At 33.0% G+C, this 60,948-nt stretch overlaps 4 protein-coding genes across 4 annotated transcripts; 2 read left to right on the forward strand and 2 right to left on the reverse strand.

Moving 5' to 3' along the window:
* Positions 1-1,728: 1,728 nt before the first annotated feature.
* LOC107859897 (pre-mRNA-splicing factor CWC25 homolog) lies at positions 1,729-4,015 on the forward strand. Its single transcript, XM_016705049.2, has 2 exons — positions 1,729-1,889; positions 2,503-4,015. Exon 2 carries the CDS (start codon positions 2,592-2,594, stop codon positions 3,792-3,794), a length of 1,203 nt encoding a protein of 400 aa, XP_016560535.1. The 5' UTR covers positions 1,729-1,889; positions 2,503-2,591; the 3' UTR covers positions 3,795-4,015.
* A 6,239-nt stretch (positions 4,016-10,254) lies between these two features.
* LOC107861319 (NAC domain-containing protein 37) lies at positions 10,255-15,316 on the reverse strand. The gene is made up of 4 exons (XM_016706662.2): positions 15,178-15,316; positions 13,372-13,552; positions 12,647-12,918; positions 10,255-11,131 (listed from the first exon to the last, which is right to left on the reverse strand). Exons 2-4 carry the CDS (start codon positions 13,532-13,534, stop codon positions 10,520-10,522), a joined length of 1,047 nt encoding a protein of 348 aa, XP_016562148.2. The 5' UTR covers positions 13,535-13,552; positions 15,178-15,316; the 3' UTR covers positions 10,255-10,519.
* Positions 15,317-33,253: 17,937 nt separating this feature from the next.
* LOC107859898 (V-type proton ATPase subunit c2) lies at positions 33,254-41,322 on the forward strand. Its single transcript, XM_047407190.1, has 3 exons — positions 33,254-33,586; positions 33,664-33,949; positions 40,865-41,322. Exons 1-3 carry the CDS (start codon positions 33,508-33,510, stop codon positions 40,995-40,997), a joined length of 498 nt encoding a protein of 165 aa, XP_047263146.1. The 5' UTR covers positions 33,254-33,507; the 3' UTR covers positions 40,998-41,322.
* A 2,688-nt stretch (positions 41,323-44,010) lies between these two features.
* On the reverse strand, positions 44,011-47,707 carry LOC107859899 (probable LRR receptor-like serine/threonine-protein kinase At4g36180). The gene is given in 2 exon segments (XM_016705051.2): positions 44,011-44,911; positions 44,913-47,707. Coding segments are annotated over 2 exon segments (3,411 nt in total). The 5' UTR covers positions 47,543-47,707; the 3' UTR covers positions 44,011-44,130.
* Positions 47,708-60,948: the final 13,241 nt, after the last annotated feature.

A 60,948-nucleotide genomic window follows, 5' to 3' on the forward strand; every position in this document is an offset into this window, starting at 1 on the left:
TAGTTTTAAAATATTTTTTTAGAAGCATTCATATGGTGTTGTTCATAGCTTTGCCAAAGTATAACACTCAGTTGACATCTTAGTTTCAAGGTTGAGATACAACACTCGATTAACATCTCATATGTTAGATTGAATTTTTTTTTCTTTCTAATTTTCAACTTTTATCATTAGCTAAACCGAAAAAACCGAACCAAACCGACAAGAACAAATCGACGATTATTTTCTTGTTTGGTTTTAGAAATTTAAAAACCGACTAAGTTGGTTTGGTTATGGTTTTGACCAATAACCGACCCAAACCAACCCATGAACACTCCTAAATGGAAGGGTATTTTTGAGCCTAAAGGTGGAAGGAGGATATTTGTGTATCATTTTCAATAGTTGAAGGATATATTAGACCCTTTTTCGAATTATTATATATTGGGGCATGGTATGTAATTAAGTGTAGTAAAGGGATAGTTTGGTAATTTGATAAGAGGTGGTTGAAACCACCTCTTCTATATAATAGAAATATAAGATATAAAATTTATTTTTTTCAAGGGAAAAGACTCAAACTATCAGAAATGACTCATTTAAGCCATCAGTTAAAAGTTGAGCTCATTCATGCCATCGCCGTTACAAAACCAGCTCATCCATGCCATTACTTTTTAATGGTGGTTTTCAAAAATAACTTTGCCACGTGGCCTTTATTAAAGGTCCACGTCATTAATTAAAATAATAAAAAAGTTTAAATATGCCATTGAACTATCATAAATGGCTTATTTATACCATCAATTAAAAGTTTGGCTCATTTATGTCATCACCGTTATAAAATCAACCCACTCATGTCATTACTTTTTAATGATGAGTTTTTAAAAATAGCTTTGCCACGTGATATTTTATTAGAAGTTCACGCCATTAATTAAAAGAAATCAATATTAATTTCAAAATATCTGAAATTAGTTAGTATCGGGATTATTTATCTGAAATGATTTTTCAATAATGTATACTCCCCTAATTCGTGATGAGAGAATGGAGAAATTGTATTGGTATGCCTTTTTTTTTTTGTTGCTTGCCTTAATCGTTCATTGACTTATTTTCTTACAACTTCGGAGTATATATTGGAGTCATTGAAATTAAAACTAATGAGTTACTGTAAGATAAAATTTTTGAGGTTTTTGTTAAACGTAACATTTATAATGAACTAGAAATAGCCAAAGGATATGCATTAATCACTATTTTTCCTGATTAGAAAAATAGTTGTTGTTGTAGGAAAAAAAAACTTTAATGGGTATGAGTCGGATTATGTTAAATGAATTGGTTGTTTTTAACGAGTCTAAGATATTTTGAAATTAATATTGGTTTATTTTAATTAATGTTGCGGAACTCTAATAAAATGCCACATGACAAAACTATTTTTGAAAACCCACCATTAAAATGTAGTGACATGGGTGAGTTGATTTTATAACGACGATGACATAAATGAGCTGAATTTTTAATTGATGACATAAATGAGTTATTTCTGATAGTTCAGTGGCATATTTGAGTCTTTTCTCTTATTTTAATTAATGACGTAGATCTTTAATAAAAGGCCACGTGGTAAAGTTGTTTTTAAAAATTACCATTAAAAATTAATGGTATGGATGAGTCAATTTTGTAACAGTGATAGCATGAATGAGCTAAACTTTTAACTGATGACATAAATAAGTCGTTTATAGTAGTTCATGATCTTTTTCCCCTTTTTAATATATGGAATAAATTGTCTTTATGACATCTAACATTACCAAAAAAAAGTCAAAAAGAACGTAGTCCATAGGTATTAGTCGGGTTAATTCGCAGACTAGTATACTATCCGGCGGCGTCAATTATCCATCGGGCGACGTACGTATCTCTTTCTCGGGCGAAATCCATCTGTAAGTTTCCTTGTCCCCCCTCTCTCTCCTTTTCTAGAAATCCTCCAAAACCCTAATTCAAATAGTTTGATTTATGTTAATTGGTAAACTTATCAAGGCTTGAATTGAATGAATTCTTTCTAATGTTAATTGTGTAAGTTATCAAGTTTTTTTTTTTTTTTTTTTCAAAAAACAATTTCAAGTTAATTTTGCGTTCTTATTTGCTTCCGATGCGGTAATTGCTTCAATGGTCTGGTAGTTACTAATCCCGACTTGAATTACTATCCATATATATTTTCTGCGAATTTTTAATGTAGTAAAAGCAAAATCAGAGGCTAAAAGGTGAAATTTTTTCATTAAGGTTGTGAGTTTTAGCACTTCGAAAAAGTCACAGATCTAAGTATTTGCCAAATCCTTCCAGTTCTTAAAGTTGAACAATTTTGATTTATGATATACTGTAACTAATAGCTAAGAATTTGAAATCAATTACGTAATTTTATTAGTAGGTGTTCCATTATTGTGATTGAGTTGGACATAAGATGTTTGATTTGAGCTTTATGCTCAATTAAAGACGAAAAACTGTTGTTTTTTTCTGTTCTGACTTACTCTCCCATTTGGTTGCTTTGATGTGTAGTTATTACGGGTAAGCAAGAGAGAAATTCTTCCTTCTTGATAGCATATCTGCTTTGGGAGTTGGAATCGGTGTAAGTTTGGTGGGTTTTGATGGCTCTGAAATTTCTAAATAAGAAGGGATGGCACACGGGGAGTCTTCGGAACATTGAAAATGTATGGAAGGCAGAGCAGAAGCATGAAGCCGAACAGAAGAAGTTGGAGGAGCTCCGCAAGCAGATCCAGGAGGAGCGTGAGCGCAGTGAGTTCCGCCAACTCCAGGAACAAGCCGGCTTAGTTCCCAGGCAAGAGAGGCTGGAATTTCTTTATGATTCTGGATTAGCTGTTGGAAAAGGAAGTTCTAGTGGGTTTGAATCTTTGTCCAAGCCGACTGAACCTGTAACAACTGCTGTAACAACTGCTGAACCCAGTTCTTCTTCCAAGCCGCAAGCATCTGTGCCAGGAGCTCTGTTTGAGGACAAGCCACAGTCTTCCAATGATGCTTGGAGGAAACTCCATTCTGATCCCTTGCTTATGATTCGTCAGCGAGAGCAAGAAGCCCTTGCACGTGTGAAGAACAACCCTGTCCAGATGGCCATGATTCGCAAATCTGTTGAAACAATGAAAAATAAGGATAAGATACATGATGACAAAGAGAAGGATAAACGCAGACATAAACACCGAGACAAGAAATCAAAGCATCGCCACTCGAAGTCAAAGCATTTGAGGAATTCTTCACCTAGACAAACCTCTGATCCAGATGAATACTCGAGTGAAGATGATTCCAGGAGACAGAAAGAGTCTCGCAAGGACAAGAAGTTTAATGAGGAGAAACATTCTCGCTTACAAGATCCTGAAGGAGACCATGACAGGGAAAAAACTAAGATTAGGCATGATAAACTTGAAGCTGAGAAATATGAGAGGCAAAGAAGATCTGATCCACCTAGGCATGAATCCCATCATAACTCTCGTGGGCATACAGGATCTGATGCTCCAAGGCACGAATCGCGTCATAACTCTCGCAAGCCTGTTAGGCTTTCTGAAGAAGAGAGAGCTGCCCGTCTACAGGAAATGCAGAGAGATGCTGAGGTGCATGAAGAGCAAAGATGGAAAAGACTTAAGAAGGCAGACGAAAAAGACGCTAAGGAAGCCGTACATGCTGGCTCATCTGGTGGTAGGAATTTTCTGGACGCTGCTCAAAGAAGCGTTTATGGTGCTGGGAAGGGAGGAAGTTCCACAATTGAGGAAAGTGTTCGTCGCCGAACACATTATTCGCAAAGAGGAGAAGCTTCAGAAGGCAATGCTTTTCGGCGATAAAACGGTGGACAAATTAATAAACTTCCTGCAGAGTTTTTCCATAATGAATCACTTCATGTAGTCCAAATGTATTTCATTGTGATCATGCTTTTATCTGTTATCATACTGAACGATAATTCTGGGATAAATGTCAGTTTAAATGTGCTGGTTTTTATCTTACCACAAATACACTTGGTGTAACTGAAATCATGAAATTGTTCTGTGCAAAAAAATGTTTTTAAGGTGGCTGGCTAATTACTGAGCTGTGAGTTGGTGCTGTTAGCATTTGATCCGTTTAATGTTTTTCTTGATATCACTGTTGGTTCATTCGGCTGCAAGGAAGTCTGCACCAACCACTGACAGAATCAGGATATCTCTGTTACTGTCCTGGAACTGTATTGTTTAGTTATGGATTCCTCATTCATCTAGCAGGAGTAAAACCCAGTAGTTCCAAATGATGCACTAACCGTCTGATCCTCAAGCTGACTTTTAGTGCCTGGTTTGCGAAAGCTTTCAAGGTAACTTATTTGTTCGTGCCTGGTAGTCCTCTTTAACTTATTTACTTAATCTCCTTCACCATTATCTCGATTCCCATGATCTATTTTTATAATTTGATGACAATAGGGAGTTCTTCAATTCCAATTTGTGTTTTGGTAGATTTGAGGTTTCTTATTAATTGGTTCGTGCAGTTCAAGGGTCACAAAGAGGCCTTTACTTGATCTGTTTGAGGGCGCAATCTTGGTGATATCCTGGTTATCCTTGATTTGTAGGGTTCTTATGTCATTCGTTGTTTCTGTCGAGTTTATATGTTTTAAGTAATACTTGATTCATCTGAAAACAAATTCAAATTGTTGACTTCATTTTTCTCACACTTATATCAACTAATACTCGATTCATTGAACGCCTGGAGCTGAATCAATCGCGCGGTTTGAGTAATTGTCAAGCAACCTCTTCGAATCCCTGCATTAAAACTCAATCAATGGGATATTATTGGTCTCTCCATTAGTATAGTTTGATTCAACGTTGCATTCTCAGGCGAAGCTTGTGCTTATATTTGGTGTTTAAGTATGCTAACCTTTTTTCTGGATTCTCGTCATTTATGATTACATAATCTCGGGGTTCTGCACTTTTAACTACATGGTATAATTGGCATGCATTTCTGGGTGCACATAGATAAAAATGAACTTATGAAGAATGAGAGAGATGTAGAGTTGGATGTTTGGACATCGTATAATAGATATGGCCTATGGGATGGTTGGAATAAAGAGTAGTAGAGCAGCATTGGACAGAAATTTAAACCCACCCATTCCCCTGAAAAGGAAAAAGAACATTGTATTTCTTAGACATAAACCTTGTCAAATTAGGTTACCTTCACATTCTTTTTTCCATTTCATGCTAATGAGGAGGTTAGAGCGTTTCTTCTACAACAATGAATATGCTTCAATGTCAAACAAGTTGGGGTCGGCTATGTGATTCCTTGTTGTCCATGCCACTCCATTTAAGTTCATCTCGTGCTGAAATTCTACAAATAAAATGGTTGGAGAGTTTTTAAGCTGAAGAAACACACCAACTATGTAGCTCTGTTTAAATAAGTACTGTGGAGAAAGATGTCAACAAATGTAGAAGGAAGTCTTATAAAGATATTGGCTGCTAGCGTAAATTCCTAACTGGATGTAATTGCTAAGAAGAGAGGCATTACTCCTTTCCTCATGCTGCTTATCAGAAAGTAGGAATTGATCGACTTAAGTGAGGGGAATGATTCAAGACGTAAGAGGAAGGAGTTTAGGTCTCATTTTGATAAGTTACCTTAGTTATTAAAAATTTGCATCTGAACAAGGTACTTTAATTTCTATTAAGTTTATGTGTGGATTTTAATAGGTTAATTGAAAATAACGGGGAGGCATCATAAAGTAATTCATTATCGGTGGTAACATGTAATGCTTATTGTATCCAAGATTGTGCAGGCTATGTCTCTCCTTGAAACTTCTTTTTGACTTACTACTGTAGTATTTGTTGGATTAGCTTATGTGATGCATTATTGGTTAAATGCTTCTGAAACTCTTGCCTCTCTGCTCTACTGCAACTTATAATATTTTCATGTTGTTTAAAATTATCTGAGTTGCTTGGACTGAAAATCACTAAGATATTTTAAGGTTCTTAGAAGTGAAACACTTAAGTGTGGAACTTTGCAGTAAGATCACAAGAAAAGACCAACCTGTAAGAGCATAAAGAAAAGTTTAAAAAACAAAAAAGGATCACTAGAATTACTCATGAATTTGGTTATTGTGAATCTTAGAACATTGATTGGATCAATATCTGTCTTTAGGATAAAAACTAGATGAATTTTAGCATCCATTGATCCTTTTGTGGTGGTAATTTACTTTTCAGCATGTTTGTTAACGATGTCAATTTGGGCTCAAAAGCTGCATTTTATTCTTGCTGTCAGTTTGTCTTTAGTTTTTCTCTTTACCTTGTGTGTTCTTTTTCTTTGTCTTCATCTTGTTTGTTGTTTCCGTGAATTCTTTCAGCAGTAGGAAAAAATTTATGTACTTTGCAGGCACTCTTATGTGACATAAATTGTGATTAACAGGTTGGTGCTTCAATAAAGAGAACTACTATGTTTTGTATTGATGCACTCTGAAGGATTAGTGGAAGTCACATGCTACTCAAACATCTGAAGTGCAAGGGATCTTCTACACTGGTGGTCCAATTGTATACTTGAAGGGTTTGCATCAATTAATCTCATTATGCAGTCATCTTTGTATGGTTGGTACCTAGTCACTTTGTCATGAGCCAATCTTCCTTTTAACAATCACCACATATTCCCACTTTCTTCATGTTTCATGTGCAGTTCATAGATTGATGATTGCTGCATGTATCTTTGATGATTGATAGTAGTGTGACATGTTTTTTGTACTGACAATTGTGAAACATACAAGGCCTCCAGCGATGATGTTTGAGTTGTACAAATACAGAAATAAGTTGATTATATAATTGGTCCTATGGATTTCAAAGTGAGTTTGGATGGCCTTTCTTTTCCTAGAGATCGGACTATTTTGCTGCGTCTTTGCTGGTTCTTGATCTTGTTTATTAACTTAGCTCCTGAACACTCGTTCCTGGACTATTTTGTCATGCTATCAGACTTTTCTCCCCTTCAAGTTTTAGATTTTCTACTACTAAAATTTTATTGACATGTATGGTTATAGCTATAAGGGAATGCCATCAGTTGTCGGAGCTATCGGGGGCGCAAAGGTTTATCTGGACTCTTTGTCGGAATATTATACTATATATACAAAGGTCAAAATTATATTTTTTGTGTATGGTGCATCTCTTTGGTTTCTTTTTGTGTGTATTTTTTTAAAAAACTTTTGCCTTCCCCTTGCTGAAAATCATGATTCGTGTACTAGTTGCCATCATAGCTTACGTTGCAAATGCGTTTGTACTGGTGCCAAATAACTTTGCCGTGGAAGCAATGCCCATTTTAGGAGTAATTTTAGGCAAGAATGTGTTGAACCAAAAAAATATTGGCTGTTTTATTGCCTAACTATACCACCGTGTGTGATCGTTATTTTCCACAGGACTCAAGGTGATTTTTGGACCACACAACATGTGGCAAACTGAATACATGTTCAACAAATTCTCAATTGTTTATTAACCATTGTTGTGACAGTTTTGGAGATGCAAGATTAGCTATGTAGAAGTGAGGACGGCGTGGAAGATGGTGAAATTATTATGCACATAAAATATGAGAGATTGCTAAATAATTAATGATAAAAAGCAGTGGTACCTGTCTGAAGTGATAAGGCTCAAGTAATTTAGGTAACAACATATGTACAGATATAAACTGGGCAGAAAGGCATGCTTTCCCCCATATTGTTCAACATATGTAAGAGCAGTTTAAGATATAGTAATAAAATTATTTGGGTAGTCATATACTATTAGGGTAACTCATGATTGCAATTGGGTTTTCTAGGTAAAAAGAAAAGCTTTATTGTGTCCCTTTGATTAATTAATTAAGGGAGTATCAGTACAATATGATAAAACAAACTTCTCCAATCTGGCCTGTGGCGTGACTACTTTTTGTACCCCGTTGAAGGAGGCATTATCATATGTTACTGTTTCTGGTCTCCCTCCACCCCCAAAGTGAGAATTTGTAATAGGGAGAAGAAAAAGAGAAAGTATATCTAAGTTGAAATATAACCCTAAAAAAGTAGTTGAATGAAAGAAACAAAAAGAAAACTAGTTGAATGAAAGAAACAAAAAGAAAAGACGAAAGGTGAATACTTTGTCCTTTGCTATCTTTTTGCACTACTACTTGAAGAGGGACATGGTCGTAAGAATTTATATATTTCATCCTAACTTGTTTGGGTTGAGACTTAGTAATTATTATTTATTTATTATCATCTAAACTTGATCGGGATCATAATTCTAAACATTCTTCTGAAGGCCGAAAAGTGAAGAAGTGTTGGCCACACTTTCTGCCAACAGTTCTAACTAAACACTCTCTTTAACCAATCAAGTAAAATAGATGGAATGAATGATACAAAGCTGAATGGAAAATGATAAGAAATCGAACCAGCATTGAACCTGAATTCAGTTTATCTGGGATAAAACACTTTCTAGAGCAATTCACATTTTTATGTGGAAGTTTTTATTTGAGTTTGCTATTATAAGTTGGATGTTTTCCGTGAGCAGTAACCAAACAAATATACTTTAATTGGGATATTTCAAATTAACAATTCATGAAACTTGAAGGGGAGATGATCAAAAGCACCATTTTTTTTTTTTTAAAGTTTGAATTCGCTCCCCCTCTAAAACAAAAAGTAGAACAAAGAAATTCAGGGCATGAACTCCGCTAGATTTCGACAAATACAAAATGTGTCGTAAGCTTTGTTGTCGGTCAAAATGTCTCGAAGGTTACTAACAACACATGAGAAGCACGTCGAAATAACAAGGTTATTAATCTTGGCCAATTTCCATGATAAGAAGATTGATTGACGGCAAAATAAAAAATGCCAAAATATTTAAGTTTAGACTTGGCATGTTTACGGCACTAGGAGGACAACAAAAGAAACAAGATTGGTGTGACAATCATTTCTTTTAAATAAGTCCTAAAGAATTTGATATCTTTTTATATTTAATAACGATTTAATTTTAAGATAACCACTTTTACTTAATGAGTTGATATATAACCACACAAATATCTATAATTTATTTTCTATCATAAATATTAAAAATTTTCATTTTTTTTTCGTAAACTTCATACGCTATTAAATATTTTCACATAAATTTGAAGGAAGGAAGTATTCCTTTTCTAGGCTTTCATACTACTTGTATTTCAAACAACTATTGTCCAAATGGCTACTTTTGAGACTTTGAGATGAGACAAAGCATGCCAAAATAGAAGCCATTGCGATGGTGCAAACAGCGCATGCTAGGCAACATACTGGCCCACTATACCATATTTCTTCTTCTTTGCCTTTGCTAATATTTTCTTTCTACTACATGCCATTTTATTAGTATATGCTTTCTCTTTTTCATGATCGATCTAATATATTCCCTGTACACCATTGGAAAACCTTTTCCGACTGGTCAATTTTCACTAGTCCTACCATTGTCATACACTTGTCAATTGTTTACTCTTTTTTTCTCCCTTTGCATGAAACGGCTCTCTCGAATAAGAAGAAAGAAGAGGTAAGAGGGTACTTTATGTGCTCTAATTAGTTTTCTGGACGCCGAGCGAGGATTTTAATTTTGTTGATTTTGGATTTTAGAACGACGAGCTCTTCCGAATTCGCTTTAGAGATTGAGCAAGTGTCATCAATCTAGGACGCGCGCGGTTCAAGTGTTACTAATTGAGTTTTATACTTAATATTTATACATATTTACCGAATTTCTTCATTCAAAGATACTATTAAGTAAAAGTTACTGAATTCAGCCATAACCAATGTAGATAGATCGGCATCGGCTATACCTAACTAACTTGAGTTGCTAAACTACAAATGTGATTTTTTTTTTAAGTTGTAACTGTATTATTTGTGGTTTGTCAAAATGAAACTAGGCAAAGGAAAATAGGGAATACAGGCCAATGAGAATGTCTCAAATGATCAGGTTCAACCGAAAGTTGATGAAGTGAAGTTTTTACTATTTACTACCACTTTTAGATTTGTCTGAAATAAAGTGTACATTTCATGCCTTATTTTCTGAATTTAATTTTTCCAATTACCAAGTCAGGCTTACGAGAGAAATTAGAATGTTGTTGACTTGTTATAAGTTACTTTAGCATGATGGTGTAAAATAACTTTTCATTTGTACTGTAGAAATTAAGCTCATATTTTCTTGATTAGTAATTTCACTTATTATAAACAGTTACTTATAATTTTCTTTTATGTGCCACGATTATGTAAACGCGAACAAGAAGAAGTAGACACCAATATGCAATGTCAATTAAGTAAAATATTACCCCTTCAAGTCAAAAATATGGTTAAATACGAAATCCATTAATATCACATGCACGTATATAGTTTTTTTATTAGTTGTACTAGTTCTTCCTAGCTGATAGTTTCTTCATAAAATCAATTCCCTTCATCCTTGAACATCCTTGCAATTCTATATATAATCAACTCCACTGCAATGGATGACTCTCTTCACTCATTAATAATTTCACAAATAATAGCTTTTACTTACATGATATATATTATATATATGTGTAATATTGCTTTTCTCCGCGTTTTCTTCTTCATTTGTCAAATAAGCGAGCAAACGCCAATATCACAATCCTCAGAGCTCGAACTCAAGATCTCACTCAGCTTAGGCCCTTCTCCTCTATCACTCAGCAATAGCAACATTCCCATATCCGAATAATTGTCATGATCTTCATATAATGCACTTGTCTCTTCATGATGATTATCATGACTCAATTGAGACGCTACAAATTTGTCAAGTGCCCTCCAATCAGCCGTTACATTTTTGCTCCCATCATCTTCGTAATTATTATTATTGTTATTGTTATTATCGGAGACGAGTGACATGGAGCTGATTGGCCTTTTTAGGAGTGGTAGAGAGGGACTTTCTAGCTGTGGAAGCTGTTTGAATTGATCTGAATTTGTATAAGCAAAGTTGGGATTGTTTTCTGCTGCTTCCATCTCTTGTTTGCATAGTAGATTATTTTGTAACATATTGAAATTTGAAGGAGGAGGTGGTTGCCTTGTGATGTATTCAAGAGGATCTACTACTGAGCTGACTGCAGTAGTTGCTTCATCATAGAAATAATTTGACTCCCATCCTTCGACCATATTGGTCTTTGTATGCCCTGTAATTTTCTTCTTAAATGCTCTACAAACCACCCATCCTTCTTCCTGCAACAGTTCAATAAAGTAAATTATTTATTACATAGGATTTTAACTTATATTCTGTGTATGTAAAAGAACTTTTTATACTTTCAATAATGTATTTTAATTTGCTATAAGTAGTAACAATTTATCATTCTATGTGACTTCATCCAATTTTCTTTTTCTTAGTTTTAGTGGAGTGCATATCTCAATTGTGTGGTAAAGATATAAGAAGTTAGTCAAAGGGGTTGTTGGTAAGAAGATACTTAGAAAAAGTCTCTTTTGGAAGGGCTGAATGAGTGAAAGCTCAACGACCACATAAAAAGGACTTATAAAGAATCACACTTGTAATTAGCTTCAAAAAGTGATCTCTTTTTGACTTTGAAGGTGTTAGAAATCATCTTCGTTCTGCATGCTAGATAAAAGAATGTGCATGTAAAGAGCAATCTACGGGATTAATTCTTCTCATTTTCCTTTGTAATAGAAATGTTCGCTCTGGGCCTAGAACCACTCGACTTTAAAACGCGTCATTAGAATGAAAGACCTATTTACTTATATAGTACCTAATAATTAACATCTCTTTTGTGTTTTACCGATGTAACACTTCTTATCCTAAGCTGGGGTGTCACAGTCTTAATAAAACATGTTTTTTTTTTTTTTTTTCCAAAATTGGGGATAGCGGAAGGGGAATGGGGGAGAGGATTACAATATGGGGAATCGAACCCTCACCAATAAGGTGGAAGTTCATGTAACTAACCTAGAGACCGATTCAAGATTTTAAACTTGTGGATTAATCTCAATAAAAAGCTTTGAATGTACCTTTTTAAAAAAATAGGCTGGCCATAAATAGGGGCTAAAAAGAGTAGAAAAAAAGAAAATTTTACCTATTTAAAAGCATCGGATAAAAAGCCTTCTAAAAATAGGGACCGGAAAAAGGATAAAAAAGAAAACACACCCAAGGGGATTCAAACCCGCATTGGAGTGCTAGAAGTAAATCTTACAACTGAGCTATCCATCAGTTTAGTTATGGGTTCCCACCTTTAAATATTTATACCTTTTAATAATATTTCTCATTTAATTATATGTCTTACGGTAACTGGGAACCTACAATCGCTACCGTAAATCCGCCCCTCAACTAACCAACTAAGCTACTAAGATTCCCATAAAGCATGCTGTCTATCTATCTAGAGACGCTATTCAAAATTTCCACTTTCTTTTATGTTCCAAAAAGAGTTTTAAGTAATATACCTTGTTAGCATAATAATTTATTACACTATCAAGTCATCAAAAGATATCTACAGGTAAGCTTGTTTCTAAAGTGAGCTTTGCTGTCTTGATGAAAATAAAACAAATTATTTTCTACAGCAGGTAAAAGTGAACTAATAATGTAAAAATTCCTTATATAGTAACGTGTATATAATTTTAAACTCTTTCTAAACATGGGAGTCTTAGAGAGATATACAAGACCTAGCTAGTAGCTAGTTTATATCTATTTCCAGTTACTGAAAATGGAATTACTAAGCAAGAAAATGAAGTACTTGCCTGTGGAGGACCATTCTCTTCAGATTCGAGACGATATTCATGCATGATCCAATCAGATTTCTGGCCATTAGGTGCCCTACCCTTATAGAAGACAAGTGTTTTTCTCATGCCTATAAGTTTTGATTTATTGTATACAGCCTTGTCTCTTCCCGTTGCCTTCCAAAACCCAGCCATTGTTGCCCTATTAGTTCTGGTCCCCGTTGGATACTTCTTATCCTTGTGGCTGAAGAAATACCACTCGTTCTGCTCTTCATATCCGATCCGGCATTTATCTGATACAATTTTTTTTTTTTTTTTGAATATTATGGAGTAGTATTGTTAAACTAGTATATAATTTTCTTATCTAAAAGCTTATACTGTTAGAAAAAATATGAACTAAAATAAGAATATGCGAGAACTCTATAGGTTCCGTCTTGTCTTTAGACATCCCTTTCAACTCTGATACTCGAATCTCTTATTTGTTTGAAGTATTATTGATCATGAATGAATCCAAGAGGTCTGAAATTACATTAATGATAATAGATGTGAATATCGCTTTAGAAAAGATACATTAGCTTCTCCTCCACGGTAATTGACCCCTAAGTTCGTTTGAATTGATCGATCAACTCTAGGCTGAGCTACTAATGAAAAGCCAATATCTTATGGTAGAAAAATGCTAGAACTTTGCTTTATTCATTCTAGATTTGTTGCGTGAGAAACCCTAGACATGAAACAAAGACACATACCTTGAAGATCCCATGGTTCAATTCTGTAGAGATCAATGTCTCTAATAACATCAAGATCAATCTTTTGAGATGCGATTTTCTTTCTAAGATAGTACCCAACTAGCTCTTCATCTGTTGGATGAAATCGAAATCCAGGTGGAACACATGATTCGTTTGTATCCATCACTTGTTTAATTTAGTTCTGCATAAAATTCAGCACCAAGAGACAAGATCATTCAGCGCATTAATATATCTATATAATTGCACCACTTTTACTCCAAGTCATAGCCAATAATACCCATGGGGCAAGGAACAAATAGTAGCCATATGGTGTAAGATCTATGAAAAGCTAAAATAGTGAAGTTTAAGTGTAGTATATTATGAACCCTACAAATGGAAAGTTGACAAGAGTTTTCACATGTAATCATCAAACCATTTGATGGGGTAAGAGAATTAATTTATCTATTCAAATTAAATGAGCGCGTGTTAGTCTATTAAAACCTATAACTACTATTTTTTTTTTTTTAATTTTTTTTTTTAAATTCTGAAGGTGATAATTATTTTAATTTAATGGTGGGGTTAAAGAAGAAGAGATGAAAAGGAAAGAAAAAGAAAACGAAATGATGAGGCTTTGCTGTCGAGGGGGATGGAGAGTCAGCTCTCTCTCTTGGTATATTTTCACGTCTGATTAGAATTGAAGGTAACGGGACAAGTGAATGTTTGAGCTAATGATGCTGTCTTCTCTAGTTGAATTATACAGAATGATGGATCATAAACGAACTCTTCACCTCTATATTTGTATTGAAAAAACAATCCACCGTTACGTACCCTACAAAATGGTCCTCATTAAACAATTTAACAAGTTAAGAGATATATGTCGTGGAAAGTCAAAATTAAATTGTTTGTTGAAGAAAAAACAATACTATGAGTAAAACATGTAACAATACTTATTCCGTTTCATTTTATATAAAGGTGTTTGACTCGGAATGAAGTTTTAAAACGGAACAGTGGTTAAATAGTGGAAAAGAGTTTGTTATCTTGTTTGGACTAAAGAAGCATTGAGTGATGAGATGGGGCAGGGGTGTGTGAGAGGATGTATGATGTGGGTGAAACAATACTAGAATTAGGCATGCTTTGGTTTGAAAGGAGGAAAAAAGGAATACCCGTATCCAAGCCTGCCGTAAAGGGCATGTAAAGAAAGGAAAAAGGAAACAAAAAGCCACTAGCTATAGGCAGTGTGTGTGTGTGAAAATTTTGAATGTTTGAAAGGAAGAAAATGATGTATCATCCGAATTCCGAAAGGAGGAATAATCTGAACCACTTGTCTGTTTGTCTAGAATGAACTTGACACCTTTCTGACTCATTTCTTTGATAGGTGTACCGTGTGCTAGCTAGGACCATTTCCACCAACTTACTAATGTAAGGGATTTCGAAGAGATAAGGTTCTTATTTCTCCAGTATGACTCTCATACTGGGAAGCACAGGCACTGCATTTATTTATTTTGTTTCCGGAGCAAGAAAGAGTTAGAATGTCAAATGTATGGGATATCAAAGACCTGCAGAATTACTTTGGTTTCATAAAAATCACACAACACAATAATTAACATGCGGTGCAATATAATATATAGTCCAGGTGTGTATGCATCTGCTCGATTAGCCCAAGGCAGTTTAATTTTACGCAAAATGGGAAACCATGAGATGCAAGATATATAAGGGATTCAATTATATACTTAAACTGATTCGGATAGTAGTAGAGCCCGTAATAATGTTTGCATGAAATGCATATATACATGAGTGATGTGAAAAGCTTTTAGTATATATATATACCTGCAGTATGTTTTTCTCTCTTAGCTCGATCTATCAGTGGAAGCTAACTAATGATTGGGAGTGAGCTATGAAGAAGAAGAAGAAGACAAATATGTAGAACACAAAAAAGAAAGAATATTTGGAAGAGAAAGAAGTAAAGTTTCCACAGATTGAAATAAAAAGCTAAGTATTAAAAGAGAAGGAGAAGAGGGACTCCTTGGGGGGGGGGGGGGGGGGGGATTGGAGGGTGGACCGCTTAATTGCGCATGGGTTGAAAGTTGTCCCCATTATTGTTGACGTCATTCCTTAGCTTCTCACAGGAAAAAAATGAAAAATAACATAAACATAGTAGCTTTTAACTTACCATATTTATACAAATCTTAACTATTATAAAAAAATTACGAAAATCTCAATTAATTATGTATTTTCATTAGGTATATGGAAAGCTTATTATCTATCTCGACAGACCCAAAATAAAAAAAATACATCAAAAACTAATTATATATCTTTACTAAGGAAAAAATATATCTTTGTTGGATGTACTATAATCTCAACAGATCCAAAATTGAAAAAATATATCGGGAGCTAATTACAAACCTAAAATTGATATTTTTAATAATTATGTAAAATATCGAAATTTTTTATAATCAGGCTGCAAACTATTGGAATTCATGTTGTTTGAAAAAAAAACCCTTCCTCAATTTTCCTTCGTCTTTTAATGATGTCAAATAGTCACATTAATGTTTATAGTTTGCTAAAAATTACAATTAGTTTTAAATGATTGTTTAAAACATAGTGTTGAGTCAAATATAATTACATAAATATTGAGATGAAGGAAGTATTTTTTTTCTTTTAAAATTTTAATTTGGAACTCATAGTAAAGTACTAACCCCTTGCAATTGGTTAGCACAAACCCTTGGTTCGAAAGCCTATATTGATTCAATTAATCTAGATTCGTGTCGCATTATTTTATTAGAAAAGAAGGGGGTCATTATCAAGAGATTGAGAAATTGATATGCAATTAATTAACCGGCCAACCAATTAGTCTTCTAGTACGTACAACCGGTATATTAAACGCAATGAGCTTTAAAAGGTTAACAAAGTGAAATACTTTAATTTTTGCCATGACTTGATGAATAATTTTGCAGCCGTGTTGAGCTCACTGAACTCCTCCATATACAACAACATATATTCTCACATAGTGGGGTCTAGGAGGGTAGAGTGTATGCAGTCTGTACAACTACGTACCTCACCGAAAGAGTACGGTTTTCAATAGACTCCCGACTCAAGACAACATATATAAATATGAATATTTGATCTAACTCAACCTCAAAAGCTAACTCATGAGGAGGAGGATTACCCAAGCCTTATAAAGAGATCACCCATCTCATTAGCCACCAACGCGGGACTTTCTTCTCAATCTTTAACAAAATACAGTCTATATGAATATGTAATAGAATTGCTCCATATATAAATATATTCTCAAATTAATGGTGATCAAAAGGGTGGTGTCACTATCAAAGGGCATTTTCGTTTTTGTAGAGAGTGTAACCAAATGATTAAAATGGACAAGTATTTTGAGGAAGGAACTATATAGGAAAAGGGGAAAGCAGAGGGGTAGGCTTTTGGAGAAATTCAAAGTGGCTATCACCCATTAGTCAGAATGCGTATAGGTTCTACTTTCCGTAGAAGATAAACAAAGGAATACGAAATCATAATATTACTAAAAATCTTATGCACAGCAACAGCCTTTTACTATGAAGAACTATATTGAAAGGCTGGCCTCCATTGTACGTTCCACTCTCCACATCCCCCAGTTTCCTCTTACATACATACTCTAAAAATAGATAAATAAAAGTCATGGGGTTACTGACATTGCAAAGAATACTTGTATTATACACCAAATGTGTATAGGAAGATATGAAGGTCGAATATTAGGGTAGAAGATTAGTAGATAGTCGAGCGATATCTAGTTTCCTTTATTTGGATTGTAATTATTACTCATATTCTATCTTGTTCTCTGATTTTATAAATACATATTTTTCCTTGTTTCGAATATCCCATCATGTGTTATTTTTATTGTTCTCTTCTACACTACTATATTTTCCTTTCCATACATGATTTTGCTATGCTTTACATGAGCCGAGGGTCTATTGAACTAATTAATGAGAGGAAACACTCTTCCATTGGTATTTGGAGGCACTTATCTTGACATCATTTATGTTGATATATTTTATTTTTGTCAAATTAAATCAAGTTTAACCTACATATCCCTAAACTTTTTGTATATGCTGGTGATTATAATTCTATGATGTCAAATAAACAATAATGTTGTAAAATAAATTATCATGAAAATAATGACATGTAAAGTAGTGAATCCTTCCTATTTTTGGTAGAAAATATTAGAAGTCCAAATTGTCTTATCTATTATTTTTTAATTTATATTTAAATATTTAAAAATAAAATAATTGAGAATCTTACCTATTATAAGTCTTAAAAATCTTAACGGTGTAAAATATTTATTCCATTGACTGCGTATATTAATTAATCTCTATTTTAGTAAAAGAAAACATTGAGTTGCTTAGAGTTTTCGGTTTCAATCTGCTATTCCTTTCTAATTGAAAAAAAAAAAATGGATCTTCCGTTATTTGGAAGAATTTAGCTTATGTATTACTAGAATGTACAATTTGTTTAGGCTATTTGAAAGGAAATCACATATGACACCTAATTATCTATATTATGGCCTCGTTTCACTATGAAAATAGTGTTGGAGTTGGAGTTAGTGTGTATTTGACCATAAATATAAATTTGTTATAAGACAAGAAAGAATAAAGAACAACGGTAAAGAGAGAGTGATTTTTATTTCTTCTCTTGAGAATGAAAGATTATAAGATTGTAAATACAATGAATAAAATCCTTCTATTTATAGGGAAAATTTACTCCTAGTCTGAGTAAAATGAAAGATTATAAGATTGTAAATACAATGAATAAAATCCTTCTATTTATAGGGAAAATTTACTCCTACTCTGAGTAAAAGACAGATGCTTCAAATCCTAATAGATATCAAAGTAGATCTTGATAGATTTTGATAGACATTCACTATAATGTAAATACATTTATAACACTCCCCCTTGAATGTCTAATTGGTAGATAATGTGCCTCATTAAAACCTTACTAGAAAAAACCCAGTAGGGAAAAAATCTAGTGAAGGAAAAAGAGTACGCATCTCTAATAACACGCATTTCGGCTGCCTCATTAAAAATCTTACAAGGAAAACCCAGTGGGACAAAACTTCGTAAGGAAAAAAGAGTACAATGCGTATTAACTCCCCTTAATGAGAACATCCTTGACTTTTGTATTTCGATCTTGTGCAGCATCTTCTTAAAAGTTGCAATTGGAGAAGATTTGGTGAATAAATCAGTCACATTGTCAGTTGAACAAATCTGTTGCACGTTAATATGATCATTCTTTTGTAGCTCATGTATGTAGAAAAGCTTTGGCAAAATGTGCTTCGTTCTATCTCCATTTATGAATCCTCCCTTAAGATGTGCTATGTGTGCTGAATTATCTCTGTATAAAATTGTGGGTAGATTGTCATATTTCACACCGCATTTTTCTCGAATGAGATATATCATGGACCTCAACCATACACATTCTCGGCTTACTTCATGAATAGTTATTATCTCAGCATGATTCGATGAAGTGGCTATGATAGATTGCTTTGTATATCTCCAAGATATGGCAGTACCACCACATATGAACACAACCTATTTGAGACCGAGATTTATGCGGGTCAGATAAGTACCCAACATCAGCATGACCAATAAGATCGGGACTGTAATCTTTAGAATAAAACAAGCTCATGTATTTTATCCCATTTTAATGTCTCATAGTAGGAGCAGAAATATACCTTGCTAACAAATTGACTGAAAAGGCTATAGGCCTTGTAGTATTTATAAGGTACATGAGTTCATCAATTGTACTAAGATATGGTACTTCATAACCAATCTAATTCGATATATTTTAAATTTCAGCAAATAATCTATTGCTTTTTAAACTCTCCAAGAGTTCCAATGATGTTCAAGCAATAAGCTTATACAATATAAGGATTATAAATAAGTTTCACAGAAATTTTTATATGCTTCAAGTATTTTGAATCCTTAAAAGTTTTTCACATAAGTTTATAAGTTTTGTCAAGTGACAATATTCATCATTTCATGAGTGACATCTTCAAATATATGGACTGCAAATCAAATAAGTTTAGTACTTATCAAGATGCATCCTTTCATGTCACTTGATAAATGTTTCTACGTCAGCATGCTTAAATTAACGTACAATTAAGATCCTCGTAATCTTTCACAATATTGTGCCAGTATTGTGTCAAATATATTGATGATATATCATTTAGCGTCGGTTCACAATGCAACATAACATTTTGAGATCTCATGACTTTATTATTTTCAGGTACATGAACCTCTCATAAGGTTTCATGAAGTATTATGTGGTAGGTTCTTCAAGAGCTCATTGCCTTCTTATTATGATTATTTGCTCCCTGTTTTTCAAGAATTATTTCATTTGGAACCAATTGTTTTACCATGCTTCATGAATGGGTAGACTTTGTCCTTTAAGGACACAAAATAGGAGCAGTTGCAGCTCAAATATGAGATGCGTTTGGCATTTGACTAGAATTATCTTTTGAATAAGGATCTGATGATAATTTTTAACATATTTCATAATTGCTTATAATCTCCCCCTTATGTTAGGAAAACTAACATACATCCTTTATCTTCTTTGAGGAATCCATCTTTGTGCATCATGGTATATTTATTAATCGTCTACCGCAGATTAACTATTAGATGGACAACGTGTGATTCCTGACTTAGAATCAATTTTGAGGGAAAATTAATCATAATTTATTGGTTTGACGCATACAAGTACTTTTGTATATAATATTCAAAACCAACACTTGAAGCTTTTTGTTCTCAATGGTTTAACTATTTATTGAAAGCATTCAATGCCAAACCATTTTCATCAAGATGAATTGTCTTAATTGCACAATCTGAAAGTTATACTCTTAACTCAATTTCATTGGGCAAGCAACTTTATGAATGTCAAACTACAGGTTGACAATAAACGCACATGTGATCATCTTATATTGATGCATCTTAATTAATCACATGACTGGTGAACGGGTCTATATTCACCTTTTATACTTTTCAAATTTTAAGGGATCTAATCTCAATATTAGTTGGTCCAACCAACTTTTTCATTAGAACAAGCAACATTAAAGTTCATGAAGAATTTTCGAATTCTTCAATATATGTTCAATATTCAGTAGGCACATGTCGGTTGTTCATGTCAATTTATGAACTTTTATTTTAGTAAACTCCAAGTTTACCTTGACATGCACCTTTTACTTTAGTAAATTTCAGATTTACTATTACATGAATAAATTTCAGATTTACTATTTTAGAAGTAGATTTCAAAATAACTTTTCTCAATTATTCAGCCTCTTTTGGAGGTGAGTTGTGATACCATCACAATCAAGTACTCGTTTGCATTAATAAGCTTCTCATTCCCCAGGAATGAAATATAATCATGCCTTAAGCGTATCAAATTATGATAGCTACTACAAAAGCAAATTGAGGCATACATATGATTTATTGCTACCACATTCAATTCAAAGAATGGAACATATATAATGGGACATATTTCACCAAATATCCATTATTTTTGCCTTAGCCATCATAATATCATTAATATGGTGCATTGAGATTCAAACTCAATGTCTTATCCATATAAAGACGTCTTAGGCATAAATTGCTGGGACTTGAACCCAACATATTATCATCTCTTTTGATAATATTGTTTTTGAGGAATAAATTTAAAACATAATGGTTCCAAACCAAATATTTTTCCTCAAATCCAACAATACTTATATCATTAGTAACAAAAGACAAATAACATAAGGAATTACTAACCTTGAAATCCTTTAGATTTATAATCTCACCTATTTGGCAGAGTCTCGTGCTGATAACGTGTTATAAAACATGAAAGAATAAAGAAGAAAAGTAGAGAGAATAGAGAGAGTAATTATTATTTTTTCTCTTGAGGATGAGAGATCATAAGATTGTAAATACAATGAATAAAACCCCTCTATTTATAGGAAAAATTTACTCCTAGTCTGAGTAAAAGATAGATGCTTCAAATCCTTATAGATATCAAAGTAGATCTTGATAGACATTCACTATAATGTAAATACATTTATAACAAAATTAAAGTTGTTTTTGAAATTTTGTGAGACAAATAGAAGTGAAAAAAGTGAAAACAAGTTTCTTGTTTTCACTTTTACGAAAATAATTTTCACTAAAATGAAATAATTTTTATGACCAAACACCACTATTTTCACTTTTTTCTTTCAAGTGAAATAATTTTTCAAAAAAAGTGAAAAAAAAAACTCATGGCCAAACGCCTACTATATATGCTACTAGTCTTGGGTGACCCGTGCTAAACCCAAGTCCAACCTCAAGATATAAACATAGTATGTAGTTTATCAGATGAGTATAATTTGTTTCATATTTTCAACAATGTTATTCAGATTAATTATATCTAGACAATAAAATTTCAGAACTATTAAAGTTTTATATTTGATCAATGCCTATAAGTCTGGATTCAAACTAATATAAAAGATTAAATTTGTAATTACTTTTTTATTTTTTTGCTTTTTGTGACATTAAGTTACTGAAAGAGTAGTCCAAAATTTTCCGCAAACTCTTAAAAATTAAATCATTGTATAAACGTATTTGCAAGCTAAAGAAAAAATTATTTGTATTTTCAAATCGATATGTAATATAAAAGTTATTTTCATGGAATGTTTTGAGAATATCAACAACAACAATAACAACATACCCAGTATGTTTCCACCAAGTGGGGTCTGGGGAGGGTACATGTACGCAACCCATACCACTACCTCAAATGTGAGATAGAGAGGCTATTTTTGATAGACCCCCGGCTCAAAACAAAGCAATCCAAATAAGATAAGAAATGGTAATAAAACAAGATAGAATAGAAATTAACATACTCAATAATATCCAAAGCAAGATACTTCAAGTATACACCAAAACATACAACATCCTAACTCAAACTAGCCTTTTACTCTAATTCGCCTCCTCCACAACTTTCTATCCAGGGCCATGTCCTCGATAATTTGAAACGGTTCCATATAATGTCTAATCACCTCCCTCCAATTTTTTTCTTCGGTATACCTCTACCTCGCTTAAAACCATCCCTAGCCAACCTCTCACACCTCTGGACTGGGGCATCCGTGCTCCTCCATATCACATGACCGAACCATCTCAACCTCGCTTTCCTCATCCTGGCTTCCACCGAAGCCACGCCCACCTTATCTCGAATAACCTCATTTCTAATCTTATCCTTTCTAGTACACCCACATATCCATCGAAGCATTCTCATCTCCGCCACTTTCATCTTCTGGATGTGGGTCCTCTTAACAGGCCAACACTTCGCCCCATACAACAAAGTCGGTCTAACCACCTGTTTTGAGAATATAACATCCAATAATTCACATTGAACTTAATCATATGTTAAATTAATTTCTTGAATAGTTGCACTCCTATGTAAATCAATATATATTTTGAGATTAATTTTTTCTATAAAATTTATAAAAATAATTAAATACTTACAACACATATATATTTACCACATAATAACAGGGGCGCGGGGGGAAGGGGGAGGGAGAGGTTAGAGATTGAATTTAAGTCTTGCAAAACATCTTTAAATTTATTTTTAGTTATTATATTATGAATTTAATAGGTAATAGATAATCAGAACATTATTTTCATAAAATCATTTCCTTATTTCTTTATTTTTTTCTCTCTCTATTCCTTAATTTAGAACTTGCTAATTCCTGTTATACATGTTTTCTATTTAAACGTTTCATTGATCCGAAAAAAATAATATTTGTGCCCATTTTGTCTCAAAAAATTTTCTGACCGTTAATTTTACAATGAATTAAAATCATGCTTGTAAAATTTTTAGACCCAATTTATTTATTGATGTTTGAATTTTGAAAATCAAATGAGCTAACTTTTTATTAGAAGATTTTTACAAGTTTGTTAAAAAGTGATATATTGTACCGACAAAATTAAATGAGTATACCATTTATTATAATTTTTATAGTCCCAATTGTACGGTTAATATTAAAAATTTTGAATCTCAAAAAGTGAAAAGTTTCATAAAACTTGAGATATTGAGATTACTGTATTATAGAATAGTGATATATTGCTTATGTTTATTTTAGAGAGATCGATTGCTTTGAAGGTTGATGCTACTAATTGATCCAAATTAGATGGTGTTGAGTAACAATAACGTAGAAATTAACGATCAATAAAAACAAGACATGATTGATTCTTCGTAATTTTAATAACAAAGTCATTTTGAAATTAGTAAAGTGAATAAAGAGTCCAAATTTCCTTCTACAACTATTTTCCTTATTTATAATTTTAAGTTTTAAAAGTTAAAATAATTAAAACTTACCTTTAATAGACATTAAAGTAGTTACTTGTATAAAAAATAGCTTTCACTGACCGTGGATGCTAGTTAAAATCATATAAACATATATTGGTGAACCACTTTTTATCCATTTACTCGGCTTATTAACTTTTTGACTTTAAATTGTTATAAATAGGAGACCTAATATAGGCTAACTGTTTGCTAATGCACGGAAAGCACAAGGAAAATAACCTAGCTCCCTACGCTGCTACTCTCACTCTAATTATAGAAAAAAAATTAAAAAATCCGAGAATAAATGCATGAGACGTTTTGAAAAAACTTGTTTTTTTATCATCTTTTAAGAAGGTGCTCTTTAGAATATTTTGATGGAAACTCCAGTGACAGAGACCAAAATGATTTTTTTGGGAACAACTCAAGTGATAAACGGTGGCGGAGTCAAGATTTTCATTAAGGGGTTCAAACGTACACACACGAACTAGGTGAAGGGTTCAACATCTACTTATATATACATAAAAAATAACTCTAATCATGTATAAACAGTGTAATTATTCGCCGAAGGGAGTTCGAAAAAACCCTGATTATATGCTAGCTCTGGGTTGATAAGGCTTGATAAAGAACAAACTACTAATTTTTTTGGTTTCCCATTCGATATGCTTTGGGTCCAACTAATTGCTATTCGCACCAAATGAAATGCAAGAAGAATTGCTAGAGTAAATAGTATATCAACCGTATAATAAACCCATTGTTCTTGATTTGAATACTGTGTGTCATTTTATCATAAAGATAATAATAATTCTACATACTGCCCCAATTAGAAATTCTAAGTTCTTCTTTAAATAGTAGAACATGACCTTTAAATTAATCAAGAAAGGTAAAATAGATTGCGACTGTTAAGACTTAAGATAAGGGATGATAAGCATCCATCAATCTATATATATATATGGTCGGCCAAACTTTCCATTAGAAAGTAACAAGTCAACAAGTAAAGCATAATATGGTATAGTAATTAGTAAACTAAAGATAAAAAACTTTTTGTCAGTTATTAATAGTACTACTCCATATTGTTGCTTTATGTTTTTGCTGTTGTGGTACTTGTACAGAAGTAAGGAGGTAAAAACCATATGAACTGGCTTCCAATAACGTAGAGCTTCCAGCTATAACATGATTAATTGCACTTAGAATATCCAAAATCACTTAATTAGGACGGCGCTAGGTGTTGCACTAGAGATTCGAGGTTTAGAATGATTCTCCTATACTTTTATTGGATTAGATCCTCGCCATTTTACGTGAGCTGGTTGAATTAAATTTGAATGTGTTAATATAAATTGAATTAATAAATAAATATATTATTGACTCGTCCAAAGTTTATATTTTTGTATTATAATCTATAACATAAGTACGTTATATCACAAGTTATGCTTACATAACTTATGTTGTTAGAGTTACAAGTTGCATTTCAGAATGTTAGGACTAAAGAAATTCATAACTGTTAGAGTTTGTAACCAAATTTTGTTGATCCGGTTCTAAAAAGTTTGCGGTGCGACCCATGTTTATGATTTTTTATGGGTGGGCCTGGGATTTATTTGTACGCACATATTATATAAGTGCGATTTAGTGGGTCATTTTGGATGTTTTCTTATATGTCATTCTCCTCACTGTATTCTCTATCCATCATAGTGAATTTCTCCTCCTCTACCCGTGAATTTTCTCATCAAGTGTTTCCACGTAAATCTGTGTGTTTATCTTGTTTTTCCTTTTACTTATCATATTGCTTATTGTTGTCCGTTGATAACATTAACCTATAAGTTATATTTTACAAGACATAAATTTAGTTCCTACAAGATATAACTGCATAAGTTGAGTTTAAGACTGACATAACTTATCACTGACAAATATTGAAAATTCAATTTGAAAGACAAAAAATAAAGATGATCCAAATAAGAACAATCCGTGCAAAAGCACAAAATTTAGAAGGGAAAATTACACATTTAATCAGTGGTTCAAAAATATTTGTAACAAGTATATACATTAATTAAGATAGGTGAAGTGAAGCAGGTTAATCGGGCGGCTAGAGTGTGATGTTGACAAATTGGTTGTTCACGTCAAAGGGGTGCGGTCGGCTGTGACCTCCCATCATGCGGCGGACCTCATCATTCATTCCATTCGACTCCCCATGGTCCACACCATCTCCCCACCCCCTCAAATTCGTTGTCTCTCCCTATGTTGTCTCTATAAATATCGAATAACTTTAATATGCAGGTAGGTGTTTGATTTGATGATTTAAAATTTTAATTTGAAATCAATATTTATTTATGAAATTTATATAAATTTCAATTTCAAATTTTAAATTTATCAAAAAGTAAGATCATATATTTTTCACTCACTTGATATACGGTTATTTCACATTATTTTCATTAGAGAGATCTTTATCCAATATACTGACCCTTAAAAATTTATCTTTTCTTGTTGAGAATTGTAACAATCTCAATTTGACAACTCAACTCTAACATATATGATACTTACAAATTCAAACTACAATTGAGAATTCGAGCAACAAAGTAACAATGAACAATACTAATGAGAAATTAACAAAGGAAGTAGGTAATGAAAAGAGGATGAGAGATTCGAACATAGAAAAGAGAAATGAGAGAATTTCATACTAAGCTAAACATAACAATTCGTGTGATCCCTTTAATTGGTTACTATCCATCTTTTATCGTGCTTGCTTAATCCGGATCCCAATATAACCTGGTCATATTGTTTGTTCTTGTTCCAATAGCTCTTTTCAACTCAATAATTTTTTGTGTGACTTTGATATTCGTAGTCAACTGAACCGAGTTTACAACAAGAATACAATTAATTAAACAAATATATCTTTTTTGATAATTTAAATTTTTAGATGACATAGTCTCACATTAAAAAATTTAATATTTCTCTGTCAAACATGTGTGCAATAGCAATACGAAAGTGTATAAAAAAGTAAGTAGGCATATAATGTTAAAATACCGGTTAGCGTAAAGAACAAAAGGAATATCCTTGAGAGGGGTCCTCTCAAGATTTTAGACATTTGACATTGACTTTCCTCCAAACACCCCCTACCCCCTGTCGGAAACTCTCCTCCTTAGGATAATATAATGGGGTTTAATTAATTAATGAACTAGTACTAATTAAGAACATAACAGCTTACCCTTTAGTTTAGTGAAATTATTGACTTATGGTTACATGGTGGTTGGTGAAGAAGAAATATCACACTCCTAAAAACTCTATTTGTCTAATTGTCTCTAAATCAATGGTTCTAACAAACTTCACCATTATTTCCACGACCAACACAGTTGCATTTAATTGCCTTCTCTATTCACTATATACTAGCTAGTACATTTTATTATTATATTTAGAGGTGTGAAAAACAAGATTCTTTTCAATAAGGAGGCTTTTATTTTCTATTGGGGTGGGGAGGTGCATATGCATTATGATTACAACTCTTCTAGGTAGCAATACTACATATGTCATTTTACGAACAATTGTAACATATCACTTTTCGCGATTATAACATCTTACCATAAACCTCATGATTAAAATTTAAGCACTTCTTACCACCTTATAATTAGTAATTGTTAGAGACTCTTTTAGCCTCAATAGAATTATAATTTCGATATTAAATATATTGAATTTATTTTTGGAGTTACTTGCCTTCTCTAGAAATGAGATGTTGATGATTGACCATCATGTTAAAATTAAAGTGGACAAATCCTGTGCCTAATTAATGGACCATAATATTATTCAAAAGTTACCAAGTTACTGTTTGTGACTGATTGATTGATAACCATATAGATGTTGTCATGTGTATATCATCACTGTAGAAGCACAAGTGATCCCTTGATATTATGTTTCCATACACTTTTCATTCTCAAAAAATGAAAAGAAAAGTTTTAACGAGTGAGTATGCCTATAGTACTAGCAAATTAGTGAGAAAAATATTTAGTTTTCTTCTTTTGAAGCATTTTAAGTTATTTGTCATTTGTCAAAGTGGTATACTATTAAGTTTTGTACACGATGTAACTCCTATGCCATATAATGGAGGTAGCCTCTGAATTTTTTTTGAAAGATCTTCAAATTAAATTACTTGGCTGAGGTTGCAATAATTTCGAAGAAATGTAATTCGTTCTTATTTTAGTTTTTCTATTATGGAGTACTTTTTTAAAAATGAATACGTGCACGAAAATGTTCTTTTTTTTTTTTTTTAAATTTATTTATGAATAATTGACTTGAAACAAATATAATTATAGCAACTCCAAACATCCAAATTTTCTTTCTTTTCCTCTATTCTTTTTACTTCCAATTTTGGGATGATATTATATAGCTAGTATAGGTACAACCTAGTAGCATGTGGGGAGTAAGGGAAATTTTGAGGAAACCTTAAAAGATTACATTGTTGTCACTTTCAATTCAAGAAGGAATGTTCCATATATACCTACTTAGATGGGAACATGTAAATTTGGAAATCTGTGGGAGTGAGTATTTATTTATTAACAATAAAAAAAGAAGATTCAAAAAACAAATATGATAATGCATAGGATCGAATGTAGGGCGGCTTTTTTCAATTCAATTGATGAACACATTAATTATTTTTTACTCTGAATAGTATAATATGTATTTTTTATCGGATGTCTTAAATGGAACAATTAAAATGTAAGCATATAGCAACAGTTACATTCATTACTTGCCTCTAAATTGATAGATATGTGAATTACATCCTTTTGAGGGGAAGTGTCCTACACAAAGTATTGGGAAATGGGGATATGGGCCAATTTTGAATGAGAAAGGATTGAAAGAAACCATTTGATGGTCACAGGAGAGCTAATTTCTTTCTGTCATTGTTTTAATAATTAGTCGTCATTTGGTGTGAAGTATAAGGGATAAATAGTTTCAAAATAAAATAAAAGATTATTTTATACCATGTTTGGTCTGAGATATTAGTTAGTATCGAAATTATTTATTCCATCATTTACACCACAGTGACATAGTGATGGAATAGGTTATTTCACACACATTGTGGGATAACTAATCTTGAAACTAATTATTTCCGAATAATCCGAGATTAATTATCCCTAAATAACTCTTTCCCAACCAAACATCCTAGGTAAAATATGAGCGGAGCTACTATTTTGCTTACGGTTCAGTGGAACCTAATAGCATTAATTAACTATTAAAAAACTACTATTTTCTCATTGAAATTTCTCACTGAATAATGTTTGGTGGTTATTTCCACATATCAATGTTTTAATTAAATCAGCGAGAAAAGAAAAAATAATAGTGTTTTCACACAAAAAAATATAGAAAGCTTATCAGAATTTCAATGAAAATCTGTTTCTTACCAGTGATCTAATTTGGTGGAAAGTGAGTGAAAAAAAAATTATGTTTTATTACACAAATTTTACATTGATTCGCTATGGAAAAAACCTTTATATCTAGTAGTGATCCATAAGTCTTGTATATTAATTAAAACAATCTGTTTAATACTTATAAACAATATATATCAAACGCATAAAATTCAAAATTCATAAACTCAGAATCATATCTTTGCCTGTTCACAGGAATGATGAATGGCCTTGTTCATTACAGTTTGGTTATGGGCTATGGCTCTAACACTGCCTCGTGTTAATGAGAGTTTCTTTCAAGTTTATAAGTGGGGGGTCCAAAAAAAAACAAAACAAAACAAAAAAATCATTGTTGTTCAATAATAGCACTTCCCAATTGACTAATTACATCTATTTTCTTCTTTTGCTTGCATTGCTCAGACAGAAAAATATGTTTCTCTTTTCTTTTACTTTATTGTTTTTGTTTGTAGATACGTTTCTCTTTTGCCTCTTGACAATCTATGTTTTATTCACTCCTTTTTTTTGTCAAAAGTTATGATTCTTTTTTGATCTTTTTTGGTTACTGAGCTTTCTATCTTAATCTTTACTTACTTACACTTGCCAAGTATATATAGGCTGGCTGATAAGGTATCTTTAGTATTATTACTCATGATTTTTATGAACCATTGCTGGCATTTTCATGGACCATTTGTTGAAAACCTAGCTTTAATCAATATCAAAGAATTCCTATAGAGGAAGTGACATTTTTAGTAGTACTATAACTGAAATTCTAGTAGGAGTAATTATATATTCTAACATAAAGTTGAAACTGACAAAAATTAAAACGAAGAAGAAGTGTAACTGCAACCAACTTTAGTTACGTTGGAACTAGGTCGTAAACCGACAGTCGTCATTCCTTATGTTTAGGAGCTAATTAAAATGTTTAACATATATTTTAAAAAATTACTTAATATAGTATATTAAATAATTTACCTAAAACCTAATACACAAAAGTAATTGTGATTCAGAACTCATAGTTAAAAATCTCAGTTCCGCCTTTGAATTTATTGCTTTTCTCGCTATATTTTGCACTGATTCAGTTTTTTTATTTCTCGTCACTATATTAACCAATCGTAACCTTTAATTAATCGGCGATCAGTGGTGGAGACATACACGTTATATGGTTTGTCATCTGACACTGCTTTGCGGAATAATTTATGTACATATATGATTATATAAGTAATTTTTTAATATATGCATATAAAGAGACACACATAATAGACTTATGTTGCATGAAAGATGATCATGTATATCAGTATGAAATTGATGAAAAGCTTTAGTTGATACTCCGCAACCTCAATTTCAAACCATGAACAAGTGTAATGTTGTGGTGATAATAAGCATATAACCCGATAATACTTGCATAAAATTCTGTGTATGTCATTGTGCAATTTATGATTAAATTATTTGTTAGTGATGCTGAATTAATGTCCTCTAAGAGATTCTAATTTTATCAGCGCCCCCTACAAAATTTAATTGAGAAGCACTTCATGATCTCAACGCGGGGTAGTGTAATGCCTCGTCTGTACGGGTATAATGTCAAAAAGATCACATAAAATTCCCATTTTTTTAACTCTACTTTTTTCGTTGCATGAGAATTAATATCCATGATCAGTCACCTCCAGCTGCAAGTGCTGGTTGTTACAATTAATTATCTTGGTGTTAATGGGGATAATGTGAGTAATAGAGAAGCTTTACATATTGGCCGTGCGGGTGGAGCTTTTGTAATAAATACATTAATGATGAAAAGTGAATTATAATTAAGTGGGATGCATGCCTTTTTTATCCTCCACTTTATTAATTACTGCAGTGTTTTGCATGTCAAGCAAAGGTTTCAATTCTCTCGAGTGTCCAATTCACTAACTTCTTCCTATTATAAAAAGATGAAGCTTGTCAATTTTTTAATGAACTAGGACGATGGTCTTGTGGTGGTATGTACACAGTAATTACTGAAAAGGATTAAATAAACTAAACTAAGTGGTGTTTCAAACTCGATTGTAGTTTTCACGTATATAAAGCAGCGTATTAATTTGTGTTGATGATAAATTTTCAATTGCAGCTTTTTCAACCATGCATTCCTCTCTACTAATTATTTTACCACAAGTGATTATTAGTTATACACTCTTGCCCCGTCTCTTAGGTTACTTTTTTTACGTTATAACAGAAAATTTGTCTTATTTTTATAATCGACGTCGTAACAAAGTTTGCTTGTAAATATTTCTTGAATGACTTGATAGTGTAAACAAGTCCTTGTACTGATAGTTCATAACTTAATAGGTCATTAATTTTGGTGAAGAGATTAATATTCATTTGTCTTCATCACGTACAGCTTTCTTCTTAATTTAGGGGCTTGCATGTGTTGTGTTATGTTAATTTTCATATTCTTTTATTGAATTAAATGATTTTTTTCGTTCACCTTTTTCTCTCCATCACCGCTCACTCTCTCCACCCCTTTGCCAATCGTAAAAGTATCCTGCTAATTGATTAGTTCTTTCTGATTTCAACGTTTCAATCATTGTTTTGTAACAAAAAATTAAAAATTAAAAATGTAGAGCTATTTAATTTAAAGAAGAATAACATAAACCTTAACATATTTACAAAAATTTTCATCCTTACAAAAATTCTAACTAATTATGAATCTTCATTGGATATATCAGGAGCTAAATATGCGTCTCGACCGATCTAAAATCGAGATTTTTATTAATTATGCAAAATATAAAAAAATTTCTGTAATCAAGCTCTAAACTGTCGAATTTATGTTGTTTAGTTACCAACTATTCACAAGCTTATTCCATTAACAGCCCACGGCCACTATAACCAAGAAGTTCAGCCCATTCAGCAACAAAGGTCCAGCTTGCAGCGGACGGCCCAATTGAAGTATTTAGTTTGAAAAGAAAACAACAAACAAATGAAAATGATTAAAATTGATTGAATTATAGCCTATTGTTCAACCCAATCTAATCCCACTTATATTCGGCTAGGCAAACTTTGGATAGATTAGGTCATTGACACACACACACTCTATTAACTCCCTCCAAAAGTTGTTCTAACCAGTTCATTTAAATGTTTGAGTTTCAACACATTTAAATTTGAGGAATGAAGAAGATGCAATTACCTCCAGAAGTTTTCACTATTGTTTGTCAATTATTTAGCAAATCATCTTCTATTTTAATATCTCTTGCAACTTATGTACCTTTTAGATTAGATCTAAACGTTTCTTCTAAGAAAACTAAGGATCTTATAAGAGATTGTTAGATCACAATTTAAAATTTCGTAGATGTTAGACAATAGTCTTAATGTTTTATCAAACTTAGTTGCTATATTTGCACAACTTATTTTTAAAAAAGTGAGCAATTCCAAACAATTCATCCGAAAGGCTAAAGGCTAAAGAGAAAAGGACATGGACCGACAATTTTCAAAATAATTGACCCATATTTGGGTCATTGGACATTCATGGTCAATTTGCCCAGACAAAATCCATATTATTTTATTTCACAATTTGTGTCATTTTGATCCAGGTAGTTCAAATACTGTTCATACACATATTGATGTAATTCATATGTCATACTAATATAGTTTGTGGAAAAATAGGCACAGAATTCACGGGTAAAAATTGTATCATTATTATATAGAATATGCCTTTTTTAATATGGTGTGCATAGAATTTGTATCATTGTTGTATAATATATATCTATGTGTGAAAGATGCATATAGAAATTGTATCTTTATTGTATAGAATACAAATTTGTATCAGACATGTATCAAATTTCTATCAATATCGTATAAAGCTGCCTACAAATAACTTGAAAATGAAATTAAAATTCAATGGTCATTTTTGTATCAATAGTTTCATCCGAAGTGTTATTTATGTCCTTTGCTTAAGGCTACAAATTACAATGAGGCAGTTCTTAATTGGGCTTTGAAGAAATATTTTTTTAATTAAAAATTATACAAACACACAACTTATGTTTTCAATATTACAAAAAATTCTAACTCCCTAAACATACTATAAAAATTTCAATATATATACAGAATGCTATGTATATATTGACTATGTTATGTATATTAATAGAAAAAGTAAAGTAATTAAAAAAGTGAAAAGAGTTCGTATTTATGTAATTTATATGTTTTTTAAAGCGCCAATAAAGAAGTAGTATCCATAGATGTGGCCCATGCAATTAGAGGCCCCTATTATGACAGCTTCGAAGAAGTTTCGTGCACGACGTGTCTATTGAATTCACAAAATAGAACGTGTGATTGAGAACGACGGTAGAAAGAAGCAGACAAGTAAACGAAACCAGAGCCGAAGACAAATACAACAAGGACAAAATAAAAAAAGTTCGTCTTCGAAATTCCGATCGATCACCGGCGAAATCTTTGAGTCAATTCCGCCGATAAAACAATGGCATCAGCTTTCAGCGGCGATGAAACTGCCCCCTTCTTCGGTTTCCTCGGCGCCGCTGCAGCGCTCGTTTTCTCATGTAAGTTGCATAAAAAAAAAAAAATAACCAAGCTTTTCTTTTATATTCGATTCAATAAATTATGAGATTGATTGTAGGCATGGGAGCTGCTTATGGAACGGCGAAGAGCGGTGTAGGAGTGGCGTCGATGGGTGTAATGAGGCCAGAGCTTGTGATGAAGTCAATTGTGCCTGTTGTTATGGCTGGTGTGTTAGGTATTTATGGTTTGATTATTGCTGTCATTATTAGTACAGGGATTAACCCTAAGACCAAATCGTATTACCTTTTTGATGGATATGCGCACCTCTCATCTGGTCTCGCTTGTGGTCTCGCTGGCCTTTCCGCTGGTATGGCTATTGGAATTGTTGGTGATGCTGGTGTTAGGTAATTTCTCTGTCTCATGGTCTTTCGATAGAAAAAATATCCTCCTTTTGGAACTAAATGCATTGGGAATCGATGTGTTTGTAATGTGTTTTCTGCAAAATTATACAATAAGTGCATCTTAACTGAAGTGAATCGTTTTGGATCTTTACTTAAATGGAATTGTCGCCTCTTATGTCATGTAAGGATTTTAGAACTTATATAAATTTCATATTATTGGACTATCTAGTAAGTTGACCTTGTTTGTGGGTATGTTGTCGAGGTGTTCTACCTTAAGCATTAGATTCTCTTTGTTGCTTTTGCTTCTTAAAGTGCCTGGATTCTTATAAAGGTCTGAACTTTGAATGTTATCTGAAGTTTGGTGAAGGACTGGATTTGTTGTAAGACCAACAACAAAATTTTTCACCGTTTCAAAAAGAGTGACTTTGTTGTGTGAGGGCGAGTAAAAAGGTTTATTACAAAGATTGTGTAAAATCTTTATCATCCAAAGAACTAAGGTAATATGAGTCGATTTTTTACTTCAAGATAGTGCAACCGTAGAACATCAATCTCTTTTCTTACTTAGTATCCATATGGACAAAGCATACTCTACTACTCCCTCCGTTCAAAATCACGTACCACTTTTTAACTTGGCACACTTATTAAGAAAACAATGACTGGTGTAGTGACTTTACCATATTACCCTTATTAATTGGTATTAGTTGAAATTGACCATTTAGGATTTCAAAAAGTCTTAGTAAATAAATTGAGGGTAAAACAGGATTTTTTTTTTTTTTTGTCTTTTTCTTGATATGCCAAAAATGATAAGTAAAGATGGAAATAAAAAAATAGAAATAAGTGACAAGTTATTTTGAACGGTGGGAGTATTATTTCTCACATAAGGAAGAGTTAGGACTTTAGACAATTAATCAAGGTCGATACTCATTATTTTGGAACGTGTTAGGTAATTTTTGTACTTTCTAAAAGTAAATTTATGTGTTTTACTTCAAAGAAGTGAACACTTCTCTTCTCCTACTTTCGTCTCGTATGTCGCTTAACGCCTCTTAAGTCTTTTCAGTTTTTTGCATTTTTTGCTTTTAAAAATACTGAATGTAGTCAATAGTAATCATTCTACTTTACACATTATTCCACCAAAGAATTTAGTTGGAACTTTCATTTCAATTAAAGAGTTTTGTGTTCTATGATTATTTTGTCTTTCTGCTAAGTGGTTTTGACTTCATTGAATTTGCTGGATCTAGAAAATTGTAACCTAATACTCATGTTTGTGGTAGTGAGATTAGAAGGATGAACCCTGTAACTTGGATATTTCAAAGTTTGAAGTGTGAGATCCTACAACAAGAACATACCCAGTGTATACCCACAAAGTGGGGTCTGGGGACGGTAAAGTGTAAGCAATCCATACCACTTACCTTAGATGAAGTAGGGAGACTGTTTCCAATAGACCTCGGGTCATGAAGTGTGAAATCCTAAAACTAGCATAAAAGTAACCAACTATTTGAGATGAAACTTACTGTAATTTATCACATTGTGCCATGCCAAAAAGCAAGATGTTACCTGATATGAAGTGGAGGACCCTTTTGTTGCTTTCAAATGAATTTTTACAATAACAAAACCTAGGTTCTGTTGCCTTTTCTTTAGGAAGACATCACTCCCTTTGTTCCACATATGCAGCTCCTTTCCATTAATGAACTGCAGATGATTTAGTTTCCACCTTTTCTAGAACTACTGCAGTAGTTATTTTGATAAAGAAATAAAATAATAAGGAAATAAAAGCTTATAACAAAAGTATTGAGCAGAAGAAGTTATAGAACAAGAACAGTGAAGGAAAATAAAATAGCCGAAAGTTTTTTTTGAATGAAAATATGGCGACTGAAATTACAAGAGAAAACAGAGCAACTTTACTCTGTATATATAGACTCCTACTACAAATATAAATCCTAAATTTAACGTTTTATTCCACCTAACTTACTCCTAAAATTACTAACTTCCGGGCCACTTTATAAGGTGAACAAACCTCACCTAGTAATAATTTTGACCTGGTAAATGCAGTAAACTAAATAAGACAGTAAGTTGCACTAATTTGTTACACCCCCTAGTGCAAGCTCACGATGAACTACTCCCAGAGCATCTCGAAAGTATTGAAACTTAGACTTCTCCAAAGCTTTAGTGAATATATCCGCAACTTGAGCGTTGGTGCGAACAGTTGTCAGTTCAGTCTCTTGACTTAAGACTTTCTCACGAACAAAGTGATGGCGGATCTCAATATGCTTCGTTCGAGCATGAAAAACTGGATTTGACGCAAGTTTGATGGCACTTTCGTTGTCTCAGTTGATTTGCATAGCATAGTCTACTTTCTGGTACATATCATTGATTAGCCTTTTCAACCAAATGCACTCTTGTGCAGCCATGGTTGCAGCAATATATTCAGCTTCAGTGGTAGACAAAGAAACAACATCTTGCTTCTTGATGCACCGAGACACCACTGCTGACCCGGTACTAAAACAGTAACCTGAAGTCGAGCGACGATCATGTGTATCACCTGCCCAATTTGCATCAGTAAATCCACTCAATAAAAAAGTATCACACCTCTTGTACCTAAGTCCATGACTAAGAGATCCTTTCACATAGCGCAAAATCCTCTTTGCGGTATTTAAGTGAGAAGTTGTTGGATTTTGCATAAATTGAGAAACAACACCAACAGAGTAAGATATTTCTGGCCTTGTGATAGTCAGATAAATCAAACTTCCAACTAGTTGTCGGAACTTTATCGCATCCTTCAAAGCCTCACCTTCATCCTTCTTCAACTTGAGATTTGGCTCCATTGGAGTAGCCTTTTCTTTCGACTCCCCCATGATGAAATGTTCTAAGAGACTCTCCGCATAACCTTTCCGAGAAACAAAGTAGCCTCGATCTGATTTTTCCACTTCCAGGCCAAGAAAACATCCAATTTGCCCCAAATTTTTCATCTCAAAACGAACAGACAAGTCTTTCCTTAGATTTGAAATTTCTAATTCATTATCTCCAGTTATTATCATATCATCAACGTATAATAATATCAGGAGATATGCATTTGATTCTAATTTTATAAATAAACTAGAATCTGACAGATACTCTAAAACCACAAAAGATAAGGTATTGAGCAACTTTACCATACCAAGCTCGTGGTGCTTGCTTGAGGCCATATAGAGCTTTCTTCAAACGACAAACATGACGTGGAAACTACTTAGAGACAAAGCCATGAGGTTGCTCCATAAATACTACTCGATCCAACTCTCCATAAAGAAATGCATTCTTTACATCAAGCTGCCACAGTTTCCAACTTTTGAAAGCAGCTAGCGAAATAAGTGACCTTACCTTCACCATCTTCGCTACCGCACTAAACGTCTCCTCATAATCCAATCCATAGTTTTGAGAAAATCCACGAGCAACTAGACGAGCTTTAAACCTATCAATGGTACCATCAGATTTTTTCTTCAAGCGAAATACCCATTTGCAAGTGACTGGATTGCATTTTTCTGGTTGTGGTATCAATTCCCAAGTTTCATTCTTGTCTAAAGCGTCAATCTCTTCTTGCATCGCTCTTTCCCAATGTGGACAGCCCTTTGCTTCTTCATAACTTAATGGTTCTTCCGTAGTTATTGCTCCTGTAAAGAAACACGAGGTCACAGAATAACTTTTTAGTTTGACCTCATAATCTTTGAGGTAGTCCGGTTGCTTTTTCTCCCTTGTTGACCTTCTTGCTACTTGTTGTTCACCATTTCCTTTCCTTGAAATGTTCTGACTTGGAGATGCAACTTCTGAAATATTCTGACTTGGAGATACACTTTCTCCCTCTTCACTACAAGGTGATAACACATTTACTTTAGGAAATAATAACTCCATATTAACTTGATCATCACCCAGAACAATAAGCTTTTGAGAAGAAAACGATGACGTTTCATCAAATACCACGTCTCTAGAAATGGTAAACTTGTTTGTCTTTGGATCCATGCATCTCCAGCCCTTCCTATAAGAATCATAACCAACAAATACACATTTTCTTGCTTTCGGATCAAGTTTGGTTCTATTAGTTCTGGGAACATAAACATAACAAGTAGAACCAAAAGCCCGAAAATAGTTCACATTTGGCTTCTGACTATATAAAAGTTCAAAAGGCGATTTCTGTGTACCTGGCCAAGGAGGCAGCCTATTTGTCACATGGCATCCACATTGAATAGCTTCTGCCCAAAGCTCTTGAGGAAGATTCTTGTCATGCAGCCATGAAAGACAAACTGAAGTAAGATAAGCAAGCGTTCTTTCCGCAACTCCATTCTGGTGAGGAGTATCTGGACAAGTCATTTGACGAAGAATTCTGTTGTCATGACAGTACTGGAAGAAGTCATCTGACATATATTCTCCACCATTATCACTACGAAGATATTTTATCTTCTTCCCGAACTCATTTGCAACAACATTTTTGAACTCCACAAACTTGGATAATGCTTCATTCTCTCTTTCAAAAATTTCACCCAAGTGAACCTTGAGTGTTCATCCACCAACACCATAACATAGCGATGTCCGCTATAACTTGGTGTTCTTGTTGGTCCCATCAAGTCTGTATGAACCAATTCAAACAACACGGTTCTCCGATTTGATGACCTTTTGAAAGGAAGACGATGAGATTTTCCATGTTGGCAGCCTTGACAAATCACGTCTTCGCGTACATTCTTCAAAGTTGGCATGCCATCTACCAACTTTCTAGAAGAAATCTGCTGCAACATTTGGTAGCCTACATGACCCAACCGAGCGTGCCAAATTGCGGCACAATCAGTTTGGCTTGTTTTCTTTACATAAGCTTCACCTGTTGACATAACAAATAAAGAACCTTTCCTCTCGCCAGTAAAAATAATATCAGCAGATATTTCTTTTACATTTTCAAGCACCTTCACATCAGTAGGACCAAACAATACATATTTTCCAGAATCAGTAATTTGAGGAACAAAGACTAGATTTTTCTTCAAACCTGGAACATGATAAACGTCCTGCAACTTGATACTTTTGGATTTATCATCAGCAACCTCAATCGTCACAACTCCTTCTTTTGCTACTGGATATGTCGAGTTATCTGCTGTGATAATGACTTGATCTCCATGATTTTCTCGCATCTCCGAGAATAGAGAATCATCTCCAGTGACATGATGAGAGCACCCTGAATCAGCGATCCACTCTTCCCTCTTATTGTTGTTAGCATAATTGACAAAATCTTGTGCTGACTTTTGTTCAACAGCTTCGATGCTAAAACATTGTTCCCATTTCATTTGCTCATATCCGTCATTGGTGCACGCAACATTGGCGTTAGAAAGTTTTATTCGACAGTTTTTCTTGATGTGCTCAATTTTCCCACATCTGTGGCACTTCTTGTTTTTATGTGAATTTCCACCTTTTTCCGTGGTTGTTTCTTCTTCTTTATTTTTGTTCCAAGTTGATGTATTCTTCTTGTTCGACATCTCTTTAGAAAGTAGAACGTCTTCAGTTTCAAGATTCTTAGCCATTTGTTTAGCTAAAGCTTCTTGATTAGAAAGCATGTTCTCCAATTCCTCAACAGATGGTTGTTGCGGCCATCCTTGAATGGAAGTGACAAAAGGACCGTACTCCTTTTTCAATCCACGAATAAGATAGCGTCGTAGGCGCGACTCATTAATCTTCTCTTCCGGATCAATCTCTGAAATTTCAGCACAGTACTTTTAACTCGCAAAAAGTAATCTAAGATAAACATACCTCCCTGTTGTAACATTGCCAACTCATTCTCCAATAGTTGCAGCCTTGCTGTATTTTTCTTGGGAAACAACCTTTCGAGCGTGTCCCAAACTTCTTTTGGAGAGACAACATCACGAACATGATCAATAAACTCCTTGCTGATAGAAGTCCTCACAGCAAAGAGTGCTTTTCCGCACTTGATCTTCCATTTCCTTCGTGATTCGGCATTCTCAAGAGTATTGGCTGGTATTATTGAATCAGTTCCTACAATTAAATCCCACAGATCCTGACCTTGAAGGTATGCTTCCATACACATTCTCCAATACTTGTAGCTAGTGCCTATAAATTTTTCTATTCCATATTGAGTATTTCCCCCGTTTGAGGCCTCCATTGCTACAAACGACAAAAGCTTTCTCTTCACACTTTTCAAACTTCTCCAACAGAGTAAACTGATAGACAAGAAGATAGAAAAGAAAAAAAAATTCCTCCCTTCAACCTGGCTTTGATACCATATAACAAAAGTATTGAGCAGGAGAAGTTATAGAACAAGAACAGTGAAGGAAAATAAAACAGCCGAAAGCTTTTTTTTAATAGAAAATATGGCGATTGAAATTACAAGAGAAAACAGAGCAACTTTACTCTGTATATATAGACTCCTACTACAAATATAACTCCTAAATTTAACGTTTTATTTCACCCAACTTACTCCTAAAATTACTAACTTCCGGGCCACTTTATAAGGTGAACAAACCTCACCTAGTAATTATTTTGACCTGGTAAATGCAGTAAACTAAATAAGACAGTAAGTTGCACTAATTTGTTACAAAGCTGCAGTATTTATCCTTGATGTGAAATCGAGTTATAAAATATGACTCATCATGAAATAAGTGTACAACTAAATCAACTTTAGCGTTGCAAACTACTATTATCATTCAGAAATATTATGAAGATGAAAAATATCTATCTTTAAACAATTTATTATCATTGTGAAATAAAATCCTTCTTTCTGCAATTCCCTCTGTTGCTGCTATATTTATGTTCTTAGCAGGGGTGGATCTTTTATTTGATAATTAGATCTAGTACCAATCCATTGCTTGATTTAAAGTAGCATTATCTTCTCAATTTTTCTCATATGCAACTATGCACTCTGGTCCTATATACTAAATTATTTTCATTTTCCAGAGCAAATGCACAACAACCGAAACTCTTTGTTGGTATGATCCTGATTCTTATTTTTGCCGAGGCGTTAGCTTTATATGGACTGATTGTCGGCATCATCCTTTCTTCCCGTGCTGGCCAATCTAGAGCAGAATAGAAAATGATGTATTTCCATATTTATGATGGAATCTTTTTGCATCACTGTGCTGGCAGTTTCATAACCGATGCTAGTTGTTAGGTGCATCTTCTCCTTTCCTTTTCCTTTCCTTTTTCGTCACACATTGTGTGTTCCACTGGTGATTGTAGATTTTGAAGCTGTCTTTTCCCTGTATGCGACCAAGAGAACGTTCTCTCAATTTTTCCATTACTGTAAGTGCAATGATGAGGAGCATCTTGTTGCTTGAATGCTGATACAGTTGTATTATTGTTGGAATGTATTGATACACCCGAATATATGAAATCCACTTTGATCATTGCTATAATTGCCTAAGCAGTCATGCAATACTCTGGCTTTTAGTATATTGTTTTTTGCTTTGCTTACACCGACTTTTACCTATTAAAAAGGCCGAGTGAGCTGTGCATGTGAAATATACCTATTAAAAAGGCCGAGTGAGCTGTGCATGTGAAATATACCTATTAAAAAGGCAGAGTGAGCTGTGCATGTGAAAGAAACTTTATGCATATAGAGTTTTGATGTATTGAAGTGGGTCTGTGATGGAAGACGGAAAGAGCAATAGAATAGACGTTTTACAGCCTGAGTTGGGTTGCTTTTGGGTCTGTGATGGAAGACGGAAAGAGCAATAGAAAAGACGTTTTACAGCCTGATTTGGGTTGCTTTTGTGTTATTTTGCATCCTTAGAATAACATCTTTTTCTGTTCATGGCTTCTTTACCGGCTAAGCACGGCGTTAACATTTCTTCGCAATACAATAAGGATCAGAAATTTGCTGTATTACATAAATTATGTTTACTTTGAATATGAAGATGCATATTTTCAATGGCGACACTTCATGTAAGATTGACATGATTGCGCTAGAGGCATGTTCATTTTGTTAATTTTTCATGTAGCTGCTTTGATGGAACTTAACCAAGAATACCGAGGGATATGTTCTCAGAAGGCCTATTACTCGCAGGCTGCAGCCCATCAAGGTTGGGATATTTGGTGCATTTCAATAGCGAACTAACTAGCTTGAGTGTCTTATTTATTTCGCTTCACTGGGGAAAACAGGCCTTTTGAAACCTCAGGACTCGGGAGGGTAAAATTAAATTTTCTAAAGCATTTTTCTTTTAGAGGATACAACGTTGGTTAGATTTCCGTTTAGTTAATGGGGGCCCATATGGTAGTCCTGTTCATCAAGACTAGAATAAATGAAAATAAATCACTTTGTGTTTTGCCTCTGCTGAGAATTAAAATTGAAACCTCGTGATGCATAACCCATGTCATTGACCGTTAGACCACACCCAAGAAATTAATGTTAAAAACTTTCTGATTGAATTTGCCCGTGTCATTGGTGCAAATAGGATTCTTATTTATCTATGCTCTGTTTACGTGCCCTTTTATAACCATGTGTGTTTTTCCACTTTATTTTCTCTTTGCACTATATATTTGTAGAGGACTAATTTGTTCAACTTTATTAAGCTAAACCATTCAATATTTTGGTAGGCAAGTTTGCTGAAATCAGCTTTTCATCATAAGTATAGCAGGATTAGTTATCATTATTTTTTTTGGTTAATGGTGGTACCCATTAACACTCGGGCACTCAATTATTTCATCTGCAGAGATATCAGCTAACTTGGCTCATCAAAGCTTACACTTTTTCTTTTTTCTAAAAAAATAATAACAATTTTGGTCTCTGTTGAGTTTTTAACCTCACGGCACCCAATGTTGAATTCAAATTTGTCGACGAGTTTTGATCTATCTGCTTAAACATTCAATTATTGAAAGACTACAACATTATTGCAACGTGTAGCACTCTCGGCATTGAAAGAGAGAGTGCTGTGACGCTCTGCTGTTTGAGAAATACATATTACTATAATACTATACTAACACCAAATAGATGCCTTAACGGTCACTGCAGCTGATTTACTGATAACAACATGATTAAAACAGATCTCAACCCCGTGCATTTACAAGCATGCTATTATATTTTTATTACGGGGAATCATTTTTATGTCTTGTGGGGAAAAAGGACCTCAACATTTACCTACTTCCTTTATCCCAGTGACAAACCAAAGCCAAGCTAAGTAGAAATTGGCTGTAATTATTCACTCAAAGGGTGGAGCTAGACTGCTAGACCTCTCGCTGAAATCACATTATACTTATACAAGGTCAATTATTTTTCATGTATATATAAGAGACCGTGAAAAGACTGCCTCTATTTATGGGGAAGACATAAAAACAAAACACCCCACAAAATGTTGGAAATGAATTGATTATAGTGGGTCACCATCTCAATCATTTTCTTCCTTTAGTCTCTCTCACCCTGGTCATTTCCCCCACAAAATCCCAGATCCCTTGACCTTTTGATTCCTCAACATCCTTGTCCATTAAACTGTAGGTAGGGTAGAGGATTTTATTTGTCACCTTCCTACCTTTCATTTTCCTTTCTTACAACTCCACAGAAAAACTTGTAGTACTATAGTTAAACAATACCCAAGTCATAGTAGTATTCAAACTTCATTAATGCAACAGAAGAGAAAGATTTGAGTAAAATAAAATGCACACAACTTAAGGTAATTCTTGGAAGTAGTATATATTCTTGTTTTTGCCATAGTCTACATATAATATTTTATACATTCAACGGCTACATTTTTCAGTAACTCAAGAGGTACTCCACCTTTTAAGTATTTGACAGCCACGTGATAGAATAGAACCAGACTGGTATTTCCTGGCTTTTTTTGTTTGTTCTTTGGCGGGAGAGTCATGTTTGGGCCCCTACCCCATCACAACTGTCCAAATCATTTAACTCAACAAACACTGTACTTTTTTCACTTTGACTTATTAATAGCACTACATTTGGTCCCCTCCAGCCAAAGGAGAGAAATCCCAGCCAGCACGGCACGGTGGGGGTGAAGTGTTTTAATACTTAGGATAAAACAAGAATCAATAAAAGAGGCAATAAAGAGAAATATTGTTTCTCTTTTACCTTAAAAACCTACAAAAAAATTGCATGGAAATTGAACTGCTAGTCCTAGCTACAGTTGCATTGCATTGCGTTGGTAATTCAATCTCACAACTTATACAAAGCTAACAATAAAAAAGGAAAAAGGATTAGAATGAACCTCGGGGATTCAGGCGGGTGAAGGTTGGCATGTGGGGTCGGCTGAAGACGCGATATCAGGGCCCACACGGCAACCTTCAAGCATGAACACAATGTCAGCCATGGTGGGTCGATCGAGTGGGTCAGGTGCTGTGCATAGCAAGCCTACTTTAATTCCTAGCAAGAACTCTTCCCATTCTGATGATTCGGGGTCGAGTTCAAGCAATCCTGGCTCTAATAGTTCTGAAATTTGCCCTCTCTGCAATTGCCTCTTCACCCATTTCACTATGTCCTCATCTTGTGTGAACATTAGTGGCCTTTTTCCTGTTAGTAATTCCAGCAACACAATGCCAAAGCTATAAGCATCTGATTCTCTTTTGGTTTCTCCAGTTAATGCTGCTTCTGGGGATATATAGCCTAGCGTACCAACTGAAGTTGATGTGGAGGGCTCAGTTGGTGTGGCTACTACAAGCTTGCCTAGGCCAAATTCTGAAAGATGAGCTTCAAAGTCTGCATCGAATAGTACATTCTGCAGCTTAATATCTCCGTGAACCATTGAGGACGAGTGAAGGAAAGCCAGGCCTCGAGCAATGCCAAGTGCAATGAGGTGGTGCATTGGCCAGTTGAGAACATGACCATCTTGGTGGGACGCTTCTTGGAGCAGTGTTGCAAGGTTACAGTTAGGCATGTAATCATAGACAAGTAGTCTGAGGTTAGGCGGACCAGCATAGTACCCACGTAGAACTGTTAAGTTCCTGTGCTTCACCTTGCCAAGTGATTCTGCCTCTTTTCTGAACATGTTCTCACTTAGATCCATCTGAAAGTCTACGAATCGAGAGCACCATTCCATCGTTGTAAAAGGCCTTGTAGACCACTCCATAATGTGTTCTGCTTAGCACATGTTCCTCGTCAAATTCTCTAGTTGCCTCAATTGTTTCAACGAGTGTGATTTTGTTATTGAACATAACAAGTTTGGGTCCACCATTCTCGCCACTGCCACGACCACCACTGGTCCTTGAACTAGCCCGTGCAGGACTGTGTTTTTTTTCTCCAGCTGCCTTCTCTTTGAGCTTCCTGCGCCACCTCAGGAGGTTGTAAGTATATAAGCAGCAACACGATAAAAGAAGAAGAGCTCCACTGGCAGCCACCGCAATGAACATAATCAATTTATTCCCACCATTACCAGATGTCTCACATCTTTCCAATGGCTCCCCACACAAACCCTGGTTGCCAGCATAATCCAATGAGTTGTTAAAACGGGAGCCCAACATCACTGGAGTCTGGCCGACCAAATTATTGTTTGACACATTGAAACTCACCAAGCTAGAGAGCATGGTTAGATTAGCTGGAATTTCTCCACTGAAGTTGTTAGTAGAGAGGTCAAGGACAGTTAAGTTTGATAACCTGGATAGCGACTCCGGTATGTTCCCGGAAAGATGGTTCAAGTCTAACACGAGTGATGTCAGGGATGAACAATTGGAAATATCTATCGGGACTTCACCCGTTAAATTGTTTCTACCCAAATCCAGCACACTCAAGAGGGAGAGACGTCCTAGATCAGCAGGTATTTGGCCACTCAATGAATTTGAGTGCAGATCTAAGTCCTCCAGAGCAGAGCAGTTGGCCAAATCAGGAGGAATTGAACCATTTATGTGGTTGTTAGACAAAGAAAGTACAACTAATGAGGTCAAGAACCCAAATGTAGATGGTATATGGCCAGAAAGGGAATTGGAAGAAAGATTCAAATATTGCATACCCAACAAGCTACTGAAACCTTCAGGAACATTACCAGACAACTTGTTTTCTTGCAAAGATATAACCTGTAAATTAGGCAAACCAGCAAGATCAAATGGTATTTCCCCTGAGAAATTCTGTCCACTCAAATCAACAACCGTTAGCTTATACAACGTCCCAATGCTAGAAGGAATAGTGCCTGAAAAGCCATTTTTACTCAGATTCAGAACCGAGAGCTGCTGAAGGTTCCCAATACCAATTGGCATACTACCAGAAAACTTGTTTCCACTGAGATTCAATATGCTTAAATTGCTCAGACTCATTACTTCCTCGGGCAAACTTCCGTTGAGACCATTTCCTCCCAAGTTCAGATTTTCGAGATTAGTCAAATTTCTAAAACTAGAAGGAATGGAACCCGAAAACTGATTTCTTCCCAGTGATAATGTCTTCAAGCTTCTAAGATAACCTAAAAACATTGGAATTTTCCCCGTCATTCGATTCCCTTCAAGATCAAGAACCTTCAAGCTGCTACAGTTCGTAATCTCAAACGGGAGACCAGCTTCAAATGAATTGTTTCCCATTCTCAGTAACTCCAATCTCCACAAGTTCCCAATGGCACTTGGGATTTTCCCAGAGAACAAATTCCACGATACGTCCAACGACGTCAATGCAGAATTGTTCGTCAAAATCAAAGGAAACTCACCATGTATTTGGTTGTGTTGAAGATCCAAAATTTGCAAGGAACTAAAACATTTAGCTGACTCTTGCTTAACAATATCCGTAAACCCATTGAAACCCAGCTGAACAATCCTAAGGGAAGGAGGATAAATCGAAACATTGCAGAACAATGAAGCTGGCAAAGAACCAGACAGATTATTATGTGATAAAGATATCACCTGAAGCTTTGGTAAAGCAGCAATTGCCGCTGGAATAACACCTCTAATAGCATTTCCTTCAGCACTCAAATGAACCAACGACGAACAGTTAGCAATTGCCGAAGGCAAAGTTCCAACCAAGTCATTATACGCGAGCCAAAGATACTGAAGCTGCTGAAGCCGACCAATGCTCGCCGGAATTTCGCCGGAAAAACGATTGTAAGAAAGATTAATCAAAAGCAACTGAGACAAATCCGACAAGTACCTTGGAATATCTCCTGTAAACAAGTTTGACGAAAGATCAAAGTATCGCAAACTCCGAGGAACCTCTCCGGGTATTTCACCGGACAACTGATTTCCAGCAACATTAAAGACTTGCAAATCAGTAAGATTAAATATCTCCACCGGAAGTTTACCGGAAAACGCATTTCCCTGTAGAAAAACGGAATGCAGAAGGGTACATTTCGATAAGGAAGCAGGAACAGTCCCGTTAAAGGAATTAGAACGTAGGCTTAACTTGCGCAGCATGCGTAGGTTACCAATTTGGTTAGTGAGTGGTCCAGTGAGTTGCAAATGAGGGAGACGAAGTTCAGAAACTTTGCCATTAACGCAGAAAACTCCGCGCCAATCACAAGGAGCAAAAGGTGAAGAAGAATCCCAGTCGGAAAGTGCAGTAAGTGGATCATGAATTCTGAGTTTGAATGAAGTAAGAGCTTGAACTTCCGAAAGGGTTTGTGGGTTTTGCTGAGCAGAGCACAATGTAGAGAGAAAAACAAGAAAAAGAAGTAGAAAAGCAGCCATGAAAGAACAACAACAAGAAGAAAGTAAAAGCATGAGAAATTAAGAAAATGAGTTAAAGGGATTGCAAATATGATGAGTGTAAATAAATGGCCATAGGAGAGGCCACCTAAGTTACACACAGACACACAGTGAGAGTGAGGGAGGGATTCTGCAGGTGCTTCTGAAGGAACTCTTTTCAAAAGAAAGAGGGGGCGCGGGGGGTGGGAGGGGGGTGAGCAAATGGGTTGCTACTTTTTAGCCTCTTATGGGCTGAATCATCTGGCCCTCTTGCTATCTTATCCTTCCTAAAGTATAGAAAATACACAGTAAGTACAGGAAAGTCATTGGTTCTACAAATCAATCTACTATTAGTATACTCTTTCTGTCCTAATTTATGTGGTATTTTTTATTTTTTGATAATCTATTTAACTAATTTTTGAACACCTTCACTATTATTAATTAGTAGATTGAGGTTCGAGTCATAGTGAACAGTGAATGACAACAGTGTTGATCTTCCTGCTGAGATGGGACGGAGAAAAAAATAATTTTTAAAATTAAATTAGATTAGACCAATTCAGTTTTTTAAAATTAAAGCTTCAATGTTTAGAAACTGTGAAAAAAAATTATAAGATTGACTTTTTTTCATGTTAATATAACGAAGGTTTATGCATCATAAAATCTTAGTCTATATAGTTTGAACAAAAAACAAACCACATAACACATAAAGTGTTCACATATGAATAACTGTTTATTTTTTTTTTTATTTGACTAGATCCACATGCTCTAGATTTGGTTTTTTATTTTTTAGTTTCATGTATACAATATTTCATGTTGCTATATTAGACTATCGCGTGCTGTATTACTTTGTCAACTTTCGGTTCTTGAAGAGACAGTAAACTACTCAAGAATTTGAGTGGGTTTTATTTCAGTGGAGTGTTTGGAGAAAAGTTGTGTTTGGACTTTGGATTAGCTTGTGAGAAAATATTTTGCTTAATATTTTATTGGTGTTCGAGAAAATCTGGGTTGAAGCTGTTTTTTAGAATCTTTTTCTTTTTATAATTGGATAAATTTTTAGAAATCAAAAGCTATCTTTTAATTGAAATAGTACTGTTTATAGTTTTTTAAAACAAAAGCTGAATAATTGTTCCAAGCCTAACAGGAAGATTCGAGATTGTAATAGCATATATGACTAATAGACCTTTGAACATAAAGATCCTTGTGGCAAAATATTCAAATTTGATCCCAAATCAGTGCATATACTAAATTAAAACTTGTCCAAAGTATGAGTTGGTGGCATTATTAATTTATTATATTGAAAAGTAAAGCGAGTATTCAAAAACGAAAACAAATGCACAGTAACTCCTTTGTAGTTGTGTTTGTTTAATGCATATATTGAGACATAAATTATAGTGTCAATGGTGAGCTGTAAGATTTAAAATATTCTTAAAGATGTGTTAAGTACCATATCAATGCTGCCCTATTTTATTGTCCAGTTAAAAATTTCGGTTTTTACTTTATTAGTCTCTTATTTTTTATCTTTTCAATTTTTATTCCTAATTTAGCTAAATGTGGCGATTGATACTTTGTACTTTTAACTTTTGAAATGTGAGCTAATCAATGGAGGTGAAAAAAGAAAGTAGACAAAATCTCTAATAAAGGATTTTGTTTTGGGTATTAGTTTTTTTCTTTTTTAACTGGATAGTTCAAATGTTAAAGTGTGTAAATGAATTACTGTACAAGGCAAATTTCTACTTTGTTGACTCTTGGTTTGGGAACTTTATTTGCCTTGTGAGCTGGTAGGACCACAAAAACCGATGCACAACACATAGGCAGATGGGTTACCCCAACTTTTTGAAATATGTTTAGGAGTAGGCTTTGCGGGTTCCCTGTTATGTTTTCTTTGCTTTTTTTTTATTTGAATTTATTATATTTGAGCCAAGGATTTTTCGGAATCAGCATCTCTATTTTTTTCAATGTGGGACAATTGATTCATAATAATCGTCTTAGGTCCAGGCCACCACTCCTGGGAGCGCACAGGCCACCCACTCTGAGTCATGGCCCAACGCGTAAGACTCTCAATGAAACCACCAATGTTATAAACCAAACGGGAAAGCCCAACTCAAAAGACTAGTCTAATAGGTGTGAGAACTCATTTGACTTATAATCCCCTTAGCATTTTTCTATTTTTTCAATGTGGGACAATTGGTTCATAACAATGTCCTTCCGGAACTCACTTATAAAATTTTATAGAATGTGTTATTATTACAATGTTGTTATTTGTGAGGGGGGTGGGGGGTGAGGAGAATGGAGCTCAAAGAATTTATGGATAAATTGAATTATGATAGAACTATAATTATTTGACTTCAACTCTTAGGTCCCCTTTAATTTGGCCATAAAATTTTCAGTAATTATTTATTTATTTATTTATTTATTTTTGAATTAACTTTTCACTTTAGTTGAAAATCAGTATTTGATCATGAAATTGCTTTGTTTTAAATTTTGAAAGTAACTTAACTTATTTTGATTCCATCCTCATAATTCCAAATAACATGTTATCTTATCTTTTTGGTAAAAAGTATAACCAAACACAATTCTATCTTCAATTGTAACTTTAAAAAAAAAAAAAAAAATTATTTAATTGGTTATGGCCAAACGCCTACTTGATTTTCTATTTCTTACATATTCTCTTCCTAAAAAAAATTGTACAAACTGAAATGTGATAGCCAACAACATTTAGGTACTTCAAATAATGTGTTTCTGTCCACTTTCTCAAAATCTCGAGTTCATAAACCCACAAATGTAAGTCATAAAATCATGAAACTAAACATCAAAGGTTTTCAATTTCCGACTTTTGAAGTTTAACAAAACATTGTGACTTATAACTTGCCTTTATGGTATTGTTTAGATTATCTAACTTGTCAGTAATTAATCTGTGCGAGATAATTAAACAGGCATTTGCCCAAGACCTTCACATTTTTCATAACTATTCCCTCTTTCACAACACACATTCATTTTTACGCAATAGAGTCATCTAGTAAAATAAAAGTCAACAGATATTTATGTTTTACTAGTTTATGGTGTGCGCCTTGCGTGTACCTCATTTTAATGAGTTTAATTTTATAAAATTATTTCAACGTTATAAAAGAAAATATGTCTTGATTAATAAATAATTGATGATTTTATTATATACGAAAAATACTTAAATAAAAAATTAATATATTCATACAAAATCATATAAAAGCATTAAAATCCACTTTAAGCAAAGGTCCTTTGACTATAAAGGGGATCAACAACATTCAAACAAAGAAGTGTCCAACTGAATATAAACGGCATGAAAGTACTCCAAACACATTAGCATATAAAAAATTGTACAGAGACATTAGGATTCTAAGAAGTTATGATAAATTCGCGGTCTTCCCACCATGAAAAGGAGTACCTGATTAAATTTCGAAAGTCTTCAACCTCTATTGCCAACCGACCATGTGTTTCATATACCTGAAACATAAGCGAACTGAGGAAGATACTGAAGTAAAAAAGCAATACAACATCTATTATACTCAAGTAAAACCTATGCATATCAAGATTTAACACTTAACTATAACCTTATATTTTGAATTTAACAAATAAATTCAATGAACTATAATACTAACAACTAATAGACCATAATATATAGCTAAATAACATAGTAAAAATCAAGTCAAAATTAAACAAAGAAAAAGAAAAGAAAAGAAAAGAGAAGAGACAAGCCATTGATTTTGACTTTTTTCTGATCAGCACATAGCGAAAGTTTTTATGTCTCAAATTCCGCATTTTTTTTTTCAATTTGTATAATTTGCGAATCTCTAAATTGTGGAGCTATATTCTCTACACCGGCTTCTCATATTTGACAAACTAAAATAAGACAAATCACAATACGATGTATGTAAGATTATTACAAAAAAAAAAAAAAAAAAGGAGGAAGAATAAGTTCAATTGTAAGCCTGGCACAAACAGAAAGGAGAAAACTGAAAAGAAAAAACACATAAAAATTAGAAGTCAAGGAAATAATTTTTAACACTAAAATTAAAATTTAAAAAGGGCAAAATAAAGAGAACAAAATTTGAATTTAAAACCTGTAAAAGTAGGGAGGTCACCTTGTTGGAGCAATATTAAGATCATGATTTATGTAGAATGTAATAAAAATATGGTAGGAGTATTTTTTAAATTATAGAAAATTTAATTTAGACTAATAAAAGGATATTTTCCTAGTTTAACACGTAGAAAATGATTCCTAATTAGTTTTAAAGTATCAAAAATTAGAGTAATTATTAAATGACAATTATTTAAAGGAAAATAGTGAAAAAACTATTTTGTCTACGGTAAAGTCTTTTAATGAAGGATAAAAACTTTAAATCACTTTTCTAATGATCTTCACTCTTTTAATATATATAAATATAGATATAGATTATAGATCATAGATAGATATAGATTACAATATAGATTATAGATACATTAGTAATATACAAATATTATACATGATGGTACTGTGTGGACTGAAGTTTTGATAGCAAATGTATCGTATGGACTGAAGTTTTCGGGCTTGTTACATGTATTGGGCCACCTAGTGTACAACATTGTTGGGCCAATGTATACTCCCCTAGGACTAGTATGATTGGGCGAAATTCAGAAATGTCATTAAAATTGGTTGGTCTTGATATAGTTTGTTTCCTGTAAGAAATTTCTAACAAAAGTGACCTTCACAAGAGGAGGTGTGGTTTTAGAATTAGTTATCTCAAAATAATTTATCCCTAACACTCATTACTTATTCTTATATAACTTATCTTAAAATTAATAATCAAACAAGAAATAAGACAATATTAAATTTCCATCTTAGGAAAATCTATATTTGTCCAATGCACCAAACTAACCCTCGGAGATGTGTTGTCCCATATTAGTGCTCCCTACTTTCTGGTTCAGCTAAAAATTTGTCAGTTGTTACGGGCAGTTTTTACTTTACTAGTCTCGTATCTTTAGCCTTTTCAACTTTTTCCCCAAATATAGACATTTTGTACTTTGATTTACTTTTGAAACGTGAGCTAATCTCACCTTTTTTTCTGTAACACTTCAACTTTTATCCCCGAAGAATTTAAGTTTGGTGTATCATCCGTGTAACTTTTTTTTTACTACCTACTATAGCAGGTCATTCATTTCTCAGGCAAAAATGGAGGTGGAAAGAGAAAAGCAGACACAAATCGAACCCGAAACCAAAATATGCCTTAAAACTAAAAAAAGAACCAATATATGCCATATAAAAAAAAAAAGAACCAAAATAGGCTTTGTGCACTTATTAAGTGCATAATGCCTTTAAATTTGTAACGGAAGCTGAATGATAGCGTCAGAAATGTTGAAATTCACATTGTGCACTTATTAAGTGCACAATCCATTTTTTTCTAGATTGTGCACTTAATAAGTGCACAATCCATTTTTTTAACGCTTGTACACTTATTAAGTGCACAATCTCTACTCACTTTTTACAATTCCCCTTACCTGATTCAATAATTTCGCAATATATATTTTTTTTATCTTATAGAATTATAGAAAATAAAACATTTCAATGACTTCAAATTTATATAGTATAATAATTATAACCTTAATTTAGAGTCATTATATAAATTAACTTAATAATGATCTATAAGAACATTCTATGATAATTAAACTAACATTAATTGATTACTCTATTTGATCTATTTACTTGTCATATTTTTTCTGTATACGACCCTTAAAAGAATGCCCTATTCGTCCCATTTTAATTATTCTTTTGTCTTTTGTCATGTCCACTAAGAAAAATAATAATTACAAGATATTATTTATTACAAAACAGAGCATAAACCTTCTTCATTTTCTTAAATTTCGTATTAAATCAAAACATAAACGAAATTTATTTACTCTCTCTGAAACCTTCTTTTACTCTCTCTGAATATTTATTTAAACTGGGTTTTTCATTCCGTCATATTTTTTCCGTAACACTTCAATTCCTAGAAAGATAGCCAACTACTTCCTCCGTTCCAAATTTATTAATTTGATGTCTCATTTTACTTGTTTTTTTCATTAATCAAGACAAGATGATTTTTTTTTCTCATGTTTTACTCTTTGTATTAATTATTTTTTCTTCAAATTAAATTGTAAATATCATTTAATAGGAATACTATGATAAACTAGGCATGTTAATAATTATTTTTTCTTAATCAGTGTGTCATCGCAATTTAAGACGGAGGAAATAGTAATTATATTATGTTCCCAACAAGAGAATTGATTGTGGTCCTCGTGGCTCTAATAGTTTCGAAATTCTCTTTTCACCCTTGACTTTAATTTAGGGCAACAAAACTAACCCTCAAAAATATGATCCGCTTAATTTTTAAAATTTATTAACTTAATTCATTTTGATATGTCAATTTTTGTCAAAATATAAAATTGTGTTCATTTAGGCTAAATATTTATTTCGAATTGACCCATGAAAACCCTCATAAAATGTTATTGTATTTTTAATTTAATATGTTATAAATAGTGATAATAAAGAAAATATATCTTTATGAATTTTTTGGTAATTAAATATTTCTCTTTTAGTCCAATTCATCAAAAATCTTGTCCATGAGAAAAAGTAATAACCTTTTACACCACTTTTACATATATTTATCACATTGCATTTTTTTACATATATTTAAGTGGGGAAGTTAAGCCTCATTTGTTTGCACTTAATGGAGGTCTGAATCTGAATGGTTCAGACTTTAGAGCATTAAATGCATTTATTTTTTATTAAAATTTTAACTCTTAATAGGTCTGAAGGGATATTCTGGTGTTAAATAATATTCACCACTCTATTCATATTCAGCAGTCACCACCACTAACCACCTTTGCCACCGTCACCATTGTAAACCACCACCAACCACCAACCACCACCAACCGCCTCCATCATCACAACTACCATCGACAAAAAATACAGCTACCAACCACAATTGTCAACCATTACCACACCTACCACCGCTTTTATTCTAATTATATTCACCGCCACCACTGCCGTCAACAACACCACAATCAACAACCACTACCGGTCAATCCCTACTACCAACCAACTCATTTATCACAACTAGCACCACACTAACTACCACTAATACATCACAATCTCTACACATTTTTTGGTCGCCACCACCATTGTCACTAGTAACACCACATCTACCACCACTTCAACCAGTACCATCACTACAATTTATCTCTACTAACAACCATCTCCACCATCACAACAAATAGCATCTCCAACTAGCACCAACACATCGTCAATCATTATGCATTAATGTTTCAGCCAATACAATCAACACCTTAAACTACTAACATCAAGCAACGTCACATCACAACAATCACCACCACCATCAATCGTCACTATCATAACAGTCACTACAATACCAACCATCATAATTATCACCACCAACATTATTAATCACTAATATCAATCATCGTCACCGCAACCACCATTATAAGCTATCTCCACTATCACTAACAAACAAACATAAATGTTTTTTCTCAATCAAATACTAATAATTTTGTTGTATTAAATTACATACCCTTTTAATATATAATTAATTTTTTATTTGAATTGTATTTTTTATTTTATTATGTATACAAATAATTTTTTTTTACACATTCAGGTGTTGAAAAACAAACAGTCTTAATCATTCAGTTTTCAGCTCTAGAGATAACATCTTAATCATTCAGATGTGCATTCAGATTCAGACGTCTGAATCTTAAAAAAACAAATGGAGGTAAGCTTCTCTGTGTTTTCATTTGAATACATTTTGAATCTATTTTTTCCTGTTAGTTTTGAATTTAGCAATTTAATATCTTTGTGCGTACGATTATCAAAATTATAATCACGAAGGTGATATTATTTTAAAGGCTCGACAGTGATCTCGTTACACTTTAGTATATTATGCTTATGGTTAAGGGTAAGATGGGGTATTTAAGTTTCGTTACACCAAGAGCCCGATAATAAAGACATCGGGTTTGAGTTATGATGCACTATGATAATAAGATATTGAGTTAAAATCTCATGATATATGAGATTAAGTGTTTATTCATGAGTATTCAAGTTTCAATGCACTATATTGAAAACGAAGACAAAACAATATGCTTTTGATAAAAGTTATGAATGGGTTTTTATATAGACTAAGATAATAATAAATAAATTGTATTAATAAATAAATAAATCAGGTAAATCATAATTTTTAAGGACTAATTTTGTTTCCCCAAATTAAATCCATGTGGATGAATAGCTGATTGCGCAGAGAATCTCAAAAACTGATCCAAAATCAAATATTCTTGTTGGGAACGAACAGATTATAAAATTGGGTATAGCCTGCTGATTTTTTTCTTAAATTTGTTTATTCTTTTTATTTTTTCGGGAATTGAAGTGTTCAGAAAAAAATAGGACTTAAATGAAAATCTTATTTTTAATGTAATCTCCATAGAAATAGAATTCTATGTGAAATAGTCTTCTAAAACCTATTGACTTGGAGATAGAAGAGATATCTTCTCCCGAAAATCCTCATTCAGCAGTATATTATATAAATATATGTATGAGGTTTTATGTTACCCTAATAAATCACACCATTACTTATTTCCCTTCATTGCTTTAATTTGTAGCAGTGTTGGTTCTATCTATATTAATTACATTACTAGCATGGAGAACAAAACAGATACTAGTAGTGGAATATTAGTGATGGTGAGTGTGGAATCTGTTTCTTTAAATACAAAAATGAATGGAAGATTCTGTGTGAAAATTTATTTCCATCGACACAGAAGATCCGTTCAATGTTTCTCCTATTTAATATGATCAATTCCAACACCATCTCATGGAAATCAAGGACAGTGTTCATGTTCCAAAAGGGGCAAAATCTATTCGTTTCGAGGTGTTTAAGTTACGTATATTCTTTCCCAACATACAAATTGGATACCCAAGTACTCAAGAGTACTAAATCAGAGGAATTACGTTCAGAAGAAGAAAAATTTCTTTTTCAAAATACAGCAAAGGGATCGTTGAATATAGGAGTGGTACTGAGGGAGAAAGTATCAAACAAAGATGGTGCTCGTGATTATTTTGTCCTCGACTCAAACGGTTTTATGATTTCAAGTTCCAATATATAGGAGATTCCAAGATTAGTCCGGGCTAAATGATTTTCAATTTTATTCATAAGAATTCTAAAAATGTCACTTTTCTTTTATTGGAATTGTAAGATGGCAAGACATTAGACATCCCATTTCTTTCCTTAATAATAGCTAGGATTAATTAGGACATTCTTGAGTAAGACTCTTTTTAAGAGTAATTGTTAGGCTCTTGTTATATTAGTATTTTAATTCTTATCCCATGTTAATTGATTTATTTTAAAAAAGTTAACATTAAATTATTACATGTGTTTCATATGTAGTTAACAAGAAATTTAAAGGGAAATAAAATACACTAACATTGAAATAATGATTGAGTTCTAAGGGCTAAGACTTTAATTTAGGGGTAACAAAATTAGCTCTACAAATATAAAATTGGGTTCATTTTGGCTAAATATGTTGTTTAGATTGACCCATAAAAATCTTGTAGAAATATTTTTATAGGCTAAGACATTATATTGAAGTTCTAATGCACTACAATAACGACTAAGACAAAATATGAGAAGTCATAGCATCAATTTTATATAGACTAAAATTGTTGTGTCAAAAGAAATAGAGCTAATAAATAAAGTAAGTAGGTAAATTATACTTTCAAGGGCTAATTTTATTATTCGTAAATTAAAGCCTCATAGATTATGCACAGGTGAAAAATACATAACAATCCTAGCAAGTTTTAATACGTGCTTAATCTAGTAAAAAAAAAATTAAAGATGAGAAACCCAAAAATTTAGAAATTAGTTTTCCTCTTTATACTCCCTCTCAACCTAGTCTTTTAAGATCCCGTTTGGATAGAATTAAAAAAAAAAAACTTTTTCTTTTCAATTCTTAAAAGTTGAAAATAAATATAGATCAAACAGATAAGCGCTTGGATAAAAATACTAAACTGCAAAAAAGTTGGTATATACATTATACCATTACTAATTTACTGTATATGGTATATAGTTATACCATTATGATCCAATTTATCGTGGCTCTTTTTTTTTTGAAGTGTTCAGGAGAAGTAGGACTCAATGAAAATCCCTATTTTTAATGTAAATCTCCCTAGGAGTAGAGATTCGTATTAGAAATAGTCTTATTTTTCTTAATATTACCCTCAGAAATCACCATTACTTATTTTTCTTCCTTGGTTTGTAGTTTGGGCTATATTGGAGAAAAAAACACATAGTACTAGTGGAACATTAGTGATGGTTTGTGTGGAATCTGCATCTTTTAATATAAAAGAGAATGGGAAATTCTACGTGAGAATTTCCATCACCGACAACAACACGCACAAGTGATAGAATAAGCTATTCCAATAATGTCAAATGGAATTCAACAAAATGGATATAAAACATTCTTCCAAGAGAAAAGGCAACAGCTCTTCGTTTCGAGGTGTTTAAGGCACGTACATTTTTCTCTGACTCCTTAGTAGGAGTTACAACACAGAAATTAGAGACTGATCAGCTCAAGATTACTAATCTGGGGAAGAAAAATATCTTATTCCTAGTGAGCATAAGACTTTCACAAGTCTTAAGATTTGTAAAAATAAGGCTTCAAAGGGAGTGTTGAATATATCAACGGTGTTGAGGAAGAATGTATCAACTAATAATAATGCCGATCAGGATTATTTTGCCCTCAAATCTGAAGATTTTCTCATGCCCAAGCGTCAATAGAAGATTTTCTTCCTAACAGGTTAAAGTGACTCATATAAATTAGGATAGAGGGACTAATTTCTTTTTCTTTTTAAAGAAAATATTTATATTGTTTTCATAAGAGCTTTGAAAAAATTGGTTAGGATTTCCTTAAGTACGAGCCATTTCAAGATTAATTATTAGGATTTCTTTTTCGTTATGATTGATATCATTCTTCAGAGTTTGTTCTTATTATATTAGTATATCATTCTTAGATGCACATGTGTTCCATGTTAATTGATATAATTTTTTTAAATATATATAAATTATTAAATAATGTGTTTCATGATTAACACGAATTTATAATATATTAGAAATCTAAAGATCCTCAGAAACATAAGTGATTTGATCTTTTTGCCCTTCATTAAAAAATTGTTCTTTAAACAAAATTATCTTTTCACTATTTTCTTCAATTTATTATTTAATTATTTTTATTATATTAATTAGACTCCTAAATTATATAGGACTTCGAAAATATATAGAAAGAAAATTAATTAGTTTTTTCCTTTAGTCAATTAAAAAAAATACTCCTAAAATAGAATTCTATTAAGATACACATTAAACTATTTATGGTAAAATCTTTAAAAGGAACTAAATTAATGTGCACAAATTTTTGGTTTGTAGTCCTACAACTTTTTAGGGATAAAGCTATCAAGGAAAGAAAAAAACAATTTAAGAATCAAAATTTTATATATTTTTTTTAAAATACGCATGCTAAAAAAAGAGCCCCACCACTTTTTAAGGTAAAAATTTTAGGAAGCAAATATATTTTCTTTTAAAAAAATACGCATGGAAAGAAAAAAATTATTAGATTGAAGTAAAATTTGATAACATTTAACACATCTATATCAATTAGAATTTTACCTTATATATAAAAAAAATCTATTATTCTATTTAAATAGTATTTTTGATAAATTTTACTAGAAACATACGTATGATTCTTCTACTTTTATGTTTTCTTTTTATTTTAATTTTGATTGATGATTTTCTATTGCATGAAAAAAATTTATTTACAACTTAATAAAATAAAGGACGTATGTTTCAAACTCATGTATTTAAAATAACGTGACATGGTCATCTAACTTGATTCGGTTGATGTCTAGATTGGTGGATGCTTAACTTTTTAACCCTCAACTTCTTTATTGTTTTTGTTAATATAATAGAATTCAACGTGTATGTGTATATATATATATATATATATCCTATTTGTTTTCATTCAAGTCATTCTTAGTCAAAGTTTTCGCTCAGACAAGAATTATTTTCATCAAAATCGAAGCAAAACAAACCCATTGAGAATCTCTTCCTATAAATAAGGGCAACTAATGGAAATATGCTTCATATTTTGTGTTGATTGTAATGTTTGGGTTGTTTTCTACATGTGATCTGGTCGTACAAGTTATCGTTACTTTAGTTGATTAATTCGTTAACTTGACAAAGTGAAAGACTTTATGTTTCTCATCAATAATATTTTTCATCTAAATAATGCTATCTACTTTATGTTTCTCATCAATAATATTTTTCATCTAAATAATGCTATCTACTATTTATTTCTTCTAAAATGTAAGCAGGTATCTTATCACATATTCTATATTGCTTAATTCCTTTGGTGGTATCATATCCTTTTATGTTTGCATACGTATCTCCTCTAGATTTCGTTTTATAGACGTATTCTTGTGCAAATTATGGAGTTCAATATGTGTGTATTTGTGTATTTTATTTGTTTTTCTCCTCACAAATAATTGATGTTTTTTATAAAAAAAAATAAAATTATTAATTAAGATAAAATACATGTGCAAAGTATGTACACTTGACTAGTTTGAAGAAAAACGAAATACAAACTTAAAATGTTGAACAGTGAGTTTATTATTAACTGTTGACATCGGCACGAAAGATAAATCGACTATGAATTAAGAAAACATTATATTCGAAGTGCTGAAAGTGTAACATGTTACATGCATTAAACCTTTTTTTGTTTTTTCTATTTTTGTTCACCCCTAGTTTTGGTTCTTTATCTATGTTTTTTTTTTTTACAATATTGTTAGAAATAATAATTGAGCTTTTAAAGAGTGAATTTTTTAATTTAAAAATGGAGCACTGTTTTATTTCGCTAACATAGAAGACATGCAAGGTAATTAGTTGCATTCAAAAATAGCGATGTAAAATTGACAATAAAAGAGGGTACAATTGATTAGGATTTCTTTAAGTGCTAGGCTTTTCAAGATTAATTATTAGGATTTCTTTTTTCTTATGATATCATTAATTCTTTTCATATATTAGGTTTTGAATGGTGCGTCTTATGTTAATTGTACATTATAAATTTATCTATAATATATTAAAAATGTAAAGACCTTAGAATAGTGATTTGAACTTTTTGTCTTTCGTTTTTTCCCAATTTATAATTCAATTATCTTTATAAAATTGAATCCTAAAATATATGGGATCAGGGCTTTAATATATAGTAAGACATTTTTCTAAAAAATTGATTTTTTTTATTTGGTAGCATTGATAATTACCATAATTAAAATTGTAAATAAAATTTGTTTTATATGAAAAACGTCACTTACTATTTTTCTTAAATATTTGTCATTTAATTATTTA

Source organism: Capsicum annuum, chromosome 2 (genome assembly GCF_002878395.1).
Source record: "Capsicum annuum cultivar UCD-10X-F1 chromosome 2, UCD10Xv1.1, whole genome shotgun sequence".
Taxonomy (NCBI): domain Eukaryota; kingdom Viridiplantae; phylum Streptophyta; class Magnoliopsida; order Solanales; family Solanaceae; genus Capsicum; species Capsicum annuum.

What these genes read in the sequence shown, in the direction of transcription:
- LOC107859897 (XM_016705049.2), top strand. Translation starts at nt 2,592, where the DNA reads ATGGCTCTGAAATTTCTAAATAAGAAGGGATGGCACACGGGGAGTCTT.
- LOC107861319 (XM_016706662.2), bottom strand. Translation starts at nt 13,534, where the DNA reads ATGGATACAAACGAATCATGTGTTCCACCTGGATTTCGATTTCATCCA. An exon ending in TGAACCATGGGATCTTCAAG is followed by an intron (nt 12,919 to 13,371) that starts GTATGTGTCTTT and finishes AAATTGTATCAG; the next exon opens with ATAAATGCCGGATCGGATAT. An exon ending in AAGAGAATGGTCCTCCACAG is followed by an intron (nt 11,132 to 12,646) that starts GCAAGTACTTCA and finishes GAACTGTTGCAG; the next exon opens with GAAGAAGGATGGGTGGTTTG.
- LOC107859898 (XM_047407190.1), top strand. Translation starts at nt 33,508, where the DNA reads ATGGCATCAGCTTTCAGCGGCGATGAAACTGCCCCCTTCTTCGGTTTC. An exon ending in TGCAGCGCTCGTTTTCTCAT is followed by an intron (nt 33,587 to 33,663) that starts GTAAGTTGCATA and finishes GATTGATTGTAG; the next exon opens with GCATGGGAGCTGCTTATGGA. An exon ending in GTTGGTGATGCTGGTGTTAG is followed by an intron (nt 33,950 to 40,864) that starts GTAATTTCTCTG and finishes TTCATTTTCCAG; the next exon opens with AGCAAATGCACAACAACCGA.